At 31.7% G+C, this 70,446-nt stretch overlaps 10 protein-coding genes across 12 annotated transcripts in view; 3 read left to right on the forward strand and 7 right to left on the reverse strand.

Moving 5' to 3' along the window:
- Positions 1-2,215: 2,215 nt before the first annotated feature.
- LOC106766673 (protein DETOXIFICATION 51-like) lies at positions 2,216-4,133 on the reverse strand. The gene has a single exon (XM_014651388.2). The coding sequence runs from the start codon at positions 3,931-3,933 to the stop codon at positions 2,461-2,463; it is 1,473 nt and encodes a 490-aa protein (XP_014506874.1). The 5' UTR covers positions 3,934-4,133; the 3' UTR covers positions 2,216-2,460.
- A 13,314-nt stretch (positions 4,134-17,447) lies between these two features.
- LOC106775279 (hexokinase-1) lies at positions 17,448-22,475 on the forward strand. Of its 2 annotated transcripts, XM_022782751.1 has the most exons (10): positions 17,448-17,516; positions 17,940-18,340; positions 19,072-19,222; positions 19,302-19,484; positions 19,824-19,898; positions 20,092-20,247; positions 20,369-20,467; positions 20,542-20,672; positions 21,478-21,559; positions 21,776-22,475. In XM_022782751.1, the coding sequence occupies exons 2-10, from the start codon at positions 18,069-18,071 to the stop codon at positions 22,121-22,123; spliced, it is 1,497 nt and encodes a 498-aa protein (XP_022638472.1). In that variant the 5' UTR covers positions 17,448-17,516; positions 17,940-18,068; the 3' UTR covers positions 22,124-22,475. The 2 variants fall into 2 exon arrangements, with proteins under 2 accessions (XP_022638472.1, XP_014517873.1); XM_014662387.2 differs by lacking the exon at positions 17,448-17,516 and having other exon boundaries at positions 17,834-18,340.
- A 1,553-nt stretch (positions 22,476-24,028) lies between these two features.
- LOC106767448 (cytochrome c oxidase copper chaperone 1) lies at positions 24,029-25,476 on the reverse strand. Its single transcript, XM_014652353.2, has 2 exons — positions 25,303-25,476; positions 24,029-24,599 (listed from the first exon to the last, which is right to left on the reverse strand). The coding sequence occupies exon 2, from the start codon at positions 24,584-24,586 to the stop codon at positions 24,344-24,346; it is 243 nt and encodes an 80-aa protein (XP_014507839.1). The 5' UTR covers positions 24,587-24,599; positions 25,303-25,476; the 3' UTR covers positions 24,029-24,343.
- Positions 25,477-26,069: 593 nt separating this feature from the next.
- Positions 26,070-32,289, reverse strand: LOC106756036 (proteasome subunit alpha type-2-A-like). Its single transcript, XM_014638314.2, has 12 exons — positions 32,079-32,289; positions 31,811-31,886; positions 31,634-31,710; positions 31,154-31,218; positions 30,336-30,382; positions 29,329-29,404; positions 29,064-29,131; positions 28,296-28,365; positions 27,845-27,930; positions 27,560-27,622; positions 26,586-26,651; positions 26,070-26,359 (listed from the first exon to the last, which is right to left on the reverse strand). The coding sequence occupies exons 2-12, from the start codon at positions 31,849-31,851 to the stop codon at positions 26,311-26,313; spliced, it is 708 nt and encodes a 235-aa protein (XP_014493800.1). The 5' UTR covers positions 31,852-31,886; positions 32,079-32,289; the 3' UTR covers positions 26,070-26,310.
- Positions 32,290-32,997: 708 nt separating this feature from the next.
- On the reverse strand, positions 32,998-36,656 carry LOC106772556 (receptor-like protein kinase 5). The gene is made up of 2 exons (XM_014659029.2): positions 33,873-36,656; positions 32,998-33,664 (listed from the first exon to the last, which is right to left on the reverse strand). Exons 1-2 carry the CDS (start codon positions 36,490-36,492, stop codon positions 33,252-33,254), a joined length of 3,033 nt encoding a protein of 1,010 aa, XP_014514515.1. The 5' UTR covers positions 36,493-36,656; the 3' UTR covers positions 32,998-33,251.
- A 1,488-nt stretch (positions 36,657-38,144) lies between these two features.
- On the reverse strand, positions 38,145-42,314 carry LOC106766147 (receptor-like protein kinase HSL1). Its single transcript, XM_014650919.2, has 2 exons — positions 39,252-42,314; positions 38,145-38,886 (listed from the first exon to the last, which is right to left on the reverse strand). Exons 1-2 carry the CDS (start codon positions 41,902-41,904, stop codon positions 38,474-38,476), a joined length of 3,066 nt encoding a protein of 1,021 aa, XP_014506405.1. The 5' UTR covers positions 41,905-42,314; the 3' UTR covers positions 38,145-38,473.
- A 4,571-nt stretch (positions 42,315-46,885) lies between these two features.
- Positions 46,886-50,524, reverse strand: LOC106757098 (receptor-like protein kinase HSL1). Of its 2 annotated transcripts, none has more exons than XM_022782757.1 (2): positions 47,493-50,524; positions 46,886-47,256 (listed from the first exon to the last, which is right to left on the reverse strand). In XM_022782757.1, the coding sequence occupies exons 1-2, from the start codon at positions 50,191-50,193 to the stop codon at positions 46,958-46,960; spliced, it is 3,000 nt and encodes a 999-aa protein (XP_022638478.1). In that variant the 5' UTR covers positions 50,194-50,524; the 3' UTR covers positions 46,886-46,957. The 2 variants fall into 2 exon arrangements, with proteins under 2 accessions (XP_022638478.1, XP_014495209.2); XM_014639723.2 differs by having other exon boundaries at positions 46,886-47,376.
- A 2,399-nt stretch (positions 50,525-52,923) lies between these two features.
- LOC106765020 (mitochondrial import inner membrane translocase subunit TIM17-2) lies at positions 52,924-53,972 on the reverse strand. The gene has a single exon (XM_014649506.2). It carries the CDS (start codon positions 53,823-53,825, stop codon positions 53,211-53,213), a length of 615 nt encoding a protein of 204 aa, XP_014504992.1. The 5' UTR covers positions 53,826-53,972; the 3' UTR covers positions 52,924-53,210.
- A 6,433-nt stretch (positions 53,973-60,405) lies between these two features.
- On the forward strand, positions 60,406-68,612 carry LOC106774829 (DNA (cytosine-5)-methyltransferase CMT3). The gene is made up of 21 exons (XM_014661862.2): positions 60,406-60,943; positions 63,421-63,455; positions 63,649-63,754; positions 63,911-64,018; positions 64,116-64,235; positions 64,344-64,443; positions 64,532-64,749; positions 64,838-64,903; positions 65,037-65,297; positions 65,393-65,451; positions 65,637-65,703; positions 65,800-66,129; positions 66,202-66,270; positions 66,380-66,466; positions 66,551-66,638; positions 67,347-67,462; positions 67,555-67,659; positions 67,772-67,815; positions 67,939-68,008; positions 68,086-68,189; positions 68,262-68,612. The coding sequence occupies exons 1-21, from the start codon at positions 60,560-60,562 to the stop codon at positions 68,446-68,448; spliced, it is 2,724 nt and encodes a 907-aa protein (XP_014517348.1). The 5' UTR covers positions 60,406-60,559; the 3' UTR covers positions 68,449-68,612.
- Positions 68,613-69,130: 518 nt separating this feature from the next.
- The window catches only part of LOC106768694, a 5,340-nt gene continuing 4,024 nt past the window's right edge, over positions 69,131-70,446 (forward strand). The window contains exons 1-4 of the mRNA XM_014653970.2: positions 69,131-69,677; positions 69,907-69,962; positions 70,047-70,221; positions 70,349-70,446. The exon at positions 70,349-70,446 is cut by the window's right edge and continues 4 nt beyond it. Coding sequence (XP_014509456.1) covers positions 69,591-69,677; positions 69,907-69,962; positions 70,047-70,221; positions 70,349-70,446 — 416 coding nt within the window. The 5' untranslated portion in view covers positions 69,131-69,590. The remainder of the gene's footprint in view (positions 69,678-69,906; positions 69,963-70,046; positions 70,222-70,348) is intronic.

The following is a 70,446-nucleotide window of genomic DNA, read 5'->3' on the forward strand; positions in this document are numbered from 1 at the left end:
AAAATATACATATTTAACCTAATAAAAGTTTAAATCAAATTGTTTCAATTTGGATGGAATCTCTTCAAATCATGGGTAAAAATCAATCTTTTATTTTCCACACTCCAACTCAAGTGAAAAGACAAGTTTTTCTGATCCAAATAGGTTTTTATAACTAAGCATATAAACAAACTCCCATTTGCTAAAAACTTAACATACATTTACCTATAATGAAATCATATGACCAAAGACAACCTTAAAAGCATCAAAGTTTCTTAATTTTGTTGGGAACTCTTAGGAAGTTGGTGTTGCAGAGTAAGATTGTGAAGTTATCTGGCAATAAAAGAAGTGAAAAATGGTACATAGAATTTGAATGAAAGGCATAGCAAAGGTTGTACTGGTGAGATTTGATAGCAATGGAGTGAGTAATTAAAATCAGAAAAAAAAATGAAGAAAGGAAGCATAGGGTAAGTACGGGTTAGTACTAAGTGGTCCACCTTGCTTTTCACATGTGGTGCACAAATTCAGGGGGATTTTAGCCTTAGAAAGTGATAGCATTAGATAATTCTACAACAAATATATCTTAAAAAAATAAATTAACTAGAATATCAATATTTATAATTTTATTAAGACTCATTCATTCGAGTTAAACCTAATTATCTTTACTAGTTAACCTTATTTGTGATTTACGAGCAATCAATATCATTTCAACCATTAGATATATGAATGATCGATCATCCAATAAAATTACTTTTGATGAAAAGAAAGAATAATTACAGAAAAATCCAAAATAATTGAAAATAATAGAAAAAAAAGGTTGGTAGTGGTGAATAATGAGACAAAAGAGTATTTTGTTTGGTTTTGCAGAGTCTCTTCTCTCTCTTTCTGATATATTGGTCTGATCAGAGCAGTGGCAGCCCTTCTCATTATAGCCTCTGTTCCCTTCCTGCCCTTCATTATCTTTATCATGGCCACCAAAATCAACCACTTCTTCCCTTTTCGGATTGGAACACAAATTCTATGGCCAAAATTCAATTTTTCTTCCCAACCCTTCTTGTGTGTCCAAATTTGTTCAACCCTTTTCCTTTCCCTTTTCAGCATCCTCTTCCAACCATGCATAGATCACTCATTTTCCACATACACCAAAATTTTTCCCACTTGCACCTTTTTCTCAGTCTTTGAGATAGGAAAAAGAAGGTTCAATATGAAACAGTTGGGGTGAAAATTAGGTAAGAAAGAATGAGTCTTTTTTATTGTTGTTTAAAACAGTGGTAATTAAGAAAGAACAAAGTAAGGGTCGAACGATAAGGATGTTATGCTGGTTCGATGAGATTAACGTGTGAATGAATGAATGAATGATCTTCCGTAGAGTACTTGTAATAGAGTGGAGGTGATAGAGCAGCTGTATCCATGCGTTTTTCTCTCTGCGAAAAGATAAGAAAGAAAGAGTGGTTATGCATGAGAGAGTGAATCCTGCAACTGCAACACTGCAACTGCAGAAGCAACAGACTCTGTCACTAACAGCAGTACAGTACCATCACCGTCTCTTCCTTTTTCTCTCTCTCAATCCACTCCATTGACCAATCACACTTCACATCTGCCACGTGTCATAAATCTATTTGCCCTCTGCTGGACCACGTCACATACATCACATCTCACCTTCAACTCACCAACTTCTTCCATGTAAATTTTCTTTTACACTGTAATTTATATCAAGCTATTCGTAGAAACAATAATGTTGCTTATGCAGATATTCAATAGGTATGTTAGTAGTAATTTTTAGTATGTGTACAAAATGTTCACGTATGTCAAATGTATCTGTAAGATCTTTCTGTTTTCATGGTGTTCCAGATACAAGAAAACTAGAAAGTTTTTAAATATTATTAAAAATCTTAAATTTATTTCTCTCTAAGGTTAATAATTTCTGAACTACAATCTCCAACTTGCTTTATTTGATCAAACTTTGAATGAGAAAGAAAACCCAATCATTAAAATGTGTGCCACTGTTGGCATTTCTGTTCTGTATATATTGATATTTTCTAACTTTTTTTTGTTCTATATTGATGCGTGCTAATTTTTTTTTTGTTTAAGACATATTTTTGGTATTACGTAAAATCTGCAAGAACATTATATATAAGAAAATTTTACATTTCTAATATAAAGATGGAATATATAAAAAAGTAGAGGATGTGTTTATTTGAGAATGTAAAGTGCGTTTGAAATGGTTGTAGCAGAAAGATAGAAATATAGTGTTTATTTGCATTTAGGGGATAAGAAACAAAATATGAGAAGATGTTCATATTGAAAAAGACAGAATAATCATCATCTCATTTATCCTTAATTAAATAATACCCAGTTCCCACTGGAATAAAAAATCAGCGGTGTAAAAAATAACAATTCTATCTCACAAATTCGTCTAATAATATAAAAATTAGAAAAAGAAAAGAATATTACACCGTCAATCAACATTAATCATCATTATCAAGTGTCCACCACGCCAATCAACGGTTCTTTCTGCCCGTCCGATCCGTTCGCGGAGTCATCAACGGCAGTCAACAGCTGGGCCCGGCAGGCCTGGTACTCCCAATCGGTGGTCCCAATCGTATACAACATCAGGCCCGCACAACAAACCTGGGCCGACAGCAGGCCCAGCCAGAGCCCACAGAACCCAACCTCTAGCCAGAACGCAAGCCCAACGGCCACGGGCATCCCGACCAGATAAAAGGCGCCGAGGTTCACGTTCGCCGCCACGTTCGGCCGCGCCGTCCCCCGAACCACCCCGCACCCCACCGTCTGCGGACAGTTTCCAAGCTCGCACAGTCCCAAGATCGGCAGCGCCGCAGCCGTCAGCTGCAGAATCCCCTCGTCTAAAGTGAACATCCTCCCCCACTGCCGCCTCATCGACGAGGCGAAGATCACCGCCGAAAAACCCATCACAGCGGCGAAAAACACCGCCACCACAGCCGACATCCTGGCGCGTGGAGCCCGGTTCGCGCCAAGCTCGTTCCCCACGCGCGTTGACACTGCCAACCCCAGGGACGAAGGAAAGACGTAAATCAACGACGTCGTTTGGATTAGAATCCCCATAGCGGCCACGCTGGCAGTGGGCTCCACAAGGAGTCCGCATAACAAGATCATGATCTCATACCACCACCACTCCAAACAAACGGACACGCAGCTCGGTGCAGCCAGCCGAAGCAGCGGCTCCCAGCCTGTGAAACACTCACGGCTCGGCGCACTCCACGTGTCTAGGTGGACCCCACTTATCCACACATAGAGGAGCAACAGTCCCAGAATCGAAAAGCTGGAGGCGGCGGAAGCGGCGGCGACTCCGGCCATACCGTGTCTGACGAGAAGGAAGTTGAAGGCGACGTGCAGGAGCGTGCCGCAGAGGGAAGCTAACGTGACCGGTTGGGTGACGTTCTGCGCTCGAAGGTAGACTCTGATTGGGTGGAGGAAGGAGTTGGTGACGAGGTCGGGGAGGAGGAATACAAGGTAGTTTTGCGCCATTTTTGTGATTTTGATGTCTTGGCGTAGTAAGAGGAAGATTTTGGACATGTTGAGCCACAAGAGCGAAATGGGGATTGAGCAACATATCAAGAAGAGAACGCAGCGTTGGAGCGTGAGAGAGAGAAGCTTGGGACGCTTTGCTCCGAAGGCTTGGGAGCATAGGGGTTCCATCCCTAGGGAGAGTCCCGAGAGAACCGAGTAACCGGTGATGTTGGCGAAGGCTATGGCCAAAGAACCTGCCGCCAGTTCGGTGTCTCCTAGGTGTCCGAGGAACAACATGGAGACCATGGAACGCGCGTAGAAAATGAGAGCAGTGAGAGCTGTCGGAAATGCGACCTCCCACAGAGATTTGGCTTCTCGAATGAAGTCCCACATTGTGGAACGTGTGCTAAACCCTTCTGTCTGCTTTTCCGTATCATTGTACTCTGTGTTGGATTCCAACATGTTGGAAACGAAGTCGGGAAGATTGATCGTAACAAAGGGTATGATGATTGTGAATACGATGACGATGATGTTTTGTGCAGAGGGAGACTCTGTTCTTGTGATGGAGGAAGGGATCGATAGATAGAGAAAGAAAAAAGTATCGAGTATATGGGAGTGAGACTGTGTGAGAAGGATGGGAGACTGAGTTTAAATAGACAATTTCATTTCCTTTTGCTTTTTCACTCCTCTTTCTCTCTACCAAAATTTTATTTTCCACTTTTCAAAATATTAATAATATATATTACAACTTTAAAATAAATAAATATTCTTATTTTGACTATTGCTACCTATCAAATCAACATTCTTCTTTTCTATGCCCTCCTCTTTTCTTACCAAGTTTAATTTAACCTCAAAGTCGATATTTTTATTTATCAGATATTTTAATATTTTCTTTTCTTTATAAATATATAAGTAATGGAGATTCGATGTTTAAATTAAAGGAAAAAATAATAAGGTACTGAGAACGAAAATGTGAATAGCATAAAATAGTAAAAATGTGGGAGGATGTCAGTGTGGTACTGAAAGGAACAATTCCCAATAACAGAAATGTTCTGTGTCTGATTTTTGCTCGCTGTTATGAGTTTTGATTCCGCCCATGAGGCAGCACATTGCAACACTTTTGGTCCTTTTTTTTTCTTCAGAAATCACAACCCCTTCATTTCTCACTGTTTTTTTTTTTGCCTCTTTTATTTAATCTTTTTAAAAACAATTTTAGCAACCAATCTTAAATAATCTTTTTAAGAATAAGTTGAAAAAAGAAAAAAAAAACTTATTTGGTAAATGTATCAGAGATGAGACAGTGAGAAGAAAAGCCTGTCTCGCTTTTGATTTTAGTATTAGAATGTAATAATATAATTAAACTATTATAAGTATTATATATAATTATTCATTTAATTTTATATATATTATGTATCATAAAAAAAATTGAAATATATTTCATCAGTCTTTTTACCTTTTAAAAATCTAAAATCAAAATTTAACGAAACCCTTTAAAACTGCTTTTAAAAAAAGGAAACGAAAACCCAGAATCACCATCGTTCATGTTTGATTAAATGACAATTTTTACTCCAAAAATCATATTAAAATTGAAGAAATAGAAAATTCATTAATTTCTTTAGCTTTCAAGTGTAATATTTGAATCAATAGTTAAACTTACAACTTCAACTATACCACTAAATCATCTGTTAATTTTAGATTAAACAACATTAACCATTCTTTCGTTATTTATTTTACAATAAAATGTAAAATAAAAGATTTTATCAGTTTCTTCTTGCATTCATGGTAACTTGGATTTAAAAATAACAAAAACTTCCAACAAACTACTTAATTTTTTTTTTCAATTTTAAAGTTACTTGAATTAAAAAAATGTAATTACATTGATACGAAAATGAAGTAAGAGCAATTGACTTCAACGCACTAATCATATCATAATGAAGCCATGAAAGCAGAGAATGTTTTGATTCCACTAATTAGGTTCCTAATAAATTCATTATCCCAGAAACGCCTTGCGTATTGCACTATGGTTATCGTTAATTAAACGCAAAAATAAAGGAAAACCCATCACTAATCGCATTAAAACGTTACGGGTCAAACACTAATTAATGTTTTTGTTTCAAAATGGCATGTGATCAAACGCTTTTATTAATTTAGTCGAAGAAGCAAAACACATAAAAGACAACATTTTTTTTCGAGGGACAACACCACACATTAACACAACACACGTATTCCTATGATCTTTGTCACCTTTTATTGCTTTCTTCATCACACATCAAAATCAAATTAGGTTTTACTGCCAAAAAATTAGAGTTCGTATAATCAAAGTAATGCAAGCAAGTTTGGAATTAATCACGTGTTTAATTTGGTTTTCTTCTACCGTTTAGTTTTTTTTTTTAAAATTTTAATTTTAATTAAAGTTAAATAATTCGATACTTTGGTTATACCTTTTCTACTTACTTTTTTCATAATTAAAGAGGTGAACATGAATTAGGCACTGATTAGTGGGTTGATATTTTAGGTGATTTGATTTTATAGAGAATCTTTCTACTTTGCACTACAAAACAATAAACAAATAACGAGAATGACAGACACGTGAGGGTCACACGTGGGGGCGTGAGACAGTAGATTCTATTCCTCACTGCAACTGCAGTGAGTTGTTGGGTTTCGGCCCAGGCTTGTCTGCTGAATTGGGCTTTCATATCAGACAAGTAAAAGAGGTAATTTCTTTTGTTTTTTATTTGAAAAAAGGAAAAAATAAATAAATAAAAAACTGAGATAAATGCATGAATGTTATAATTGCTCTAAATGAATTCAGAACTAAAGATGAATGAAAGATATTTTATATTTTACCTTTTTTTTACAATTATTTTGCGACTTGTGTAAGGTAATTTTTTCTTTCAAATCAACAAAAATAAAGTAATTGTTAGATTTCCGTTTTTACCGACAAAAATATTATTCATTCTTATAATTACCATCTCCAATTTAAATTGAATATTACGTTATGTGTTAAAATCATTTAATTATTAAAAACTATAAATAATTCTTCGGAAAATGATTTTTCGGAAATATTATTACTCTATTTATTAATTTGTATGGTTATTCTAAAATATATTTATTATAAAATAGAACTAAATATAAGTGTTGATGTTTGATTGAAGATTGCTAAAGTTAAACAATATGACAAACAACGCTAAATCATATTATTTCGCACGAACCAACTCCAATTTTTTTAATATATTTTTATCATCCATTAATTGTCATAACATATTATTTACTATAATAAGACAATAGTATTTATTAAAAAGTACATTAAAAATAAGTTTTAAAATCTTGATACCCAAAATTTGGGTAACTAATATCAACCTCAGTTTAAACTCTAGTTTAGAAACTAATTATAATTTTTTTTACTTATAATAATGATTTTTAGTTTAAAAATTAACATATAAATTGATTTTCTAAATTTTTGTATTTAAAATTTGGTGCTATTTAATATATTAGGTAAAACACAAAATCTATTTTATTGTTTCAAGCATGTTTCATTATAGTGTTTGAATTGTTTACACTGTTTGACACATTTTTGCTTCAGTGTTAACTGAGAAACGCGCTTAAAACAATAAATAAAGTTAAAAAAATTTGGTAAAATAACTAAAACTAGAATTTTCTAAAGTTGAAAGACTAAATTGTACCTTAGTTTGAAAGAGAGACTAAAACCAAAATGGCCATATTTAACCCTAACTTAATTGATTTACAAGCTTGAAATATTTTAAATGTAATAAAAAATATTATTATTATTTAGTTAAAATTCACTAAACATTTATATATATATATATATATATATATATATATATATATATATATATCCTTCAATTTTAGAGTGTACGATGATTCTTATGAAAATCCAATTGTATTACCATAATTCGCGTGGACCCATGAGCAAGACAAGAAAGTGAAAACGTCAGCAGAGGTTCCACCAAACTAAATTTCAGGAACTTCCTTTTCTTTTTTATTTTTCAAACTTCCATTATTAGGTTTCAACTGACTTAAAAATCATAATAAATTATCTTTTTTAACTCCGATTAAATTTAATATTTTTTAACCGAAGTCCAAACACTCATTAAACTCATTTCACCCCTATTAATGAATCATTGTATAGTTATTCTTATCACATTAGGTCAGTAACAGTAACATTAACAACATCAACATCAACAATACAGTAACATTAACAACATTAACAGTAACATAATAATATCATGCATGATTAAGAAACATGAATCTCTGATGAAGAAACGCTTAGAGAGTGATGAGATACAAGGGAGGATTAGGTTAAAAGTATGAGTAAGTGAATGATGTTTAAGCATGTTGGAGTTTGAAAGTTGAAAGGGTGGTGAGGGATGGAGTGACCCAGTTGGCTCACAGTGCACATGGGTGCGTGCGCAATTAACGGACCGGACCCTGCACAGGACGCTCCCGTTTTCACAAACAGATGGTTGGAAGGAAACATGAAACATCCTCTCATCAATTGGCCGCATTAGTACTATTTAGTATTTTACTTACCTTGTTTCTCTTTCTATCTGTCTTTGTCGTGTTGAGTTGGTGTGGTTTACTGTTATTGTCGCTTCCACGCCTCACCCACTCTCCATCTTTCTGCTATGCTATGCTATGCATTTATTTGTATCTGCATGACATGAGAGAGAGAGAGAGAGAGAAAGAGGACACATGAAATGATCACAATAAGGGTAATGCATGGTTGGTACTCTTTAGACTTGAGACTCTGAAGAAGATAGAAACTGCTATTATTATTACTTTTTCTATGTAGGGAAGGGACTGTGACACATCAACAATGATGTATATGGACACCCTTTAATTACGTACACCATTTTTTTCATTTCTTTATCTCATTATATATCATTTATACTTTCATATATATATATATATATGCATGGTTATGCAGATGAGTCCCCACCATCCTTCATCTGACAGCACTAAGAGTCTCACACTTGGGAGGCACCACTTCTTCTTTTTGTTTTCTACCATAAGGGGAAGCTCACCCCTATGCACATAATGCAGTGTTGTTGTGTTGTGCCTCATTACTTCATATATCTTCTTAACGCCAACAAAACGCCACGTAAACTATTTGACCACTTGTGCCTCCCAAATTTTCCCAATTTCAACATTTCTGTTATCCTCTTACAAGCCCTTCTTTCTTTTATGTTGCTTTCTTTTTATTTTTTTGCATGCCTAGCTAAGTTTGGTAACTGAGTTGCATACATTATAAGTGGAATCTTTAAAACAAAGTTTCCAATTCTGTTTAGGCTAAGGACGGTGCCAAATTGAAATACCAGAAGTGACTAAAGCTGCTTTATCCTAAGATTCTCAACCAATCAGATTAAGTGTATATATAGCTGTAATGTGAACATTCAGTGTAATTTGACAGTATCAGTGGCTGAAAGGTAGAAGCTTGAGGGTTTGGGTTTGGGGAACAGGCTCATTCTTATTGGGTGGTGGGTGGGGTGGGACCCTCTTTCAGAAGTCATATAGTGGGGCATTTTTTTCTTGGGTGATGAGCAAGCCATGATGCATCAATCCATAGCCACTTGATCTTGAATGAGAGATGCCTTGTTGGATAACAACAACTGCCTTTGAACTTGTAGCATTTGTTTATTTATTGCTCATGCATGCCTGCTGTTGGAAAGTTACATGCTGCTATGTTCAGATTCTTCAAGCTTTATGTTTATGTTTCTTAGCTTAAACATTAAATTCAAACATCAGCTGTTGAATGTCTTGCTTGCTTACAAAGGATTCCAAGAGGTGGGAGGGAAACGTACCTTGTATATATGATTTAAGGCTACTGTTGAAGAAAAACACATCATTTCAATTCAAATCAAATATAACAGAATAAAACCAAATTATTACTGTATACATGTGGATTAATTACAAGTGTGAAAGCAACAAGAAATTGATGAAACTGGTGACTTTATTAACTGATATATCAAAACACAGAAAGAAAATTTTTGTATTTAAGATCCCTATATGATGGCAAGGTTATGAATTTGCAGCAACATATTTTAAACGTTTTGGTTAAATAAATGTTTTCTCTGTCGGAAGATGGGTAGAGACTTGAAATTGTAGTCCATCACTGATTTAAATGTGAGATCAACTCGCTTTAAAAAGGTCATAAATGCTGCATTTTATAGTTTATCTTATCGGCACACTTGCATTTCTTCTGCTCCTCTAAGCGAATACGTTTTGTGCTTATCTTGTATATTTATACGCATATATATACACATACTTAATAAAGTAGCAGTAGCACTACCAAGTATTTTCTTTCTCAACGGCTGGTATGGGGTCCAAGATGCATTATTTGGAAGCAGATAACATTGATAATTCTTCACATACCTTTGAATTGACTTGCACCTTTTTTTAGTTGGGTTGGCCATAAAGAGACTATAAATTTGACATGTTGTAACTTAACATGGCCTAAGAAACTTTTCTTTCCTATTTGCCATTTCTGGTGGGTCTGTGGAATTCAATGTTTAGATCACATATATTCAAACGAAACAGAATTTCAATACCTATGATGGTACACTTGGCATCACCCCCAGACATAGTAAATAGCTAAAAGCAGATTTTGATCACCACAATGTCCCCTTTTTCCTTTCATCACATTGCCAAAAGGCTAAGCACAAAGAAAAGGTTACTTAAAGGTATATGAACACACCACAGTGCTCCCCAACAAACTATACTGCATAGGGAGAAATAAGGAGAAAAATTAAGTAGCATGAGAATAAAAAAGGCTCTTTTTTGAACAGCTGCACAAGGATCTGTAATTTTGCAATCATCTTCTGAGAAGCACCAAAAGAGAAGGAAAAGTTGAATAATTCAAGAGTGACAGACAAGACTTAAAGGAATATTGGCACATAGAAAGTAGGAAAGGAGTGATTGAAAATCAAATATATCTAGAATCTAGTCTGTTTCTCAGCTTACAACAGGTCAACACAGCAATAGACAGATATATGTTTCAAGTTCATCTCAAAAATAAAAAAGGCATAAATTTCAAATGAAATTCAGAAAAAGAAAGCTATCTAGAAAAGAAAAAGGGCACGTGACATATGAGAGGATGTCTCAGCAAGGTCATTACAAAGCCAGCTACTTGCCTAACAAAACACAGCTCACTCCCAGACCCCATTACATTAGAGGATCTCATAATTCTGAAGGACGTGTACATGTCAAAGATATATATACCTCAAAAAGAGGTACAGTACTACTTCCTTAGCTCAGCTTGCAATTAATATAAATGCATTATGCATGTACTTTTAATTTAACATTATTTGGCTCTTCTTTTTCTTTCTCCAAGGCTGATTTTCCTTTTCCTTTTCCTTTTCCTTTTCTTTCTCATCACAGCTCCCTTCCTTACTTGGAAGCTATATATGTTAGTATATGGATGTGCTGTATTGTATCTTGCCAAAACTATCAAAGAAAAAGAAGAAAACAAAAGCACTTCCGAGTTAGAGAGACCCACACGCATGTCATATCCCACGTGGGGCGCATTGCTGCACATGGCCGTGAGACATTCTTGTCTAAATCACAAGATTGATGAACTTTCTTTAGGTTTCTCAACCAAGTCAGAAAAAAGCTCACCCTCAATGAGCCGTTTCTCCCAAGCTTCAAGCTTCTTGCTTGGCTTGTCACCCCATATATGTACACTGACGTGCTTTTCTGTGGTACCACAAACCAACTACACTTGTCATCCATCATCCATCTCTCATCATCACCTTTTTCTCTTAAGCCTATACCATCACTTTGACCACTCAATTTCCAGTTACATAGTCAACTATGACTCCATTATTGAGAGGTAATAGTAGCTTTCTTTATAGCTTAACCAAGGCTATTCTTCATCCGGAGTCAAAACTAATTTATACTGCAGCGGAAGCTCATAAAATCAATTCACAGTATATATAATACAAGCCTCACTTTATTAATTAATCTTATAAGATTGAGTTAGAGTTAAATTTCACGTTTTAACTTGTTTCAAAAGTTGACCACTTTGAATATCATACACATGAACATGAGAATCGAACATGTTGTGACATACTAACTAAAAAATAAGGTTATGTGTGAATTATGTTACAGCATTTTGATAAGATAATAGAAATTAGTTCAGCTTCTTACCCGACCGTATAGGGTATATACCCTACCCCAGAAGAAAAGACAGAAAATTTAGCAGTGCATTCCCTGTGGCAATTGCTGATTGCTACCATGGTGGGGTAGATTTTGCTTAAATGGGATTTTAGTGTTGCGTTAGATCCAAATATCCTGCTTCTTTTGCAGAGGTAAACATAAAGCGCGGATTCCATAAACGTAGTAGATAGAGATTGCTATCTACCCCACATACTAATTAGTGGTCCTGAAAACTGAAAACGAATGCTTTTCTAGGATAAAGTAAAGTAGTCCATGGTATGAAGCATGAAATAAATTTCTGACCCTTCAAAGCTCACAAGACCCTCTTTCTAGATTAAAGTTTTACAGGTCTAACACTCTTTGTATTGGTCGAATATTAAAGAGCATGAAGTCAGCATCAACCATTATAACAATATGGAGCATTACAGAGATGATCATGTGTTGACAAACCAACCAGATCTACTCGTGTTCGAATCAAGCAACATTTTCACTATAGGCAGGCAGAAATTCAACCAAAACACGACCTCGAATGATTATATTTGGATATGGTTGGATTTTGGGGGGTCATTTTTTTTCCTTTTTTTCTTCTCATTTTTATAGACACATGGCCTGCAATATGAAAAGGTCCATAATTAACTCATATGGAATAATGAATCATTACAAGATCATTCTGGTTGAATTCCATGAGACCATCGAAAAGGTCAGAATCAAATCCACCATAATAAGGAACACACACATTAGTCAACAAGGCCTTCATTTTGTGAGTGATTCTCGCGTGCTTGTGATCTTGCTTGTGATTCAAACCCTCTTTAGGGGCAAAGATAAAAAAGTTATCTTGTTCAACAAAATTCCTTTGATGCCGGGCAACTGTGCCTGTGTTGTCTATTCTTCACATCCTATTCGATTGCACGACACTGTCAAGCTAAGGAAATTGAATCTATATTTATATACATATATTTTCATGCATATCCTTGAATCTTGCTGCTACCAAAAGTCGTGAAACTGGTAACATCAGAGCAAGCTGTCATAGAATAATTGAGGTCAAAGTTTATATGTTGCTTAAGAATCTACTTTCACAAACACTGCTTGGAGATATGCTTTTATATAATTATTAGACTTGTAAGTAAATATGGATTGAAAGAGAAGTGACAGTTTGCACTCTGAGTTATTCTCTTATACAGTCGATTAGAGATAAAACCAATTTAAAATATTCTAAGATTAGAGATAAAACTAATTTAAAATATATAAATAAATATAAATCTTATTTATAAATCGATTTTGTAAGATTGAATTAGACTTAAAATACACTTCAAAACACAGTTGAAGATTGGATAATGTGTGGTTGATGCAACATTTAGTTGTTGCTCTCACCAAGTTGTTTTATATATCTGCAGTCCCCAACTATATAATTAAGGAGAACTATGGCCCGCATTCTGCAACCAACAATGCTACCATCTTCTCCATGGAATCCAAGTTACTCATTCATTACTATTTGGTTTCTGTCTTATCAGTTTCAATGCAGCAAGAAAAAGGTTATATCAATGGTGGGGTGAGAGAGAATGATTGCCATATCCCTATCATCATGATAGGGATATTTAAATAAAATATCTTCAACATATATTGCCTTATTATTACTTTTTCATCTTACCCTTAAATTTTAGGTCAAAGTACATACCCTTTATTAGTAGCTTTTATTAGTCTTTTTACACTTTCATATAAAATTAGAATTTTACCAATAAATTTTAGGTCAAAGTACATACCCTATTATCAAATATGTTTTTCTTTTTTACACTTTCATATAAAATTAGAATTTCTTTCTATTATAAACTTGATATAATATTGTTTCCAAACTTTAAAATTAAATAAACATAACTTTTTTAATCCAAATTCATTAAACATTTTTTTATTAATCCAAATTCATTAAACATTCTTTTATATATATTAGTGTATATTTTAAAATAACTATATTTATTCGTTTTTAAAATTTAAAAATTAATATACATTAAAATTTAAAATAAATAAAACGAATTCTAATTTTACATCAAAGCATTAAAAATATATTTAACTAATATAATAAATTCTAACACAGCAAAAACACAGATTAATTTTACATTTCTTACATTAAAGCTCAATAAATAATATCACTTATGAGAGATGGCATCACACACCATAAAAAAAATACACGTAGGCCAAATTCTTAATTATAATACTTGTGCTGAATCTTGATATCTAACTTTCACTAAAAAAGAGTGAATAAAAGAATGTAATTACTTTCCAAGAAAAAAAAAATAATGTAAGTTAGTGTACGAGTAATTATTGATATCTAAGTGTTAATTATTAGGTAATGCATCATTTTGTTTTTCTCTTTTTTTTTTTCTAATTAAACTATTTAAAGGTGATTGTTGGGTGGAAATGAACCATAGTGATGCATTGATTTATTTTTGTTTTTGTGACCCCATCTTTAAATAGCATGCAGCCACATTTTTGTAATGGAACAAAATTTATTATTATTATTATTATTATTATTATTATTATTATTATTATTATTATTAACATTTTAGAAAAACTGAACAAATATCATTTCAAGCATAGTGGCCCAAATAGATACCAACGCTTAAGTATTCTACAAGCCTTTCTTCGTATACCTTCGTAAGTTTCTTCCTGCACCCCCATATAATAAAACTTCCATTACTTTGGAAGTTATATTTTTTCTCAAAAAAAATTAATTATAAATCGCTCAATCTAAAAATAAAAAATGTAATGTGTTCTCGTATTGCGCAATTCAAAAAGAGCAAAATGCAAAGCTTTTTATTTGGTGTTGCAAAAAGAAACTTATGGAGGTCTAGGAAGAAACTGCCACTCTACAATATGCAGTTCATGTATCCTATAATCTATGGATTCATGTGGGCTTTGGGCTTTTTACTAACTGAACACAATGTACCATAAGTACACCTTATCAACTCATATTTCTCTTGTCATTTACAATTGTATACAATTATTATAGTTTATATATATATATAAAGAATTATCTGTTCGGGTTCACATTTTTTTAATTTTGCTCCTTAAATCGTCATTTTTTAGTTTAATATTTTTAATTAAATAAATAAAATACTCTATAAAATAAATAAACATTTATATTTATTTTTATAATTATAATTTTATTATTTAATAAAAGAATAATAACAGTATATATAAAAATGCTTTATTGTGAGTATTTTCAAAAGATGTAATTAAAAGGACTAAATGTATAAAAAGTTGAAATTTATTTATTTATAATGTAAAGAAAAATTAGATAAAATGTTTTGATAAACTATTTTAATTTATATAAAAAAAACTTTTCTTTTTTATTTATCCGTGCTATAATTTATATAAGTATGAAAAAAAAAAAGAGATATATAATTAAGGTTAGTTGTTGTCATTGTACAATCTTATAGTGTTGGCGAATACGACAAATGCAAATTCAAATTTGAAGACTAAAAGGTGTCTTGTTTTGGATCATCCCATTTTTGGCGATAAAATAATAACAAAGATCAATCCATTTTTGACAAAACTCCAAGGTTGTCCTGGCAGACATTTTTGAGTATGACTTCTCATTTCAAAGAAATTAACTTTAACAAATAATTCAGTGGAAAAAAATAATTTAATAAATTAATAAAAAAGGGTAAAAAAGTATTTAAAATTATTGCCAAATTAGAAAAAGGGTACCACACAGTATTTGGTGTTCATTTTACCACTCATGTCAATCTCAAATCTTTTGTCCTTTTACTTTTAATTTGCTCATCAAATCTATGGAAGATTCCTTAGATTCATTTAGGTGAAAGTTAATTAAAATATTATACATAAAATAAATTTAATATATATTTTTTATTATATTTAATTCTCAACTAATTTAAATAATGAGAATGTTTTCATATACATAGACACAAAAAGGTGAGGAGAAGATATCACTTTCATCCATATAAGACCACAATTAAATTAATTTAGTTTGATTTTTTAATTAACTAAAATATTTTTTGATTTATTAGAATCCTTCACCAATGTACCAAACATCATGCTCATTTAAAAATGTAGTAGTTGAAATTAAATTAAATTAAATTATTCACAAAACGAGACCCACCTGGTTTAGTTTATGTATTCTAATTTTTGCATGAAAAAAAATCAAGACATAAATTTTCTAGTATGTTTTCAAACCAATTAAATCACAATACTTGTGTAAAATTAACTTAAATTATCATATTGAATATGACAAATATCTATATTAATTTACTAGTGATTATTTTTCACTAAAATTTAATTAATAAATTTTATTTGTATTATTCGTTCTAACATTATTTTTTTCATATAAAAATTACAAAATTTAATATTTTGCCTAAAATTTTTTAATTCCAAAACTCTTTAACATAATGTTATTTTTAAATAATGTTTTTGGAACATAAATTATTGCTTGATTTAAAGTCAAAGACCAATCTCTTTTAAATGTTGGGATGTATTCTATGAACATATACTTCTTTTAACTGTATCACCTTAGCTAGCTAGTATTTACTTCTTCTTTTTTATGATTTATTAAAAAATTAATATATGTGGTTTTATATTCTAATTAATAATGCAAGGAGAGATATTACTAATATACCTAAGGACATACCAAACAAAGTAAGCAAACAAATTTTTATTTATCTCTAAAATAAATTTAGTTTAAAGTAAATTAAGTTTTTTTTAAACTCTGTATAAATTCTGTTTAGTAGAACTAAATCAATAAAAAGCACTTTTAATGTTTGTAAAATTTAAATAATTTAAAATTCAAAGAAACCGTAGAAAAATAAGTAAATTTAAATTTAAATTAAGATAAAATAATTACATTACATGCTTATAAAATTTATTTATCAATATTTATTTTTATAGAAAATAAAGCATAATAATTTAAAGAACAAACATATCCGTTTGCGTGTAACATCTATTTCAATTTGAGTTCTTTAAAGTTTGAAGCAAATTCTAGTACATTTTGATATTTGTTTATGGAAGTTTGTTTGCAGACATTTTTATGATAAAATAAAGATTTTATAAATAAATTTAGTTTTTATATAAGTTAACAATTATGTTTTAGAAAAATAATAATAATAATTCGTTCTTTCGAATAAAACAAATTTTAATTTTTAAAAACAAAGTGATTACAGAAGTAATTTTTTTTAAAATCACGCTAAATATATAATTACAATCTAAAACCGTTAATTTAAAATGTTTCTTTGATTTTTTTTTTATCATTTTTCTCTTTTCATACTCTCATTTATTCTAATAAACCTTTTAGTTTCATTGATTTACAATAAACTACTCAATAATCGTGATAAAATTATATAAACGGTTTTATTGTATAATTATATAAATGAATAAAAACATATAACTTTTATAATTTTTTTTATATATTTCATTATAATTCTACTCTTCATATCTTATAGTTATTTTTTATTGTGATACTATTTATATCAAAACTTTTAGTTATATTTATTATTTTTTTATTATGAAAAAGATATAAATATATATGCATGAGAGAGAAATAAATAAAAGTAAAATACTAGTACATATTAGATATATGGACTCATCCGTGAGAATTTCAATAAAAATAATATATTAAAGTATTAGATAAGATAAAGAGATTAGAATATAAAATAAATTAAGCTGGAATCTATTAAAAAATTAGAATGAAAGATAAATTAAATATAACAAAATAAATAACTGTTTTTTATATACGTAACATGAATTTTATATATATATATATATAAATTAATAGAACATTCAACATGCTGGGTCTATGTTTCTCCATTATTCTGGGTTTGGTAGATAGATGTTATGCCTATAATTAGCATTCGATATTAATGGTAATAATATGAACACCATACTTTCCCTTTTTTCATGGGCTAATTTGAATTTTACTACTGTTTAATAGGGTTATTTCATATTTAATTTTCTTTTCTTAGAAAACATCTATACTTTTTTTTTTACAAAATTAACTTAACAAAAAATCATAATTAACTATTGTTATTTTAAAGTATCTATTGCCTTTATTAATGACTTTCCTTATAAAAAGATGTGATTTTTTAATGAAAGTTCGAATGATTGATTATATGCATAGAATGGTATATGCAACTTGGTATCTAATTAATTATTTTTTGGTGTTGTTATTACTGTATGAATTATTAAATTGGGTGGGTGATTCTTAATTTTCTGGGACCATTGATATATTGATGGAAAAAAGTAATAAGGAGAAAGAAATAATAAGGCGCATGTATGAATGAATGTAGGAGTTTATTTCTGACATCGAACGTAGCGCACGAGTGAGAAAGAATCTGGGGAGTTTGCAAAAAGCAAAAAGAGGTTGTCTTGTCTCCGATTAGATTCGGTTCCGTCCACGTGACAACTGATTTTGTATCATGGGGAAAGTTGCGGTAGGAGTGGCAGTCGTTTGCGCAGCGGCGGCGTGTGCGGCGGCGGCGTTGGTGGTGCGCCGCCGAATGAGGAGCTCCGGAAAGTGGGGTCGCGCGGTGGCCATGGTGAGGGAGTTTGAGAAGCAGTGTGGGACCCCAATTGCGAAGCTGAGACAGGTTGCTGATGCCATGGACGTTGAGATGCACGCGGGTCTTGCTTCTGAAGGTGGCAGCAAGCTCAAGATGTTGATTACCTTTGTCGATAATCTCCCTTCTGGGTTTGTTTTCTTCAATCCCACAACCCCTTTTTCTCAGGGTTTGACTTTTTCTGCTTTGATTACACTATGCTTTCATGACAGGTTTTTTCCTTGTCATGGTAGTGATGGCTTAGTGAGTTTTTGTTTGGTTTTTCATATTGTTTGGATAAACTTCTTCTCATTAAGAATTTGTATGTAGGAGAAGAAAATAACGAGGTAACATAGATTAAGGTTCTCTTTTAAGTTAAAATCGTCTTTCAGACAATAAACATAAACATTTATAGGAGACGAAGATAAGGTAGTTTTCTCACATTATAGGAGAAATTTATATGAAAAGGATGTACATATTACCTTGTACATAAGCTGATTTAATATATGTTGAGAGTTCAACTCATTTTGGTTTTAAAAGTTTATCTAAACATGGCATAATGATTTAGATGTTGGTCATTATTTCTGACTGGATGGCTATTGTGCTTTTCGAAATTCTTTGTTGATCAGGAGTGGTGATAAGGGCATCCAGTTGTGAATGGTTCAGTTGGATGATCTAGATGATGACAGTTTAGTCTTAAGGCTTTGGATTGTTTGTAGTGTGTTGTAGGCATTCTAAAGGAAAGATGGTGAAAGAGGGGGTTTGAATGACTGAGTTTTTCTATGTGTTTTTGATGGCTGAATACTTTTGTCATATGAATTTGTAAAATTTGAAGGTTTCTTCCTTTTCTGATTCATTTTTTACTCTGTTGCATTGTTTACAGGGATGAGAAAGGACTCTTTTATGCGTTAGACCTTGGTGGCACAAACTTCAGAACCCTTCGGGTGCATTTAGGTGGGAAAGAGAATGGTGTTGTCAACCTAGAGTCTGAAGAAGTTTCCATTCCTCCTCATTTGATGACTGGTTGCTCACATGTAAGTCTCTTTGTTAGAAATTTTATCTCAGTAATGAGCCTTAACTACTCTCTCTAATATATTAATTATGGAATTGCAGGAATTGTTTGATTTTATAGCAGAAAAACTTGCAAAGTTTGTTAGTTCTGAGCCTGAAGAGTTTCACCCTGCCCCTGGTAGACAAAGGGAACTGGGTTTTACCTTCTCGTTTCCAGTGAGGCAAACATCAATTTCATCTGGAACTCTAATAAAGTGGACCAAGGGTTTCAATATTGAGGATGCGGTAATTCTTGTCACCTTGATTTTGTTATATTCAGTTCTATCTTCCTTTCCTTGCCATTCTTTCTTGTTGTCATCTCATTTATTTTGAGCATGACTGTGGTGCATAATCCAGATACATGCATGAGTATTATTCTCTGTCAGCGTATACAGTACTGCTGTTGCATTATAGTTTTTTGAGTCTGGATTACTATGCTGATCTTTTATGGTTCCCAAATTTATCATACAAACTCTTTTCAAATGGAGAATCCCTACCAGTTTTCTCTTCATCTCTCTGATACTCTTTACTTGAGCAGGCTTCTGACAGTTACTCTTGTATTGATTCTGTTTGAGTTGTTTGTAGGTTGGAGAAGATGTGGTGGGTGAATTAACCAAATCCTTCGAAAAAATTGGTCTGGATATGCGTGTTGCAGCTCTAGTGAGTCTCATTTCGCTTTCTTTATAATTGTTTCTTTTCTCCTCTTAACTCTGGTTATGAAGAACAATTTTCATTTTCCATATGGCAGAAAATTTAGATTAAGTTTTTGTAGTTTCACACACACACACATTTTAAATTCTGTGTTTACTTAATGTCTTAAACTGGATACAAAACCTAACTTGGAGATGTGAAGGTTAATGACACAGTTGGAACAGTAGCTAGAGCAAGATTCAACAATCCGAATGTTGTTGCTGGAGTAATTCTTGGTACTGGGACAAATGCAGCTTATGTAGAGTCTGCACATGCAATTCCAAAATGGCAAGGTCTTCTACCAAAGTCAGGAGAGATGGTAAATAGATCATATGACACTTACTTTCTTGTGTGATACAAACTGTGTTTACTGTGATTCCATGAGGCAGGTAATGATTATCTGTGTATCAAAGCTTGCTGATTATTTATTGATTATATAGGTTATAAACATGGAGTGGGGTAATTTCCGTTCCTCTCATCTTCCTCTAACTCCATATGATCAAGATCTAGATTTGGAGAGCTTAAACCCTGGAGAACAGGTAATGATTATCTATTTATCATTAGGTTAAATGACCAATGTGCATTTATAATACTCTTCCAATCTTGTTTGCAGATTTTTGAAAAGATAATTTCTGGTATGTATTTGGGTGACATTGTAAGGAGAGTTTTGTTGAGGATGGCTGAAGAAGCTGACTTCTTTGGAGATACTGTTCCTCCAAAATTGAAAATTCCTTTCATAATTAGGTATGATAATTTGTCCATTCAAAAGTTCACTAATTTTCTTGAATTATACTTGCTAATTTTCCATTTGGTCTTAACTTACAAATTTATTATGTTTCTACCTTGCCAACAATGATTCAGAAACTTTGTCTTCATATTTATTGGTTAAATTATTAATTTGGGCAAGCTAAAATGATGTTCTGTTCAGATTTCTTCTCATGTTCCATCATAGTAGCACATATCATATATTTAATTTAAAAGTCTGATGAATCCACCTTTTCCCATTTCTATCTCATTTCTCATCATCGGCATTTGCTCATCATTATTTTTTTTTTCCATTTTTAAACTTATAATCAATACATGAATGCTGCAATGTTGAATTAGGTTTCAATAGTCTGTTATGGGACATGTTTAGCTAGCTGGTAGGGAAAGTGGAAACTGGAGAAAAGGTGAAAATGCAGGGGAAAATTTGAGTAAAATGGCAGGATCAATTTTTCACCTCTATAACTTATTGTAGCTGAAGTCTAAAGAATGCTACATATATATCTATATTCTTTATGACTACAATCTTTAAAGAAATATGGGTGAATCGTACGAAAGCATTTTTATGTTTGAATTGTTTATTTACTTGCATTGTTGTCCAAAAGTCCAGTGAAAAAAATTGTCAAGAGTGGAAGACATATAGTGACATGTTTACATCGTACAACTTGTGTTTCCCTAATTTGAGTTGTAAACATCCCCATTTGCATGGCACTATTTTCATTCTTACTCTTTTGACTTGTATTAGAGCTTTCTGAATTTGTTCATCTTTTATTATGGGATGTAACAGGACACCTGACATGTCTGCAATGCATCATGATGCATCTTCAGATCTGAATGTGGTTGGAACCAAATTGAAGGATCTATTAAAGGTAAGGATGTTTCACAGACAATGTGGAATATAAAAATGCTTCTTTGTTCACCCGTTTATACCATGTTAACTGTTTTCCATCAGTTAGATATAAAAGATAGGAAACTTTTGGTGAATCTGTTACTTGTTCAGGATACTCAACAATTACAAGTTTGTTGGCATTGCTCCTTTCTGAAAGAAAGTGATTAGAATTTCTCACTGTTTTCCTTTCTGTCAGATCAATAACACATCCCTTCAAATGAGGAAGCTTGTTGTTGAACTCTGTGATATCGTTGCTACTCGGGGAGCGCGCCTTTCTGCAGCTGGTATCTTTGGCATTCTGAAGAAAATAGGAAGAGACACAGCAAAGGGTGGGGAGAAACAGAAATCAGTAATAGCACTGGATGGAGGATTGTTTGAACACTATACTGAATTCAGAAGTTCCTTGGAGAGTACACTAAAGGAGTTGTTGGGAGATGAGGCAGCTGATACAGTTGGTGTTGAGCATTCTAATGATGGCTCTGGAATTGGAGCAGCCCTCTTGGCAGCTTCTAATTCTCAGTATTTGGGAGTGCAAGACTTTTGAACATGTGGTTTAAGCCAAGGTAAACCACTGTAACACTAGTTTCATTTTTTTGGTACACCTAATAGATCGACGGATTGAAGCTAAAAGGCCTTAGTTACTAGTCCTAGGGAGCTTTCAGCAGAAGGGGGCAGGTATTTGTAGGGTTCTGTGTTCTTGCTGCTTCTTGGATAGTTACTGCCATTATTTTGGTTAGTCTTTGTCTCTCCAACATCAAGGAATAATAGGAGAGATATAAACTTTGAGTTTTCATGTTTTCCCAATGTAACGTTTTCAAACAAAGTAAACCAGGATTAATTTATTGAATTCAAAGCTTTTCTGAGTTATCAATGAAGAGTTGAGTTGGCTTCGTTTATTATGTTTTGTCTTTCATATCTGAACTCATCAAAGCTGATTATTTGAAGAGTGAACTCCCTGTATGTTTGTTTTAACAAAAATAACTCTGAAAAAGATGACCAAAGTTAGCATATTATACAATGAAGCTTCCACAAATTTATACTTAAGTCTTTCCTTGTGAAGTTTTTAGCTTGTGTTATGTAAGTTATGTTTATTTTCATAAAATTTAAATTTTGAATATACATGAAAGAGATTACGTACATCAGAAATAAGAAGTATTTATTCAGATTTAAATTTTAAAATTAAAAATGAATTGATTTATTCAGACAATCAAAATTTAAATAAAATGAATAAGTTTTTTAAATTTCTTTAAATTGATCCAACCGCAACATGCAAACAATTGAAGAATATGATATGAAATTATATAGCAAGGACAAAAAGAATGTTGTGGAGTGAGTGTAAATTATACTGTAAACGTACTAATCATAACATTAAATGTTTAAATTAACTTATGTTTTGTGAAAGGGTGTATAAAGTGAGAAAATAATATTGTATTTATCACTAAAACGAATTTAATTAAAAGTAAAAGTAGGCATTTTTCTTTTACTTTGTATAATGTTTAGTGGAATCAAAGCAATAAAACACTTTTAATTGTTTTAAAAAGTTAAATCATTTTAAATTTAAAGAAACCATATAGAAAACTAAAATCAAACTTAAGATAAACGAATTACATTACAAGCTTACAAACTAAAACTAAAACACTTTTATATGCTTTATTTGCAAAAAAAAAAAATATATAAAAAAATCCCCGAACATGATTTTGTATGAAAAAGTTAAAAGAATAAACAAGTATGCTTCTCTGTAGCATTAATCTCAATTCCCTTCCTTGAATTATGAAGCAAGATCTTGTGGATTTTGGGTTTGTTTGTAAATAATTTTAAGAAAAAAATATATAATTAATTTCTGAGATAAAATTAGTTTATATATAAATTAAAAGATTAATTCAGAAACTAATTTTAATTTAGAAAAAGATTAACCTTATAAGTAAACATTAAATGATTAAACATTATAAGTTCCAAAAAACATATGATTAAACATTAAATGTAGCCCAAACCCCATCCAACACCTCTATTTTGTTCTTTTTACAATTCTTCCACATACACACGTGATGAGCAAAGAAAACCTCAAACTGCTATGAGGGTGTTGTTTCTTTATACCTTATAGAACAGATTTAAAATTATTCAACCTATATGGCTCATCCAATAGATTTGTAATAAGCTATGTGCAAAGATATACACACACACAGATATATATATATATATATATATATATATATATATATATATATATATATATATATATATATATATATGCATCGAGATGAAATGCTACACTGATCCAGCAAAATATCTGGTTCAAGGTTCAGAAAAAAAGCATTTTAAACCTTGTTCTTATAGCCACACTGGTACCAAATGAGGGAGAGATCTACCAGAAACAATTACAATTCCCACACCTTTAGATTTATAAATAAGTTATACTTGCTAGTTGCTATAGGAGAGAAACAACGAAAAGTGGAAGAGAAACACAGGGCAGAGGATTTATTGATCAGTCTCAAAAACTAAACCACAGTATGGAAGTGACAATATAACAATTTGTACTTTTATTTAAGTATTTCAGTTCAAAAAAACAAACATGGTAGAACCTGCAGATTCAAAAAGCTAGAAGGTAATAAATTATGAATTGCATGTAGAAATCAGTTTTTCTGTTTTATTCAAAGTTTAAACAGTCAATCTGAAAATTGAAACCCAAAATCTGTGCCAATTTTCATAAAATCAAATGAGTTCATCATCTACTGGTATCTTTCTCTCCTATTACTCACTGTCGACCTCAAACATTGAAGCCCTCAGCACGCAGGCACAGTCGATGAGCCTCAATCCATTTTGCACAAGCCGCTTCACCGTGCTCTACTATGCATTCATCTCGCAACCTTTTGGTGTCCGGGCAAGCACAGCAAATTCTCTTCTTTGGCTTGGTCTCTGCACCAGTTGCCGCGGTCACCGAGCAATCATTTTTCTGTGACCCTATGGCCAAGGCAGAGGAGGCACTTTGCAGTTGTTGTACACCACTCATTGTCTTGTACCCTCTATAGAACAAAACAATGATGATGAATAACGTGTAACTCAGATCAAGGTCGAGCAAGAGTGAAAAGGTTGAGAATACAAACAAATGAATGACACTGGACACATTTGTAACAGCCCTATTGCTTATCCTTCTAGTTAAGAATTCACTAGGTTCATGAACGATACAAATTAACCATGAGCTGATAAATCAACCTTAAATAGCCTTGCAACTATAAACAATGCTGAAAACTTTGAACGAACAATGTTACCACCGTCGTCAAAACATATATTCAACAGGTTTAGTAAAGATACAGAATAACTAAAAAGTAAGTTGAATCAGAACTGAGTATATCGTTGTAAGTAAACTAATTTTGCAAACTTCAATCAAATTGTGACACCACGCACCAAGCACCAGAGACACAACACGTATTTGAACAAAAATACCAAAGAAAGGGTTAAGTCATCGGTCTTTTCAACATAGACATTTATACAAGTTTCCTAAAAAGCATGTTATCAAACTCGCGAGTTAACTCATTAACTCGGACAAGTTTATGTTTCTACACATAGCTTCCGACTCGGAAGCAAACTCGATTTTGATGTGAACTCGGTAGAATCGGTGAATTCGGAAAAACTAGCGATTTTGCAATCGAATTGGCGAGTTCGAAGAGAAGATTTTCTAAAACCAAAACGACAGTGATTTGGTGTGCGAGAGGGAAGAAAACTCACTAATTATAGGATTAGGATTTCACTTTTATTCTTCTGCTGCCCCGCACTGGTTCGTTCCTTCTTCTGAACTTCTCGCCGTCGAATCACAGGCCGTCGCCGTCGTCGGCAGGTTGGGAGAAGCTGCGCGAGGTTTCTATATTGCACGAGGATTCTGAAGAAAGAGAAGGAGTAGGGAGCAAGTATCAAAATTGGGCTTTCTGACTCAATCTTTATTTGGGCGTATTTTTACTGGCAATTGCTTCCTGCACCCATCACTTTCTGTCTACACCTCATTTTTGGAATTAAAAAAAATATGTAAATTCGTAAATTTGGGTTTGAATAAAAAATTTCATTACTGTTTTATTTTCATGAATATGAAGTTTAAATTAAGTTACACATATAAATAAATATCCCTAGTTTATATAAAATTTAATATATATTATATAATTGAAAAGATATTTCAATTTAGTTCCTTAATATTACAAAAAGTTATTAGATAGTGTAAGTTTGAAAGTTTGACATTTGTCAATTGATCCTATCCCATTATAAGACTAGTAATTGTCAATTTAATATAAAGTTTGTTATTGTTAGATAAAATGCATTTTTTATTTTATAGTTTAACTTTTTAAAAATTAATAATCATCACATCTTAGTATTATAAAATTATAACTATTACAAAAACAGCATTTAAGATTTGAATAAAATTTAATTTAATTATTATTTCAATGTTTGTTCGAGGAAAAGTGAAGCAGAAAAGGAATTTGAGAAGCCAGTGCAATTGTATCACATTGAACTTAACCGGTGATATGTATAAAATGGTAGAAATATGGATCAATAAGATTCTCAACTATGTTTGATAACGTCGATGACTCTAATGAAAAAGGTTTATGTCAAGGCTTGTTCCTGGTCACAACTACAAGTATCTCGCAAATTTACTATTGTCATCACGAAGTCAGTTTTAAGTTACAAATTTAACTCAACTTTGAAGCAAACAACAACTTCAAGAACACGGCATTTCTTCATTGCATACTATTCTACTTCAGCCAAATAGTCATCAATTTCAGCTGGTGTCAATACCCTGCACCATAAACACATTATTATTAAGTTAACCAGTTAAATAATAGAAGTATACAAGGATGATTTTGAAGTCTGAGGTCCAGATAGGTTGAAATGCAGATAACTTGGATTGGAAGCATCGTTTTTGTAATGCAATTTCCATGTACTTTGAAGTACTCGTAATTTATTAATTGAGACGGAACAAACCAAAATACCAAAAATCAACTCAATTGTATTGATTACAGTACCTGAACTTTTTATCAGCACCAATTATGCCAATTTCAATGTTTGTCCCTGAGATCTGTCCCTCAAACCTGGAAAACACCCACAAAAGAAAGCATAAGAGAAAAATTGAGAACGTGTTAGGTTCTTCGTTAAGAAATAAAGAACACAAACCAAACAACTTCCGTATATATAAGAAGGTACTTCCTTTCACACAGGGTATTCCCTGGTTACACAGCCAAAGACTCCATTTTCAAAAACTACCCTAACTCCTCCCTAAAGGCAACACTATAAGACTTTCTCAGAGAGTCTCTCCCCCCCAAAACAACTAACTACAAAACTACCTTTTATTTTTTTAATATCCTTCCATAATAAACATTCACTTTCTCTCATTATTTCCTTGCCTAACCGAACGTTTCAAAAGACTAAACAAAGATCAAATGTTTCAAATATAGAAGCATGTGGCAATAAAAAACAATAAAATAAAAACTATGAGTTTTTAATGCAACAAACATGGTTGATAACTTGCAAGAATAAAAATAGACGATATGATGATGGTTTGGAGGGATGTGCTGTAGGTAATTGTCAAGTCAAGACCAATAAGCCAATCTTAGATTGATTTTCCTCCTTCAAATTATAATTATGAGACACAAGCTATCATGCACTGCTACTTGTTGTAGGAGAAAAGAATAACACTTGACCAAAAAGAGATAAAAATGACTCAAAAAGGTAAAATAAATTTATGGTATTTCATAATGAAGAAAAGTTTGGTGCTGCAAAGCAGCCTTTCAACAAAGCAAGAGCGACGTGAGGAAGAGAGAGAAAAGCACGTAAAAAGGTGCATGAAACAATGTTTTAGAGAGAAGAAAAAAGTGTATATATACACCATGCAAGAGCTAAACTACCCTTAAAACGGAAAAACAGAAACCCATGCAACGTAATATTCACTATGGTTTTCTAATTATTTAGAGCATAAACTTGAAATATTATGTTCTCCTACCCTTCCTTCAGAGTCAATATTGCTGTGTGGACTGCATCATCAAGCTCCATATCATCTGTGTACCTATAAGTGGACAATCAAGTCAGGCATAGAAATTATATATAAATAATTTCTCAAGCGTGCATTCCCAAAAAGACTTAACCTACTATGGTTTAGAAGTCCTTTTATGGTACGTGACTTGAGTATCTTTACAGATATTAATCATTATGCAATCCAAAAACAAACATAGATGCATTCCACACATTTTTTGCTTTCAGTATTGCTATTGATGAAAAGCTTACCTACCTCTTCTCAAGAAACGTCTTTGCATTAGATACATTTTTCCCCATTGCAGAAGCTTTCCATGAAAAATATGAACCTGACGGATCCACCTAGAGAAAAGAAATACATCAAATCACAACCTTAAATTACTATTTCCTTAAAATTCACAGTAATTTTGAAAGAGTCCAGATGTGTAGCAATAGACAACCAGTGCTCTGAAATATTTGAAATGGAACACACATAATCAGCGAGCAATTTTCAAATATTTGAAGAAAAACTAATTCAGGTGTAGTATGCAATTGAATACAAAGTTTTCATAGATCAAATATCTTCAGAGAACCTAAGGAGCATTTGTTCATTTCACCAACGAGTGCGATTATGAAGTCTAGACTTGCTACATGCAAGAGATGGTCATTTACCATGGTGTAAATGTAAATACGTAAAGAGTTAAATCAGAAAAAGAATATCAACAGACCTGGTATAATTGTGGCCCATTATCATCAAACCCAGCAACTAGCAGCGACACTCCAAAAGGCCTAACACCACTATCAGAATCAAAACAGAAATGTCAGAATTAAAAGCATGATAAAGGGTAAAGATGTAAGTAAATGTAGTTGGGTGCATACAGAGAGACAATCAGAGGATCAAACTAAGTTTTGTGCATTTAGTCAGCTGCTTATCAAGGATTCCTCCACTACAAAAATATGCCTAATTTTTACATGAAATTTCTATATGGATCACAATGTTACCAATTTATCTAACATATGCCTCCAGAGGAAAAGAAAACAAAGCTCTGTAAATATTGATATTGATCCATGCTGGTTGTTTTAGTAAAGATAAAGCTGTTTTAGGCATTTACACTTGGACTTATTCCAAGCTTCCAATTTCCAAAGACTTCTAATTTATAATTATGTTCCTTGCTTCCAAAAGCTAATGACAATTGAGATTTTGGCATATCAATTTCTTCCATATTTAATTACAACAAGTAATGCCCCCACAACACTGGAATTGACAATTCTGAAAATTTGAGTTTACTGAAAAAATACTGGTCATAAAGTTAATGAGAGAATCCATAGCTAAGAAATGCGGCAAGGGGTGAAGGAGGAAAAAAACAAATAGAAATCACTAATATTTAAGATATCGAATTGTAAATGATTTATGTATATACATAAAATAAACTTATATACTGAGTTGACAAGGTAAATTTCAGTGGTAAGAGTACAGTTTACAAGGAAATAATTACCCAGACTGAGTAAACTCCTGCATTACCGCAGCAACTTCCCTGACAAGTTGAGTCACAGGAATTGGCTCCTGCAAATTTTGATCATATTATCAAATACCAAATATAGCGCACAATTCACAGATGATCCAGCATAGAATACCAAAAGCAAACAGAAAGAGACAGAAAAGCATATGTATAATATTCATCCTGATCATAAGTATATGCAGAACATGAACTTGATACTAAGAAAGAAAAATGTGTTGGAATAGAATTTTGTATACCATACTTTATATAATCGGTGATACTGCTCAGCCTGTTTCCTGCTTTTTCGAACCAAAACACGAAAATCGGGACCCATGCCACTGAACAAAGACCAAATTTAGGTCAAGTAAATAAAATATTTGTAATAAAAGTGAAATAATCATTTCCATTTTCAAAAGCTTAACAGAAATGGAAAAAGGTACGATAAGCCTGTTTATGAAGTTTCAAACACAAATTAAACATCATAAAATTAATTATTTCAACAGTATTCTCTTATAGAAGATGCAAAAAGTGCACAGAAAGTCAATTTTTATGTTTTCTATATTTCATTTTAAAATGTCCCCAGATATATTTAAAAAGTCAACATTCAACAAACACCTCATATCCTCCCTGAATAAAAGGTTAACAGTCAAAAGTCTTGCAGATTGAATCCAATAAAATTCTTTTAATTAGAGAATCAATTGAAAACCTACAGTAGTCCACCATAATTTATTTACATATAAAACAACGTGGATTAACAATCTGCTACATTGAACTATGCTTCACGTATACTTCAGACTGTTTAAATCGGTATTACAATTAACAGTTAACTGCTTACCACCAACAATTTTTTCTTGATTACGCATCTAGTAAGTCCTTGATCAGCTTAAATGTGTCTTTTCAATTTCTACTTCATACATACTTAAGAAAGACATGTTCCCATTGCCTTCCATATTATGTGTAAGTAAATTAAGTAGCACCTCATGTGTAACAACACATTCAAAGTTAATGTGTTACATGATTATGTTTGTCAGAATAGGTATTAAATATAGGTTTGGAAAACTGATATATGTTGTACAAATGAGATGTTTACTTATTAGCATTAATTACCTAAGATATAGCCTTTTCTTGTACCTTTTAGTGTCTATTAAGCTCTTTTTATCATATTTTTAGTATATTTAAACATGTAACCACCACTAATATACGATAAATTATTGATGTTACAAAACATATTTAACTTCAAACTATTTAAATATGTCCAAAGAAGCAAACCTATATACGACACCAATATTTGGTGTTAATAACTGAATTTTCTGGACCTGCAATTAAGTAAAACAGAGTGTAAATACACATAATACATCATGAATTAAGTAACTTCACTTTTTTTTAATTTATATTGACACATTGCATGTAAAAACTACATAACAGATTAATTTATCACTAGCCAGACTTTGAAACGTCCTTAACTATGATATAACAAGAACACCATTCCACTTAGCAAATATTTTTCAAAGTAAAACAAAACCGTGCTATATATTATACTTAGAGTACTGAGGGGAAAAGGAAATGACACTGTTAAGAGAATATGGGTGTGTTAACACACCCAAAGCATAAAAAGAGGAAGCAACAATTCATCTTTTTTCTGTTGAACAGACGGTTGCAGGTTAGCAACTGCAAACCAAACACACTAAATTGCTCTGCAGGAAGCAGTCATGTGATTGTTGAAATGTACTAAGTTCAATGTCCAGTAAAAGCATATTATTAGTCACCATAAATATGAAAGAAATATTGCAAACAGAGAGCACAAACGAGTATTAGAGATGTGTGCGTGTGGGAGTGGAGGGCGTCAGTATTTGAGTTAATGGGACAAAACGGTGTTGATCTTGAATTTATTTTTTCAAGGGTGAACAATCAAACAATGTAGCTTATATTTGGATATGAATCACTGAAGGTGTTAAACCCGTAGTAAAACACACAACAGAGACAACCAGAAGGATTTTAAATCGTTGAATATTTGCATAGGACAATTTTATAAAAAAATTCCATGAATAATGAAAAAAAAAAGGATCCAGTAATGGAAATAAACTCACTGATGCTTCATCAACCAAAATAGATGGCAATTTCTTCTCGGTAGCGATGACAACTCCATTTGCAGCTGCAAGAATCAAATATCAGATTCCCATCTACAGCTAGCAAAATATACCGCTTATATTACAGGATCAAAGCCCTCTACAAGCAACAGAAGAACCCACGGAACACGAGAGTAAATAGCACAAACAATAGCAGACATAGATTTTAGCAACCAAAATGGACTCGCAAAAGGTAAAATAATTTTACTCCAAATTAAAAGAAATAAAAAAATGAAATATCTAACTCTAGGTTCCTCTAAAGCCTACTCAGCCCGAAAAATTAGACATCTCAGAGAGCAGTGTTCTCACAGAACTGAACTTAAATTCCCCCATATGTCAAAGCCCTTATACACATGCGCCAAAAAATAATCAATTTCAAATTGAAATGCTAAAGCGAGGGCCATAAACAGATCCAGTCCAGAGGCAGAGATAACAAATCACCTTTAATTCCCAAAGACGTTTGCCCAGACCCAACAGCCGTCAAAGCATGCTCAATCTGAACAAGTTTTCCAGAAGGGCTGTTCCAAAACACAACAAAATCATTAGAAACACGCATCACAGAATTCTCTTTATAAACAAAAAATGATTTAAATTAGAAGTTATCAACGATCAACATACCTAAATGTGGTGAGTGAAAACGAATATTGACTATCCCCCATGATAAACCGCGCGGGAATCTGCACTAACAACCTCACTGGCAATTTACAATCACAAAGCAAATCAATCATTTTATTAACTCATAGTTGAAAAATGAAAATTAAAAACAGTTGAATAGTGGATTTTCATACCATCCCTCGTAGAAAAGATAAAATAATAAGTGTCACTGTGAAGAGCAAAGAAAGGAATAAATGTGAAAGTAACGATCAAAAAAATAAAATCTACAAACCTGTACGCGACAATAGAACGGGAGGGCTTCGTTGATCAAAGCGGCAAAGCTAAGTCTTCTTCGCGACGGCGACGGTGGCGTGGCGGAGACTAGGCTCAGAATAGAGAAAAGAGAAAGGAAGAGAAATGAGCAAGAAAACAGTGGAAATTTTGTAAGGTGAACAAACACGAGGGAGGGAGAATGAGAAACAGGTCTCAAAGTTGAGACAGAAAGAGAGAGAAGGAGTAGGGAGCAAGTCTAAAAATTGGGCCTTCTAATTCAATCTTTATTTGGGCTTGTTTCAGTCTACCAGTTCTACTGGAAATTGCTTCCTGCACCCATCGATTTCATCCTACACCTTCTCATTTTTGGAATTCAAAAGCCTTAGATAACTCTAATGATATATCTTTTAAGAAGAATTCAAATACTAATGAAATTTGAGTAAATTTAGGTAAAAACTTTAAAATAATAGATTTTGAAATTCTTGTTTCTTATACATTACACTTTTTTTGTTCATTTTCACTTAATCTAAGCCATAAACTCACTAATAAATTTATTTATCTAAATTATCAAATATCATGTTAGTTGAATAGTTTATATTTAACTTAATCTTACAAATCTAACTTTAAAAATAAGATTTATATTATATATTCTAATTAAATACACTCCACCACAAAAAACAACTTTAGATTTGTGTTGTATAACCCAGAATCTTTAAATGTTTTGCACAAAAAGAATAGATATTTGTTTTAACATTGTATTTCTCTGATTGACCAGGCAACTACTGATTTTTGGAAAAGAAAAATTCAAAACTATAACACAAAATACTTATAATTCAAAACCTGAGTCTCTTTCTTGTATAATATTTAATTTTGTATTTTTCTATTCGATATAAAACTAAGATTACTATTCCAAATAGAACATTGATTTTGTGACAGTATGAAGAAAACCTTATGATTATTTTTCTTCAGAAAAATGGAAAATGAAGATCCTAGAAAAGTACTTCAATTACAGTAATCCATAACCTGAGCTGAAACTGAACCTGTATACATGTTCTACTCTATCTAATTACTTTAGTCTGTCTACTACTTTCATTGTCTTATTTTCAGACTTCAAAACTAGCCATTTGGTTAAAGTTTATCAGACAGATAACATTCTTGAACAAGGATGCAAACCACCTAGCGTCATCAACATTCAATCATCATCGGTATAATATTCCATATTATTTTCCCATTTTGAATTCTTAAGAAGTGGAGCAGAATCATAGAAGCCAACATTCTTGTCTCCAATGCTGAGTGGACTGCTGCAGCTGAGCAAAATTTTCAGGACTTCCTTCATGGAAGGTCTACTAGCTGGAAGTGTTGCAGTGCACATCACCCCAAGTTTGAAGATGTTGCAGATTTCATCCATGTAACAAGCTTCCTTAATTTCTTTGTCCAAAATATCTTCTACATCTGTTCCTACCTGAATGTGGCGCCACGCCCATTCTGCCAGAGATGAGTACTCATCTCCATGATTAGCTTCTTTTCCTGTTGTCAGTTCCAATAGGACTACTCCAAAGCTATAGACATCTATCTTCTCATTGACCCTTGTTGTTTGAGCATATTCTGCAATTCATGCATGAAAAAAATTTAGACTAGGCTTATGACAGAAGAATTTAGACTGAAGCAATAGCAATAGCAATACATGATTCAAAACAATGGATTTATGGATCTTTCTTCTTGTATGATGTTTAATCTTGTCATTTTTATGTAATCTGGAGTTTAGATTTACACTTGGATCATTCCCAATGATACATTTATAACTTGTTTTTACCTGGAGCAATATAGCCAAATGTGCCAGCCACAGCTGACATGGTTGCAAGTTCTTCTGGCTTCATCAACATCATGGCCAGACCAAAATCAGCAACTTTGGCATTGAATTTAGAATCCAGCAGAATGTTACTTGTTTTCACATCACGATGAACAACGGGTGGTAAGCAGTCATGATGCATATAGCACAAACCTTGAGCGGCTCCAATGGCTATATGTAATCTCTTTGGCCAGTCAAGGACTGAACCTGAAGCTGTCTGCTTACTTTTGTTGTGCAGCCATCTATCAAGGCTATGGTTTTCAAGATACTCGTAGACAAGGAGAAGAGAATCCTCTTTGGAGACGCAGCATAGCAACTTCACAATGTTGTTATGACGAATATTGCTCAGTATCTCAACTTCTGCAAGAAATGAACTTACAAGCTTCTCCTCTAACTTTCTGTTACTGAGTATCTTCTTCACTGCGACATAGTTTGTATCACCAACAGCGACACGATATACTGCACCATACCCACCACTGCCAATAATATTGTGTTCTGACATTGAGGACACAATATTTCCTTTTGTGAAACTGAGCCTTTGAAAGGAAGTGAGCTTCCATGACCTTTTCAGTTCCTGCTTTCTTTTTCTGTAAACTCTGATCATCAAAAATAACGACAACAAAGCCAGCAAGGAGGCTGCTACCACCAGGCTTATGATTATAACATGAGATGCATATCTTCTATCAATTTTTGCCCTTTGAGGCCTGGAATTGCATAAGATAAGGTTTAGTACTGGAGTGTCAGCACAGAGACCAGGATTGTTCAAAAAGCTGCTAGCATAAACAAGATTTTCAAATTCACTTGGAATCCTTCCTACCAAACTATTGGAGGACAGATTGATATTTGTGGGTCTCTTAAGAGCTAGTTGATGTGGAATTTGGCCAGATATTCTGTTCTCTGATAAATCCAAAATATTAAGGGCAGGCAACTGGGCAATTGAAAGAGGGATTTCTCCAGAGAGTTGATTGTGGCTCAAATCTAGATTTATCAGGGACTTCCATGATATTATATCTGAAGGAAGTGGTCCTGTGAACTGGTTATGATCAAGCAGAAGAATTGTTAGGTCAGGAAGAGATGTTAGCTCCAGTGGAATACTACCATTGAAGAGGTTGTTACTGGCATTAAATTTCACAAGATTCTTCCAGGAAGACACTCCATGTGGAATTCTACCAGAAAACTGATTGTAACCTATGCCTATGTCTGAAAGATTCTCGGACAATCTTTCAGGAAGCTGACCAGTGAACTTGTTTTCGTTTATCTTAATGGTTTGTATATTAGAAGATGTCCATAGACCACTAGGAATGTCGCCAAAAAGTTCATTGTTTTCAACGCTCAGAATTTGCAGGCTACTGCAACTTCCTAAAGATTCTGGCAACTCCCCTCTCAGGTTATTGTCGAAAGCAGTTAAACCAACTAACCTTCCATGGTAGCACAAGTTCTCTGGCAAATTTCCTGTGAAACTATTAGATGCAACCTGAAAAGTTTCAAGCTTTGAGATCCGACCGAAATCTGGTGGAAGAGTGCCTGATAAATTGTTGTGAAAAACAACAAAATCAGTCAGAGCTGGCAGACTACCAATGCTTTCTGGTACCTTCCCTGATAATTGGTTAGTAGACAGAGACAAAAATATTAACTTGCTGAGCTTTCCCAAATCATCTGGTATTTTCCCACTAAGATTATTGTATGAAAGATCAAGTTCTGTCAAGTTGAATGCTTCAACCACTTCAGGTATCTCCCCAGAGAGGCTGTTCTTGTAAATATATAGTTTGCTCAGGTTTTTCAGCATGAACAAACTTTTGGGAATTTCTCCACTCAAATCGTTTACGGACAAATCCAATTCCTCCAATGCCACCATGTTTCCAATGGTTTCGGGGATTTCCCCTACCAAGTTGGATTCCTGCATATAAAAGATCTTCAATTTGCTCAACTGGGTCAAGCTTGATGGAAACTTTGTAGGAGGGAACATGTGGTTTGAGAACACATACAACTCCTCAAGGTTGGACAAATTCCCAATTTCAGCAGGGAAAGTACCATTGAAAAGACACTGATGAAGTTGAAGGCTTCGTAGCTCCTTCAACCTCCCCATGCTGGCTGGAATATCACCAGAGAAGTTGTTGCCACCAAGGCTAAGAAAACGCAAGCCATCCAAGTGGTCAATGTCATCAGGAATCTTACCAACGAAGAGGTTCTGTGAGAGGTCAAGGTACTCAAGCTTGGAGCAGTTGTAGAGAGATTTCGGGAACTCCCCAGGAAGGAAATTCAACTGAAAATCTACATGTGTGAGGTTTTTGAGGTCACATAAGAAATGTGGCAGTGTTTGAGTGATGTTAGTGTTGTACATAGTCAGTGAAGTGACTGAGCCATTGATGCATGTGATCTCCGGCCAAGTGCAATGTGAGGAGTTTGATGGGATCCAGTGATTGAGAAACGGTGGATTTTGCAGGTATTGTTTTATCCTCAATAGGACTGCATGCTCTTCATCATACATCAAAGAGTGAGACTGAGAGTTTGCAAAGATCAGAAAGAGGAAGGAGAGAAGAGAGAGGATTGGCATTTTGACACATGATGAGGTGAATTTTTTCATCTTGTTGTATCAATTGTTTCTAGATATCTCATGGTGCCATTCAATAATGAAGAGATAATGTATGAGAATCAATTACTTTTCTTGTTGGCAACAACCACACACACACAGAGTATGACTGACAAGTTGAATGATGATTGACTTCATGGCTTGCTTTCAAAATTGGCATGCCAATAATTTACCTATTCTGCATAATGCCAATTTCATGTGGGTCAGCTGAGAGACCACGGATTGAACACTTTTGTTAAGATATTACAGTAATAGCATTGCTTTGTGTCAAATAAATTAGTAAAGGTAGCTTTTATTTTTAGTATTCTTCCATAGTTATGAGGGTTCTTTTACCAGTATAGTCTGACATGTTTAACAAATAACATTTCTCTTAAATATGCAGTCAAATATTCCATTTAATGAATTTCAATACATTGAAGAATTGGTATGCAGAAATATTTAAGATTCACTCAGAAGATAAGTCGATTTTGTGAGGTTCAACAAAGCTTAAAATTCACTTCTTATATAATATCATAATTATAAGTTGAAGTCTATTCTAACGAAATTTGTTGTTTGATAGATCCCATGTACTATTATCTGTCAACAGATTTGTTATTTGTTAGATCTCATGTACTATTCTCTATAAGAAGATTTGTTATTTATTGGAATATCATATCACCTGTTATCAAGTTACTATTAAACCACCTATTAATGTCTAGTTTCTTCGAGTTACGAATATGTGTTGAGTTAGATTTAAAATCCAAATCAAATGTTTAAGATTCAGCAAGAGAATAATAGAATAATGGGGCCACTAAAACATATTAAAGTAGGTATTATGTGATCAATATTATATCTTCTAGACTTCACGTTATGGTTTCCAACCTGGAGATGTTTTCTTTACTCTGACTCTAGGTGTTTCAAGGCTTTTAGTAGGTTTGATCCTCTGTTTTACTATAACTAAGAGCCAACTATTTCAATTATTTAGAATAGTTTGCGTCAATCACCACAAAACTTTGACCTCGATTCACGTGTGAATGTGAACACAGACCAAGAGACAGCCACAGTTTTAAAATCCATGTACAAAACCACTATGCATTGCCGAAATTTATGATAGTATTTTAGAACCTTATCACATCAACTTCGTATTCTTTTTTTCTTTCTTTCCCTTTTCATCAGCACCACAAATACTTTACACTTTTGAATAGTCAATGAAAAGATTTGTGAACATAGAAGTATGCAAAAGCCTTCTAGTAAGCATACTGATATTGACTATTCCTGTGATGTTCTTTTCTTTAGCATATTACTTTCCCAATTCTGTCCATTTGATATTATAAATTATGTATTTTAGTTTTCTTATCTTGGTTTCCAAATAGAATATAATTAGAATGTCAGTATAAATACTTTTATTACTAACATCAAATCATGTATTGAGGAATATAATATAACAAATTTGTCTATTTTATTCTAAAAATCATATCTTAAATGCTTGTTAATTAGTTAAGTGCATAAAAATCTTCAATTGTTGAACTGGGCATAAAATTTTATTTTTGGTGATATCAATCAGCTCACAACCCTAGAACTTTGTGCTTCAATCAATAAAGAATATATAAAGCCTTTTTAATCCAAATATATCAAAATTTTAAACACTGACAAATTTTAATTTCGTGTTAAAATTGATTTACTAAAAATATATTTAACCTAAAATATTAAGTACTAGAGATAAGTTACAAAATACTTGAAAGATTCTCTTAGGGATTAATTGGAATCCAGGTACCTAGTCACCGTCCTTGAAGATTTATCTCATGTACCAAAACGAAGTACTTGAATTTTGTGACTTTTCAAGCATTCTGCAGTATTGATGTTCTAAATCTTCAATCCTGTGGCTGTGTGTCACTGAAGTCAATTCTAGAATTGGTAATAATCTCCATGGATGTTCAGTTGGTGATTTACACTCACATTACTACTAAGCTTCAACTTCAACATGACACCTATCTAGCTAGCTATCAATATCAATATCCAACTTGTGCTCTCTTCTTGAATTTTTAAGAAAGGGAACAACATCATCACAGTGGCCAATATTACTCTCTCCCTTAGAAAATGATTCTTCACAAGAAAGCAAAACTTGTAGAACCTCTTTCATGGATGGTCTAGTAGAAGGAAGTGTTGCAGTGCACATGAGACCTAGTTTGAAAACCTTACACATTTCACCTGAGTAACTGGATTCCATGACTTCTTTATCTAGCAGCTCTTCTATGTTGCTTCCTAATTGATGGTGACGCCACGCCCACTCTGCAAGAGATGAGTGCTCATCACCATAATTAGCTTCTTTGCCAGTTGTAAGTTCCAATAGGATTACCCCAAAGCTGAACACATCAATCTTTTCACTTACTCGAGTTGTTTGAATATATTCTGCAATTCAAGTGTGTCAAAAATCATTCATGTTAAACTTATGAGTTCTACCAAGGGATAACTTAACCAAGCAATATATTTATGGACAAAACTTAGATATAGTATTGAAGATGTAATTGTTGTTGTTCCCAATAAAAAATTAGTATATAATCTTCACAACTAAAGTTGGTAATGATTTGTTAAAAGATGGACTTTATGTTTAACTCAATCTCATAAAAATTGATTGTAAAGTGAGGTTTGCACTGTGATTACTGATAAATTGTCAGTTTTGATTAGAAAATGGTCTAAATAGTACTCATGTTAGTGTATCAAAGTTTTGTGCTATGTTTACTTTGAAGGAAACTAAATTTTGGTACTTCATTCACCTGGAGCCATATAGCCAAATGATCCAATCACAGCTGACATGGTGGCAAGTTCCCCTGGTTTCATCAAGATCCTGGCCAAACCAAAATCAGCAACTTTTGCATTGAATTGATCATCCAAAAGAATGTTGCTTGTTTTCACATCTCGATGAACAATAGGTGGCGAACAATCATGATGCATGTAGCTCAAACCTTGTGCAGTTCCAATTGCTATATGCAATCTCTTTGGCCAATCAAGGGCAACATGATGGAGTGAACCTGAAACAGCTGATGATGACTTATTCTTCCTGTGCAACCACCTGTCAAGGCTGTGGTTTTCCACATACTCATACACAAGGAGCATAGAGTCCTCTTTAGAGATACAACACATCAACTTCACAATGTTTTTGTGACGAATGCTGCTCAATATTTTAACTTCAGTGTGAAATGAGCTCTCAAGCTTCTTGTCTATCTTTTTACTGTCCCATATCTTCTTGACAGCAACATAGCCTAAACCATCAACTGCAGCGCGGTATACTGCACCATAGCCACCACTGCCAATAATATTATTTTCTGTCAATGATGACACTATGTTTGATTCAGTGAAACTCAGCCTTTGGAAAGAAATGAGCTTCCATGACCTATCCAATCCACTCTTTCTTTTTCTGTAAAATCTGATGCTCAAGAACAATGCCAACAAAGCCAGGAAACAGGCCACTACCACCAAACTTATGATCAAAGCAACAGACCAAGATGAGTCATTGCTTTCACTTTGAGGGCTATGATTACACGACGTGAGATTCAGTGCTGGGGTATCAGAACAGAGGTCAGAATTGTTCAAAAAGCTAGTTTCAAAAGCAGAATTTTCAAAAGTACTTGGAACCCTCCCTGTCAAATAATTGGAGGAAAGATTGAGATTGGTGAGTCTGGAAGGAAGAGAAGGAATTTGACCCGAGAACTGATTTTCTGACAGATCAAGTTGGTTGAGATTAGGTAAATGACCAATTGAATCAGGAATATGTCCAGAGAGTTGGTTTTGTCGCAAATTTAGATTCCTAAGGGATTTCCATGATATTATATCAGACGGAAGTGACCCTGTGAGCTGGTTTTGATCAAGCAATAGTGTTGTTAGCATGGGAAGAGCTGTTAACTCTCTTGGAATACTCTCATTAAGGTTGTTCTTACTGGCTTGAAACACAACCACATTAGTCCATGAAGACACCCCAGTTGGAATCCTACCATAAAACTGATTGTAATCTATCTCCAACCGCGAAATAGTTGAGGACAATCTCTCAGGAAGCTCACCAGTGAAATTGTTATGGCTCACCATGAAAGTTGACAAATTGAAAGTCCAAAGACCACTTGGAATGCTACCAGAAAACTGGTTACTATAAATTTTCAGATCTGTCAAGCTGCTACAATTACCAAGTGATTGTGGCAACTCCCCACTGAGATGATTTTCATAGGTAGTTAAGTTTTCCAAGTGACCATTATAGCACAAGTTCTCGGGTAGCTTTCCAGTAAAACTATTATTTGAAATCAAAAAGGTTTTAAGCATTGAGTGGCGGCCAAAGTCAGGAGGAAGAGTACCTGATAAATTGTTGGAAAACACTTTAAAATCTATCAGAGATGGAAGAAGGCCTATGCTCTGTGGTATCTCCCCATGTAAGTTATTTAAAGACAAAGCCAAACCAGTTAAATTTTGAAGCTTTCCAAAACCATCTGGTATTTTTCCTGAGAGAGAATTTTGCGGTAGATCAATGATGGTCAAATTCAGTGCTTCAACCACATCAGGTATTTCCCCAGAAAGCTTGTTTCTAGATAGAAATATTATGTTCAGATTCTTCAGCATGAACAAACCCCCGGGAATTTCACCACTTAAATCGTTCTGCGATAGATCCAATCTCTCCAAAGCCACCATGTTTCCAATGGTTTCAGGGATCTCCCCAACCAAGTTGCAGTCAAACATGAAAAAGAACTTCAACTTGCTCAACCGCATCCAGTTATCATGCAACCTCGAAGGAGGGAACAAGGAGTTAGATGACAAATCCAAGAATTCAAGATTGGACAAGTTGCCAATCTCAGAGGGGATACTTCCATTGAATAGGCAATTCTGAAGTTGAAGATTTGTGAGCTGCTTTAGACTTCCAATGCTAGAAGGAATGTCACCAGAGAAATTGGTGTAACCAAGGTTAAGAAACTGCAGATTAGATAAGTTGCCAATGTCACGAGGGATGCTGCCAACAAAGTTGTTCATAGACAGGTCTAGGTACTCCAACTTGGAGCAATTGAGGAGATGTGTTGGGAACTCCCCAGGAATCAGATTGTTGTAGAAATCAACGTGTGTGAGGTTTTTGAGGTCACATATGAAAGAGGGTATGGTCTGAAAGATGCTATTGTTGGACAATGTCAACCCAGTGACAGAATCATCGTTGCTGCACGTTATCTCTGGCCAAGAGCAGTGAGAGATGTTTGATGATGTCCAGTGACTGAGATATGAAGAGTTTTCAAGGTACTGCTTTATCCTCAGTAAGATTGCATGTTCTTGATCATGCAACTGAGATTGAGACTCAGAGTTTGCACGAGTAAAAACCAGGAGTAAGATCACAATAGACTGAAGTAGCAGTTTAATATATGATGATGATGATGATGATGATGATGGGGTGAAGAGTTTCATCTTGGTGATTGAGTTTTTCAAGTTTGAAAAGAAAAGAAGCTAACTTGTTTACAGATTTCATGGTATGATGTTTGGTTTTTACATGATGAAAAGTTGAGAATTGTTGGTTTCCTTGAAACATACCATTCAAATTTGGCGGGTCAGAAAGTCAAAGGCAATGTATGGATAGAAAATACATAGAAGTGGAACTGCGAAAAGTACAACTACCACAGAGAAATCAAAACAAAAACATCTATGTTTGAACACTTCGGTCAAGTCACGCAGCAATAGCAGTTGAAGACCACCTTGTAACCATCGAGCCAATGGGTGTTTCCATCTGGAATTTTGCTCATGATGTCTATTTTTTTATGTAGAAGTCCAGTTCCTGAAGCTAGATATTAAGTTTATGAGCATTTAAAAATTAGATAGATATAAACTTTCCACATAATATAATTATATAAAAATTCCATTATAGAATTCTGCATTATTGTAATCTGTTGCTTCTGCATCATAACTTATCCTCGTAGTATTCTTCTGCGAAAAGTGAAAAACCTTCTTCAAATAACATCTTTGAAGAATATCTATCAGAAGATGTTAGCAGACTTTTGCATCAGATTCTGATTCTCAGTTAGAAGATAGAGTTAAAAAATAATAATACTTTAAAAATATTTTTTATAATATTTTAATATTATTTACGTCTTATTCTAGTATTATTTCTACTAATTTTTATGATTATTATTATTAAAAAAATGTTGATGAATATTCAGCACCCATTATAAATTACCAAAGTGATTGACTTTTCACCCATTTCAAATATTCTATGCAATGATTTAGAGTAATGGATGATCAATGGGTTGATGAGAAAATAAAAGAATCACTGGTCAAACATAAAACTAAATAAACTAACAAGACCTGTGAACTTAGAATTTTCTCCCACTCGTGTCCCAGAGACTTTATGAAGGTGGAAATAAAATATTAATTAGGATTATTTTAAGTGTAATGGAAAAGAGATATTCATTTTATATATATATAATATATATATATATATATATATATATATATTATAAAAAGGTAAATTTGTTATAAAAGTTGAATTTTTTTTATTTTTTAAAAATAAGAGAATAAAAAAGTTTAAAAAAAAATAGTATAAATGAATATAAAAAATTTGTGTGTGTGAAAAGTACTATTTTTCTTATTTTAAATTCATTTTCATTCTAAATGGTTAATAAATCTGGTCAATTTCACATTACTTTTAATCTAAAATTTTAACTTTAAAAATAAATTTATAATTTTTCTTTTTTATATTCAAAATTTTAAAATAATAGATATATGGATTTTTTTTATATTCAAAATTTTATTTTTCATTTTATACAAAATATATATATATATATATATATATATATATTGACACACGTGAATTTTCTATATTCATTTAATACTATTCTATTTTAATTTTTATTTTTAAAAAAATACAAAAATTCACTTATTTATTATCTTTTTAACTATGAATTGAGTGTCAAATAAATATAAAAGTCGTTATTTTTTTATCTAATAACATACTTGTATTTCTAACACAATTCAATCCTACAAACACTTGGATGAAATTGGATTGTCTTTGTATAATTTCTACTTTGTATATACTTTTCTTTTCCAACAAAACTTTTTGTTTTCTAGTTTTATCCTTTGATTTAGGAGGAAATTTCAATCAAAGTTCATCAGAAAATGGTTGATTGAAGTCTCAATCTAGATGCTGGCAACACCATTCAGAAAATGATTGTTGCCTTCTTTCTAAGGGAACTGTAGAAGGAGCCAAAATGCCAAAAAATTCACTTCAATTTCTTAAAATAGTACACTGAATAATGAAATGCATGTCTACCATATAATTTAACAATCCAAATTATCCACTCATTAAAATTATCAAAGTTTTTATTAATTTAATTTCATAATTTTGTATATATTAAATAGAAAAGTTGGATACACGTTAATATTAAAATTTTGATTAAATATGAAGATGTCTAGTATTTAATTTTTTAAAATTAATACCATGAATCAATATGTTTACATTTGTTTCATCTTTGTCGTGTTGAAAATTAATAAAGCACCATTAATTTGTTTGGTATTTTAATTCTTATCAATAATCAGAAATCTATTGGCCCAATGATCCATGTATTTCTTTTGTATTTTGCAAGCCATTGAGAATAGATAATAATATCTAAATTTATTAAACCTTCCTCGTTTAGTATTTTATATTTTTTTTATACTTCTTTATAATATTATATCATTTGTCTTATTTTAAGATCAACCGAATCAATTTTTTCTACATGTAAAAAAATAAATAAAAAATAAATAAAAAAACTCACCAAATTCTTTTATAGACTCAACTATATGTTTCACCGTTTTTATTTTTTAATTATTCATCTTGATTTCAATTTAATATAGTTACATACATGTGTTCAAGGATAAAATATATTTACATGCTAATTTGCAAATGATAAATACATGTATTACATTTTAATTAAAAAAAAAATACTTTAGAACATAAAAGTAGCACAAGTTAATTAAAGGGTTAAATATGTTTTTAATCCTTATACTTTGGGGCAATTTTGGTTTTAGTCCCTCTTTCAAACTATGTTACAATTTAGTCCTTCAACTTTATCAAACTCTGGTTTTGGTCCTTTTTACCAAATTTTCTTAACTTTGTTTTTTTGTTTCAAGCATGTTTAATTGTAACATTTGGATTGTTTACACTGTTTGACACATTTTTGTTTCAATGTTAACTGAGAAACACGTTTGAAACAACAAATAAAGTTAAAAAAAATTGGTAAAAAAGACTAAAACCAGAGTTTTCTAAAGTTGAAGGACTAAATTGTAACATAGTTCGAAAGAAGGACTAAAACCAAAATCGCTCCAAAGTATAGGGACTAAAAACATATTTAACCTTTAATTAAAATTAGTTTTATTGAAATAAATGTTAATTGCAGTTATTTTCACAGTTTATAACCTTTGGATTTTTAATCATAGCTTCTGCAGCCAAATGTTCAACAAAATAATTGTTTTAAAAGGTAAACTGTTTTGAATATTTTAAATAAAAATAAAAGTATAATTACAAACATGAAGAATTGCTATAGTGTTTACGACTTTTTTTTTATCTAAATATATAGAAATTAATTAAAACGATAGAGAAATATTTAATTATATTTAAGCAAAAGAAAAAAAAATTGTATTCTACAAAAAATATAAATTTAAAGTTTGATGAGAAAAATAGAATAAATCCAAATTCAAAGCAATAAAATGTTTTTAAATATTATTTTTTTATTTGGTACTATAAAAAATAAGATTAAATATTTTTTTAATTTTAAATTTATATGTGAAATTATAATTTGTATTTATATAACATCTGAATTAACTTTTTAATGTTTAAATGATATTCTTTATTAACATATGAGTTAGAATAAATTAAATAATATAAATAACTTAAATATTAATTTAAAACTTCACTTAATACGTGGAATAAATTTAATGTAATTAGATTATAATAATTACATTTATTTTCTAAAATTTAAAGACTAAATTATATCAAGTTTAAAAAATAATTTCATATTAAATTTTAAAATTAAAAACATATCTAACAATAAAATATCTTTATAAAAAATATTAACTTTGTTTTGTGATGTAGGTCGTATTAAATAACTCTAATGAAATTTTACTTAAATAATAAAAATCCATCACTTTTTGGTAACTTGCTTTTGTAAGTTCTATACTATATTTTAGATCTTTATACTTTACTAAAATTTTCATTCCTGACGATTTATTTATATTAATATTATTAAAATTTTAAAATAATCAACACGCAAAAATTGAAAGAAAAAATATATCTAAATAATGGAACGTTATATTATGCATGACAATAAAATGAAACTATAAATTAGTTTTTTTTTTTAACTTTTTTTACGGGAATTTTACTTAATTTTTCTTCCTAAAATCAAGTTGAAATTGGATAAGAAAATAACGTAGGGGGTAAAGGAGAAAAGAAAAAGTAAGAAAAAAAAAAGTAAACATGTGAATCATTTAGCTCGAAAGAAATAAATAAACAAAAAATTATTTTATTTATTTTTATAAAGTTATTTATTATTAATAATTTATTTGTTTACTATTATGAGTTTAATTACTCAAGTTTACGTTATTAATAATAATAATAATAAATAATAATAATAAAATAAACCTACAAACAATTTAAAAAAATATGAATAATTGATTATAGAGAGATAAAACAACTACAAAAATTATTTTTCACACAACAACATATGACATGTTCGGGGTACACATAATAATAAAAAAAAAAAGTTTCCGACATATTGCTAACTAAAAAATTATGATTCAATTCAAATTAATTTTAATTGAAGAAACATGATTTTTTGAATTGAACAAAAACATTATAAACAATCACTTTTACGTCAATGAAACTACTTTCTCCATTTTTGTTCACAACGTGCTTCCACACAGAATCTAAAAGGAAAAGGGTTGACTTAAAGAAGACCACTAAAGTTAATTATACTTTCATAATACTTTAGTGGTCAAGTCTTCCATTATCTTCATTTTAATGCTTTTCTTTTAGCAATAATTACAAGTTTTAAATCATTTAAGGCTTTTTCCATTATGTTTACAGACAGTGCTTTACTGAGTAAAGGAGTAAAATGGGTTAAGTCGTGTTTGGCTAATGGAAAATGTAAACATGAACCAATTAAAAGTGGTTGGTGAGATTATATTTGGTTGATGTTTAAGTCATTTCAATGGCTTCCATGAACTCATTAAACACTTAAAAAGAGCGAAAAAGATAACTTTTTGAAAAGTGATAATTTTTCTATTTTAAATATTTTTTTAGAATAAATTCAAACAGATCAATAAAATGATGACACGTGTTCTGTTGTAAAAAAATTGTTAAAAAAATGTTGTTAAAATATCATTCTTCTAAAAAGGAAATATACATTGTTAATTATTCATTGTTCATTTTTCATTACTCACTAATCACTATCATTATCTTTAAACAAACACATTGTTCATTGTTCATTACTCACTAATCACTATCATTATCAATAACATCATCAAACCTACACTCCCATCTTGAATTCTTAAGAAGAGGAACACCATCAAAGTGCCTAACATTCCCCTCTCCAAAAGCAAATCCTTCTCCTATGGTGACCAACATGTGTAGCACCTCTTTCATGGAAGGCCTATTAGCAGGAAGTGTGGAAGTGCACAAGACACCAACTTTGAAAACACTGCACATTTCATTTCTGTAACTTGGATCCATGAAATCATTGTCTAGCAGCTCTTCTATCTTGCTTCCCACAATAATCTGACGCCATGCCCACTCTGCAAGAGAAGAGTGTTCATCACCATAATTAGCTTCTTTACCAGTTGTCAGCTCCAGTAGCACAACCCCATAGCTGAATACATCAATCTTCTCACTAGCTCGCCTTGTTTGAACATATTCTGCAAGAATATTAGTACCATGATACACTTTTACATTCCTTTAACGAGATAAAATGATTATAAAAGTATATCTCGATTAAGAAAAGCAAAGAATTGATTAAGAGGTGATCATTCACCTGGAGCCATGTAGCCAAATGAGCCAACCACTGAAGACATGGTAGCAAGATCCCCTAGCTTCATTAACATCCTAGCCAGACCAAAATCAGCTACTTTTGCATTGAATTGAGCATCCAAAAGGATGTTGCTTGTTTTTACATCTCTGTGAACAATCGGTGGAAAGCAATCATGGTGCATGTAGCACAGACCATGAGCAACCCCAATGGAAATTTTCAATCTCTTTGGCCAGTCAAGCACAAAATGATCGACTGAAACCGACACAGTTGATGATTTGTCCTTATTGTGCAGCCACCTGTCTAAGCTACGGTTTTCCAAATACTCATACACAAGGAGCATAGAGTCCTCATTAGAGATGCAACACAACAACTTCACAATGTTTTTATGACGAATGTTGCTCAGTATTTTCACTTCTGCACGAAATGAGCTCTCTAGCTTTCGGTCTAACTTTCTGTTGCTTGAGATCTTTTTCACAGCAATATAGTCTAAACCATCAACAGGGACACGGTACACTGTGCCAAATCCACCACTTCCAATAACATTTTGTTCTGTCATTGATGACAGTATGTCTGATTCGTTAAAATTCAACCTTTGAAAGGAAACGAGTTTCCATGAGTTATCCAACACATGTTTCCCTCTTCTGAAAAGTTTGATAATCAAGATTGATATCAGCAAAGCCAACAAGAAGGCTACTGCCACCAGACACAGAATCAAAGCAACAGACCAAGAAGAGCCTTTGGTTCTCTTTTCAAAGCCAGCACCAACACTGCACAGCCTTAGATTCAGTACTGGGGTATCAGCACAGAGGCCAGGATTGTTCAAGAAGCTGGTGGAATACACAGAGTTTTCAAACTCATATGGAACCTTCCCTATAAGATGATTAGAGGATAGGTTGAGATTAGTGAGTCTAGGAAGTAGTGAAGGAACTTGACCTGTGAACTGGTTTTCTGACAGGTCAAGCTGATTGAGGACAGGCAACTGACAAATTACATCTGGGATTTTTCCGTAGAGTTGGTTATGGCTCAAATTTAGATTCTCTAGGGACTTCCATGATATTATATCTGATGGAAGTGGCCCTGTGAGATGGTTATGATCAAGCAATAGAGTTGTTAGCATGGAAAGATTTGTTAACTCCTTTGGAACACTCCCATTGAGGTAGTTCTCACTGGCTTTAAACACAACCATGTTAGTCCATGAAGATACCCCAGTTGGAATCCTACCAGAAAACTGGTTGTGACTTATCTCCAAGCGTGAAATAGTTGGGGAAAATCTCTCAGGAAGATCACCAGTGAACTTGTTATTGCTCACCATGAAATCTGACAAGTTGAGAGTCCAAAGACCACTAGGAATGTTGCCAGAAAACTCATTGCTATAAATTTTTACATCAGTCAAACTACTACAGTGGCCAAGTGACTCTGGTAAGTTCCCACTCAGATAATTACAATAAGCAGATAAATTCTGTAACTGACCATGATAGCATAAGTTCTCCGGGAGCTTTCCACTGAAACTATTGTTTGCAACCAGAAATGTTTTGAGCTCCGAGTAGCGACCTAAATCAGGAGGAAGAATACCTGAAAAATTGTTGAACATGATATGAATATGTTTGAGAGATGGAAGACGGCCTAAGCCTTGTGGAATCTCCCCTGACAAGTTATTGAGAGACAAACTTAACCATCTTAACTTTTGAAGCTTCCCAAAATCTTGAGGTATTCTCCCTGCGAGATTGTTCTGTGCAAGATCGAGTTCGATCAAATTCAATGCTTCAATCTCACCAGGAATCTCCCCAGAGAGACTGTTATTGAAGAGGTAGAGTATGGTCAAATTCCTGAGCATGAACAAGCCTTTGGGAATGCGTCCACTGAAATTGCTTCGTGACAAATCCAAATTCTCTAAAGCCACCAGTTCTCCGATGGTATCAGGAATTTCCCCGAAGAAGTTTGAACTGTACATGTGCAAGAACTTCAGTTTTTTCAGCTGGGTCAGGCCTGATGGGAACATGGAAGGAGGGAGCGCTAAGTTAGACGATATGTCCAAGAATTCAAGATTGAACAAGTTGGCAATACTCTCAGAAGGAAAAGTGCCATTAAACAGACAATAGTGAAGTTGAAGAAATCTCAGTTGCTTCAACCCTCCAATGCTTGCAGGAATATCACCACTAAAGCAGGTGGAACCGAGATTAAGATGCTGCAAGTTAACCAACTTGTCTATGTCATTAGGAATGCTACCAGAAAATTCATTCCCTTCAAGGTCCAATGACACCAGCTTGGAACATTTATAGAGAAAAGTTGGAAACTCCCCCGGAATGGAATTAAAGCTGAAATTAACATGTGAGAGATTTTTGAGGTCACACATGAAATCGGGAAGTGTTTGATTGATACTTCTGTTGAACAGAGTTAATCCAGTGACAGAGTCACCAGTGCATGTTATCTCTGACCAGGAGCAGTGACGGGTGTTTGAAGGGGTCCAGTGACTGAGGAACGAAGGGTTTTGTAGGTGCTGTTTTATCTGCAGTAACACTGCATGTTCTTGATCTTGCAGCTGAGTCTGAGAGTTTACACAGCTCAGGAATAGGAAAATGGTTAGATAGTAGTAAAATGGTATTGTCATGTGTTTGTGCAGTGGTTCTGAAATGCAGTTGATTTGCAAAGGAAGAGAAAGAAGACATTTTTCACTATAAACTTGGACTGAACAGTTATGAAACATCTATGATGTGGTCTATTCGTGTTGAGTGTCTTGTTTGTATTTCCAACTCAAGAAACACGCATCTCTGGAAAGTGTTAGTCCTTGAAGTCACAATCCACCATAAAGGACAGTGAGAAAATTTCCATTTATTGGAAGACCTTGACTTCGTGAATGCATACATGTATCTAAGGCCAATGCTTCTTTGCTATTCACCAATCAGATTTGATGACAAATTTCGAATGATTTGTTGGTCAAGCAATGTAACATGGTTTGCCATGAAAATGTGCTTGTGCGTGTATCATGATGTAGGGGTAATGTTCTGATTGTGGAAAGTTTCATACATATAGAAGATCAATTTATAACATAACTGAAATCTTAATTTACAAAACCTTTTTTAGAATTGAATTAAGTTTAAAATTCATTTTTTAGTATGATATTAGAGTTATAGTTATAGTTTATGCTAACGAAATATATCTAAATATTCTATTCCATCAGTTACTGAGAATTCATATTGTGTTATTACTTGCACAATAATAACTCAAAATGAAAAAAGTCATTGTTCGAATGATTGAGCAAGAGATCCAAACTGTGTACACACTAAGCACCGGCTTATGATTTGTTATGTAATTATTGTCGAGAGAAATTTGTGATTAAGCATTAGCAGAAACATTCTTCCACTTGCTCTTCTATTGTATGAATAAGAATAAGATAGTGGCACTCAACCTAACTGAATATACATGTAACTTATGATTAGTGAAGTGAGTAATATTTCTACTTTTGATCATGTCCAATGTGCACATTATAACCATCGACGCCAATAAAGATTATATTATGAAACACATTTTGACCACTATACTAATGTCTGTGAGAAAACCATGTGTTTATCTATTTTAATTTCTGGCCTTCTTGTAAACAATTCACTTTTAATTTAGATAAATACAAAACCATAAAAGAATTAGCCTTTGAATTATAATTTGTCTCCATTTGTTTTTAAGATTATCAATCACGATCTTGGTGTGAAAACATGGAGCTCTAAGAGAAAAAATAAAGAGTAGATAGTGTAGTTATTTGAACGAAGGGGAAAAAAGTAGAAAGTAAAACCAAATAATAAATGAAAAGAGTATAGTCATCTTGATTGATGTACCAAAATATTTTTTCATATATTAATACAGTATAAAATATTTTTTTTAAAACAATTTATTTCACAAACCTAGGATATATATGTCATTTTCAGGTTCCTTGTTTCATCGACCAAACGTAGGATATATGCAATTCATACATTAATATTTTCAAGAAGGGTGTTAAAATGTAATTCAATATAAGATAGTTTAATTATTTATTTCACAAAGGAGCGTTTAAAATTCAGTTACGCGTGTTTTTTTCCCAACGAAGCAAAACCTGTCCTGTGTTGTACTCAAGAGTTCACTTAGTATCCCACTCATATTTTGCATTCCACGTTTACTCATGGTTAATCACACATGAATATAATTAATTTTATCTTAGAATGATTAAATTTAAAAAAAATACTTTATATACAATAATTATACGTTGCTAATCATTTCATGAAGTTAGCAAAACATCAAACATTAACTATGACTAACTATATCTTATAAGTGATTAAAAGCAAACATATATGTAGATTAGTAATAGTTTCTTCAAGAACTAAATCCGTTTATTATTAATTTGATAAAGACTACTAAAACAACAAGAAAAATAATTGAAAGACTAAATCTGTGATTTTATTTCAAAACCAAATTGAATTGCGACTCTTTTCAGGATTCAAAGTTAGTGTTACTCTAAAAAGCAATAAAACCAGCTGAATTTCATAACACAATCCAACAAGTGCACCTTGTACCAAATCAATATCACATAAACAACATTGTGCCAAACAAACACTACGGAATTCACCATGGATACTGTAACCAGTGACCAATGTAAACCAGGAAAATACGCAAGCAATGCAGAATAAAGAACACTTGTAACACCCCCAGAAAAGGTAGAATAAAGAACACAGTTTTAAATATTAACAGCTCACAAACATTAGAGCTCATTTGACTCTTGGGTTCACACTGAACTTTAAGAGTCTCCACTGAGAGTGTGTTAGAGCATGACCAAATAGCAATATCCCCTAACTGGAAAAAGAAATCCAACAATAATAACAGACAAATCACGACAAAACTCACATCAAAAAACAGGAAAATATGGTGGATACAGTAATAAAACAAACAATTAGAAATAATATGGACCTAAAAGTTGAAGATTCACCCCATTCACAGTATTTCATAACCTGTGTGGAGATATAGAGAGGATAACATCCTACGCCAACCAAACAAAAGTTACAAAACAGCACCCTCAATTGCGTAGTACTACTGTTTTCAGCTAGCTAAAGGAGACCTTTAAAAATTCAAAATAAACAACCATTCTTACAATTTCATTGAACTCTCAAGTTCACACCAAACTTTCAAGAGTCTCCAGTGATTGTGTTCTCGGGCGTGAACAAATACCAATACATGCATAACAAAAAATCTAGCACGAATCATGCCATGATAAAAAAACTAAAATCCAGGAACATACGATGGACACAGTAATGAAAGAAACCATAGAAAATCTACATACAAGTGAATATTGAATATTGAAGAATTAAGTGTCGTCCCATTCTGAGTATTTGTCACTTGTGGGAAGGTATTCGAATGTCTTCCCCCAACCAAACAAAAAATCATAAAACATGACTTTCACTCAATCTGTGCATCATTTTCAGTTAAAGGATGCATTCAAAGTTAATCAGTATCCATAAACCAGTAGCTCTATCAGGTAAATTTTCAAATATTCAAACCAAGATTAAAAAAATACATAGATAAATATGATGAAACCCTACCACTACACTTACATGACATGTTATTCTGACAACAAAAAAAGAGAGGGGAAAACAAGTGATAAAATCACTGTATGATAGACAATCATCAAGTGAGGTTCAATAACAAGATCAATAGTAAGTTCTCAACTCAAATCATATGTCCCTAAAGACCAAACCTAGATAATTACTTGTACTCAAAATTGGGCACAGGGGGTGCATCAAAACTCTCAAGAATCTTCGTTTCACTTCCAGAACCGGTGGAAGTCTCGTCTTTCTTCCCTCCACCGAACCACCCACCGATCCACCCTGGCGCCGCCGCTGCCTCCTGCGTCGATGGTGGCGGTGGCGGTGGCTCGTCTATCATGATGGGTAAAGGCTGCTGCGCGCTGAGGAACTTGTTGAGCATGATACCGGCGCCCTCTATGAGAGCGAGGAGGACGCCACCGAAGGCGGCGGAACGAGCGGAAGCGGCGAAGCCCTGGCGCATGGAGAGGAAACCTCCGGTAGCGGCCCCGGCAACGATGGAGTTCCAGGGGTCCTCCTTCTGGCGCGCATAGACCATGGTGCAGTCGAAGGCGGAGAAGAGGCCTCCCCAGACGGCAAAGCTTCCACCGACGCGGGGGGCGTTGAGGCGAACGGCTTGAGTGGCGCCGACGAAGCGATCGCCCTTGGGAGAGTTGTAGAGACCCTTGAGAAAATGGAAGGCAGAGCCACCCACCGCCCCCATGCCAAACGCGCCGCCGATGTCGTCGAGGATGCGATCGGGGCACGGTTCCCGGGACGTCTCTGGTGTTCCCATGGGGTTTCGCTGTCAATCTAGGGTTTGCTTTGGTGTTTGAGGTGAACGCGCGTGCGTGTGTTGCAGAGATTTCTCTCTGCCTAGGGTTTGCTCTGTCGATGAAGAAGAAATAGAAAAGCAATTTGTTTACTACCTTCCTTCTTCCTTACTCTATTGCTTTCAAAGATTTTTTGTTTTAATTATTAATTTTATCTCTTTCAATTCTGACATCTAAAGTTATACTTTTTATTTTTAATTTTAGTCTTGTATTAGTAATATTATTAATTTTGATAGAAAAATAATTATTGTCATATATTTCATTAATGCACTGAATATAAATTGTTTTCAGTATTTATATTTGGCATATAAAAATAAATTTGTAAAATATAATTTTAGTAACTTATAAATTATAAGTTATCTAAAAAATTATAATAATAAAATATATTTAAAAAATTATTAAATCATAAAAAATAATATTTCGTAGCATTGATGTATTGTTTTTTATAAAAAAATGTTTAACACTTATTCTTATCTATGATTCACATTAATAAAATATTATTATAAAACCAGACGAAAAGTAGAGAAAGTAGAGATGCAATGCAAGTTTTAATCTATTCTAACATCCTTGTATTCGATTCCAATTTGCATGTATTCAGTTCCACGTTGAAACGTATTTGAATCAAATCCACTTAGCTGCCATCTCATCGAGCAACCCAACATGTCCACATAAGATTTTTACGATGTTTCTTTTCTAACTCAAAATGTTGATAATCAAAAAATAAAATACAATGTAATTATCGAATATTGTATTATATTTATAAATTTTGAGTGTTGAATTGTCAGAGTGATTTTGTACCTAACTTCTTATTAAATTTGATTTTATATAAAAAAAATTGTTTTATTTTAAAATGATTTAATCATAAAATTCGGTATTGTTTTTCATTATGCTTTACAAAAGTTGTTTCCGTTTTTCAACTCAAATAAATTTGAACATATTATTTTTCTTAACCTAAGACCAAACACATCAAAACATATACCAAACCAAAAATATCATTAGTTGTGGATTTTTTCATCATTATAATACTTTTTACCAATAATAAATTTGAAAAAGTAGTTATTAAAATAATAAAAGAATAAATAATCATTTTATAATGAGAAAATATTTGAATAAACAAAATTTGTCACTAAAATGATAAAAATATGTTTTTTTTACTATAAAAAATATTTAAATTTTAAAAATAGTAATGAAGGTAAAATTAGAAAAACAAAGTGATGTGTATCCTTATTATATGTAGAATAATATAGATATATAAGCTAGCGAAAACTAAGTCTTGTTGCATGTGTGTATCTCCATTTTTTAAATATTTATATTATAAGGTTTAATGTCTCAATAAGTTCCTATTTTGGTCCAGAATCTTAAATAGGTCTCTTTCTTTTTCGGCGTCTCAATTAAGTCCTTATTTTCTTAAAGTTAAATCAAACAGGACCTTTCTGTCAAATTAAGAAGACGTCCTTATGAAGGATATGTTAACCGTGTAGTTTTTTTATTAAGTGACATTGAAAAGGTGACTGAATTGTATTTTTTTAATTTTTGAATTAAAAAATGAAGTATACTCTGTATATTTCATTTTTTAATTCAAAAATTCAAAAATTACATTTCAGTCACATTTTTAATTGCATATAATAAAAAATTATATTGTCAGCATACCCTTCCTTACGACGTCATCTCAATTTAACGGAAAGGTCTTATTTAATTGAATTTTAATAAAATAAGGACTTAATTGAGACCAAAAAAAAAAAAAGACCTGAGATTCTGGGCGAAAATAGAGATTTATTGAAATATTAAACCATATTATAACAAAAAACAAATGATATTTGGTTATAATTAAGAACTCAATATTTTGATAAATAAAGTATAAAATATTGTTTATTTTTTCCTATTAGGAGTTTCAATTATTTTATCACTATCACGCTATTTTGCCATCACAAAATTTATTTTTATGTCTTATTTGTTAATTTATACAGTACAATCTTTAATATACTTATTACTATTGAACTGGATATTGGATTGACAAATCTCTTTAAAAAAAAATTAATTTTATCGTGAATTCGTACTTATAGTATTTACACAATTGAAATAACAATTAGATAATGTCTATATATTACCTGACTTGTATGAAAAAGTTGTAATCATATTACTCGTATAAAAAAATCATAAATTTTTTCAACTTTCAAATATTTACGAATATTTTATAAGTTTTTAAATGAATAAATTAAATTACAAAACAAAAAAAAAAATAAACAAAATTATAATTAAGTTTTAAATAATTATTAGAGTGAGAATAATGTCACATAAAAGCATAAACAAGTTTCAAACACCAAATGGTAGAATTTTGAAAAAAATAAATTTGAAAACAAAGTCCAAATGTCGGATAGGTAGAGATACTTGAACATGTGACTTTCCAATTTCTATACGATATTATGAATGAGTTTGATAGGGAAGTCCATGGGTCTGCATCTTTTTCAATTTTTATATCATCTAATGAATGAATTTGATAGAAAACCAAAGATATGTACGAATATCCTAATAAATTCAAACATTTATATATTTAAATATTAAAATAATATCATTTTTTTTTCTGAAATATCTTTAATTGATTGAGAGTGTTTTCTTATATACTACTAATAAAAGATATATCTTTCGATAAAACTTCAACCACTTAAACCTAATAAAAATAAAAATATAATTTAATTTCCTTGACATAAAAGATATTCACAAATACACATGGGATGACACCTGAACTGACCCATTACAAATAAACATCTACAACAATACATGTCTTAGTGTGAATGTGTTATAGTATATTTAATTGAGCATAATATATAATTGAAAAATAACGCTAATCTGTTGTGATATATTTAATTAAGATTAATATAATTGAACTATAATTATATTGAATATTATTGAAATCATAAAATATGTATAATAAATTAATTAAAGTTAAACAAAAAGAAAACAAATAGCATTAATTATATTTTTAAGGAACAATAAAGTCCATTAATATTTAAAGAAGATAATATAATAATCTGTTCGTTTACATATGTTTTCAATAAACAATAAATATCTGACGAAAAAATCACACAATAAATTAATGTGTTTAAATATTACCATAATTGATAATATAAATATCATATAATAAGAGGAAAAATATGAATTTCATATCCAATTAACAAATATATAAAAATGCAATCAACAAAATAAAATTGAAACAGTGACGATATTCAATGGATAATAAAAGCATTTAATAACAAATTCAATGGATATCCAATTTTTATTTGTGATTAAGTATAAATAATATAATGTTTAAATAATATGATTTAATAAAACTTTTTAAATATAAATTTTGAATATTATCGAGAAAATAAAGAGATTTACTAACAAGATTAATTATTTGACAAGTATATTGAATCGTTTATATATATATATATATATATATATATATATATATATATATATATATATATAAAAGTTAAAGTGTAGTTTCTTTAGAGGTTTGCGTCTCATATAAAGTTTTTTAATATAAAAATTATAAAATGATCCAAATAAAGTTTCATTAGAATTGAATTTTATGATCCAAACTTCATGAATTATTGCATACGATATATCTCTAACATATTCAAGTATTCACATCATAGATATAAATCTTAGTTTTTTGGAGACAAATTTTAAATTCTTAAGTAAAAATACTAATCCTTTAAATATTCAAACACAAATTTGCATTAAGAAAATTTGTTTAAAATTACTAAGAGCTTTGGTATATGTTTAAAACCAAACCTTTTTAATCGTTGTATTTATGTATAAGTTCCAAAACATTTTCTAATGATTAGATATCATCAAAATAGTATAAAAATTTCAATATGCATGCGAATATAAAAGGATAAGACAAAAGAACGACGAAAGATGTTATATTGCATAGAAAGAACTACAGAGTTTAATAGTGCATTACATCCAATCCCAATGAAATTAAGTTTAACTACTCCTATACATTTGGAACACAGAAAGAGATTTAAATGATAAAAAGGTGGAGGAAGATGAAACTCTTGAACCCTGTAAACACCTTAACTCGTTTCTTGACCTTGTTCGTTTCCACGTTTAAAATTACTCATTTCTTTCACTTTGAACATTTTAAATCATTCACTAAAAAGTGTTTTTTCATTGGGCCATAATATCCTCGTGTTGGCTTGTTAAACTCGTTGGGCTTCATAGTTAGGCTATTGTTGCTAAAGTTTCGTTGGGTGAGTGATGATAACTCATCGGTCGGTGATGATGACTCGTTGAAGATGATTTTAGCTAACATCTCTTTAATCCTCTCCTATATTTCAACACACAAAAAAACAATTAAGGGGTTATAATAACCCTTATTTTATAAACTATTAATAACCCTCATAATTAATCATCACCCTTATCCTGTTTTCTCAATATTTGATGATGTAATTCATTTTATAAACTATTATAGATTATTTTAACTTACATATTTTTTATTTGTTTGTATTTTGGATTACAACACTAAAAAATATATAAATTATGTTAATTTCTTTAATTTTTATAAACATAATATACTAAATTATTAAAAATAAAATCAACCGATATTTAAATTAAAAAATAATTTAAAAATTATATTATAGTTTACTATTTTTTTTGAAGGTTTAAACTTTTCGGACGATCCTTATATCTATTGAGAAATCTTTCGCTAAATAGAAAGAAACGACGAATAATATTGATGACATGGTGCATGTTGGGGTGAATGATTTTATTATATGGAAATAAGATTTAAATTATAATCTTAAATTAGGAAGTAGTTTATAGTGAAAAAAAGTTAAAAATTTCTTACTATACATTTTTTAGATATTGAAACTGCAAATTTGAAATTTCGAAACAAAATATCAAAAGGAATCAAGGTAACACCCTTTGAGGGTGGTTCCCAAGTAATGAAAGAGGATAAGGTAGCATCACACGAAAGATCATTTTCATCACCAGTAACACCTGGAAGTCTTCGAAAATCCAAGGGTTGCACAACAACACTGAACATCGTTGCACGGAGAATCATCACTAAACCAGAAATCATAAACGCGAGAGAACCCTAAACCACGTCAGCCTTCGAAATGATGAAATCTGCCACCGTCATCGTCGTTTAAGCTCCTTGTCCCCCGCCATCTTCATCTTCATCCAACCCTACGCCACCACAAAGCCTCCTCGCGTGTTCATCTTCCACCTCCCGTGGATTGAACTCATCTTCATCGTGCCATCAACCACGACAAAAACCATAAAGCCAATCTCGAGAACAACACAAAATCCCAACGCATTGCGAGCGACTCCCTCGTCCTCTACCATTTTCGCTCCCCAAACAGACCTGCAACAAAATTTAGGAGCCAAAAACTATAATCTCCATCGTGTCTGAAAACCCTAACTTGCGTAATCTTTCATGGGAACTTAAGACAATCCAAAGAAGGCAAATTGCAAGTCTCCATCCTCACGCAACCATGATGAATCCATCAACCTGCAAACAGATCATCGAACCCAATTACAACCATGTAAAAAAAAAAGCAATTGAAACATGCGAAATCGCATCTTCCTTAATTGTCTCCCAATAGAGGGAGATTTTGGAAATTTCAGGAACTACCCAACAACATTGAACAGATTACAAAAAACCGAGGAAAATATTTTTGTTTTAAGATATGGATTTATCAAAGTCCTTTGTTTCTTCTTCCTTTTGTTTTTTTTTCTTTTACTTTACTAAATTTCAAGTTTTACTTTAAATTCTATTTTCATATTATTATATAATCCATTAAATTCTATTTTCACTTAATAAAATATTTATTTTAATACGTTTAAAGTGCACATCATCAATACTTTACCCTTAATCATTTAAGGAATTATAATTAATTTATAAAATTTAAGATCCAATTGAGACTTTTTTAAACCAAAAAACTAACTTAAAGTTTTTCGACCATAAAAGAGTTTAAACATTTTTCAATTATTAATTGTAATTGATTTTATTTAAAAAAATTATGGTTATTTTATCAAGTCAATTAACAATAATTATACAATAAAGAATAAAATAAAAATATAAATGATATATGGCAAGTTATATATATATATAAAAGAATAAGTATTTTTTAATAATAAATAGTTATTTTAATTTAAAATGTTGTTACTAACAATAAAACTAACTGAAAAATAGTTTTGTTTTTATTGTAAATAATTATTTAAATTTAAAATATAATTAAAAGGGTAAAATTAAAAATTAAAAATTGAGTTGCATTTTTGTTATATATAATTATAAATTACATATATATATATATAATATTTAAAATATAATTTAAGAGAAAAATTTCATAATTTTAGATTTTATTAATTAAAATTAAAAAACGTTAGGATAAAAAATATAAAATCGTTATTGGATTGCGTTTAAGTCCAATTCCATCAATAAACAATCACAAAAAAGTCCAATAGAAAAATAAAACCTTCCAAAGTTCTCATTCTCAGCCCCACCAAGCTACTATCAAAAACTGAACCGATATATCATTCCATCAGACTCATTTTCACCTTCCCGCTCACTTTTTCCGCGTTCGAAATTTCACCGCCCAATTATTCAGTGTTATTAATACTTCACCACGCTTCTCAACAAATCCCAATTTAACAAAAATCAATCCCTATTCTTGTTTTCCTGCCGCAATCCACCGTCGCTTCAACCATGTCCACCAAGCGCAAAACAAGGTCTTCCTCTTCTCCTTCCCCTGCTTCCTCCATGAAGCGTGTTACTCGTTCATCGGTCACTCCTATCGTTCCTTCCAGTTCTCCTTCTCCAGCCTCCTCCCTCAAGCGTGTTACTCGGAATGTCGCTTCAAATTCCGGTAAGTCTAAGGACAAGGTTGTTGATGTCACTTCAAATTCCCGTAAGTCTAAAGGCGCCGTCAAAGAAGAGATATCTTCCTCTGCCGTCAAAGAAGAGATATCAACCTTCATGGATGTGACACCATCAACACCTGACGGGGAAGGGTCCAATGTGAAATTCATAGGAGAGCCTGTTCCTATTGAGGAAGCCAGAAGGCGCTGGCCCAAACGGTACCAGGAGAAGGTAAGAGAAAAAAAAACATAGTAATTGAGAATCAAGCTTTTGGTTGTTTCAATACTTGATTCTGTTGAATTGTGATTTAACAGTAGGCATATTTATTTCTTATGAATTGAATCCTTCCAATGTTTTGGTAGTTACTTTATAATAGTCATAAATGTTACAAATAATTGAAATAAACTATAAATGTTGTTGATATTATTGCTTTTTAATCAGGATTGTTTATGTGATTTTTAAGCAGTGAGATTTTAGGACTGAGAAATGATATCTTTACACATAATTTTTATATTTATTTAACATATTTTTTATTTGAAAAAATGTAAAGTTTATTTTTTTTATGATATTTTATAATGTGTGTTTTATGAATATAAATGTCTATCATCCATCCATTATTTTTTAGATTATTTTGGTCATATTTTAAATATGTTTAGAGTTTTATTTTAACCAGATTCATATAGGTTCATATTATAGGCTATAAAATGAATGAGTTTGAAAAAAAATGGTTCTTTTAATACCTAGTTGGAGAAAATCACAGTCCATCAGTCCATTTTAAGATACATTTGGTGGGAATGAAATTAAGGAGAAATAGAAGGTAAAAGTAAGTTTATTTGTAGTGAGATAAATATATGGAGAAATGAAATAATTTGAGATTGAAGATTATAAAATATACTGAGTGAAGTTAATCAATGATACATAAATTTATGATATAATTGAATGATCATTATTATTTATTTTATTATTATATCGTTCTTATTATCTATTATTTTATTACTATTATTTTAATAGTAATAGTTTATATTTTATTATTTCCATTATAATATATTATTTTATTATAAGTATGTAATGTATGTATTTTATTATGTATAATTTTTTTTCTCCGCAAATCTTTGCATTGAGTAAGAAAGTTTTCAACAAAATGTCTTGTGCAATTTTTTTTAATTTTTTTATTATATTTTATAATCTATAAAAAATACTTTTGCATAATAATAAAACATAAAATTCAAAACACTTTTATAATTAATTTTCATACATATTTTATGATTATTTTGAATATTTTGTTAATTATTGTTCATTATACATACATATTTTATAACATAACATTCTTTTGGTAATTATGGTAAAGTTTAATAAAAATTTTAATTCAATAATAATAATTTAATATTTTATTTTTATTATTAAGTCTTAGTGTATATATTTATTTTTCTATTATCACTTAGACCCACATATCTCTAATATATTTAAACAGCAACCCTACCTATAAGAATTTGTAATTTTTTTGTATAGTTTTATTATTTTATTGTTTACATATTAAAATTTTATAAATCTCAGTTAACTACTAAAATTAAGAGAAAAAAACTACTCATGTTCTTTCATCTTTAGATTTTCTCTCATTATTTTTTACACTCAATAATCTTCTTTCAACAAATAAAACTATTCACCATACAATTATAAGAAATAATAATAATTATTTATTTTATAATTATTTTTTATAAACATGATTTTATAATTTATAATTATATATATATATATATATATATTTATTTAAAATTATCATTGTAACAAAAATGAATATATATGTATAAGCTGTAGCAGCAGCTTATAATGATACTCTAATAAGTATAAATGCTATTTTTAAACTATTCAAAGTAAGTGTCAAACTTACAAAGTCAATATATCTTCAGATTTTATGTAATTTTGTATAAATTGGCATGTAACATATATCTGTTTTTGCAAATTTGTATTGTTATTATATTATTATTAGCTGAATAATAAGTGTGATTGAGTCTTTGTGTGGATTTTTTTATTATATTCTTATTAATATATATTGATATATTATTTTAATGTGATTTTATTCAATATATATAAAAATAAAAATTAAATATACTATATTGAAATTGTGTTACAATAAAAATGTAATTTTATGCAAAAATGTGAACAGTTGTCTCTTTTAATGTCTACATGAGAGACTCTTTTCAGTGTTAGGTAGTTTTTTTTTTTGTTAACTTTTTTTATTATACTGTACTTTATTTACTTATTATTATTATTTTTATATGAATTTTGTATTGTTATTTTTTCAGCTTAATATTATGTTACCATTGTGTTGGAATATAGATATAGATGTGATATTCATTATTGTATGGTAATTAGTTTCAGGATCTTTATAGTGATCTTTTTCTATACAATCTATAGTTCTAATTCCCGTTGATTCAAAGTTTCACCTATTTATACGGTTTTGTGTATAATTTTCTTTTTAATAGGCATGTGTTTTAATATATTTTTTTCATTATAAAGCATTTGGTAATAATTAAGCTAAAAAAATGGCAGTTTTTAGTTTTGTGTACTATTTTAATAACTGTCATGTAGTTTCATGGAATTTGTTCATGCATTCATGTCTATGATAACTTTATAATATCTAGTGAATCGTTTATTACAATACTTAAAACTTTCTAATTGTACTTTTATTTTTTTTTTCATTCTTTTAGGAAAAGAAAGTGTCTACCGGGTCAAGATCAAACAGGTATATTCAATGTTTGAACTTAAAAGACTGTTCAATTCATTATGGCCATTTGCTTCACTCTTTGGTTAAACCATTTTGTGATTTAGTTCCAAAGAAACCTTCTTTTTGCTTTGTTTTGCTTCCCTCTTTAGTTAAACCACTTTGTGATTTTGTTCAAAAGAGGCTTTCTTTTTGCTTTGTTTTCTACCCACAGGAAGCAGGATGAAGATGAGGAGATTCTTCAAGCTCGACGTCACTACACTTGTGCTGAGGTTGATAGGTCTACAATATATAAGCTTTTTGACGACGCCCATGTTAAGGTGAGACAGACCAATTGTGAAATTATATATATATATATATATATATATATATATATATATATATATATATATATATATATATTTTTTTTTTTCCATTAAATACATTCTTTGGACAATTTTGAAGAAGTGTTGCATACTTTTTTATTTTATATTTAGGCAGATGAAGGGGAAGACAATTACATTTGTAAAATTGTGGAGTTATTTGAAGCTATTGATGGATCACTGTACTTCACGGCACAATGGTATTATAGGGCCAAAGACACTGTGAGTTATAGTTTGTTCTATATTTTAAGATCTGATGTAATACTTGTTTGCAATTATTAGCTGATGATTTTTTTTTTAATACCTTTCTACTTTTCAGGTCATTAAAAAACTGGCATATCTTATTGAACCAAAACGAGTTTTCTTTTCTGAAATTCAAGATGACAACCCCTTGGATTGTCTAGTTGAAAAACTTAACATTGGTAGATTACCATTAGATGTAAGTGTGCTGATTGATTTTTTTTTTTCATCACTCTCTTATTTTCTTGTATTAGAATTATTAATAATATTAGTGTTTTGATTTTTTAATAATTTAATTCAATTGCAGATAGATTTAAATGTGAAGAAGGAAACCATCTCTTCTTATGATTATTATTGTGATACACAATATCTTTTGCCATACTCCACTTTTGTTAACTTACCATCAGGTTTCATTTTATTTATTTGTATTTGTATTATTAATGTTAGTAATTTTTTGAGTGACATCTCACTTTTGGTATAATTTTTTTTTTCAAGATAATGATGAAACTAGTAGCGAGACTTGTTCTATAATATCCAGTGATACTACTAACGGGGTTGAAAAGTCTGAGGTAGACTCCCAATCTAAGGATGCCCACCTCCCTCACCGGAGTAAGGATATGGAGATGAAACTACTAGATTTATATTCTGGTTGTGGAGCAATGTCAACTGGGTTGTGTCTGGGTGGACAATTATCTGGAGTGAATTTAGTTACAGTGAGTTTTTTATTTGTTTTTAGCAATGCAATTCTTTGAATTTTTGTTTTAGCTGTCTTTGTTGATATTATGTTTTTTTTTCCCACAGAAATGGGCTGTAGACTTGAATAAACATGCCTGTGAATCTCTTAAATTAAATCACCCTGAGACTGAGGTAATTTTATTTTTCTTGTTTTTACTATTCTAATTGCCACATGATGGAGTTATTTTCAAATTGTATGATTTAATGGGTTCCTCATCATCATTATTATTTTAGACTGATTATCTTGACTGTTTACTAAAATCAGGTCAGAAATGAATCAGCAGAATGTTTTCTTTCATTATTGAAGGAGTGGCAAAAATTATGTAGTTATTTTGATCTAGTNGAAAATAAGGTGTCACATGAGAAATATGTGAATCTTTTTAGTGAGGTGGAAGAAGATGATGCTGAGGAGATTNAGGAAGATGGAACTGATGATGAACATGGTGAAATATTTGAAGTTTCTGAAATCTTTGCTGTCTGTTATGGTGATCCAAATAAGAAAAAAGAGCAAGGGTTATACTTTAAGGTACTGTTTTTGCCGCTAGCTTTTCTTCTCATGTTAGAATTGTAACTTCTTTTATCTGCATGCTAAGCTTGTTTGCATTGATTTTTACTTTGTAGGTTCATTGGAAGGGTTATGGATCTGATGAGGATTCTTGGGAACCAATTGAAGGTTTAAGGTACGTTAAAGTATTTTACAAACTTGGTCGCATTGATAAATGTTATTTATTTAAATTTGTTGTATTACTTTTTCGTCAATGATAGTAATTTATAATTCTTATTAATGTTTTTGCTACTATACCATATTCATTATATTCTTATATGCAATGGTTATTTACTAATTTAAGTATTATATTTTCAACAGGCATTGTAAGGACAAAATTAATGAATTTGTCATTCAAGGCTTTAAGTCAAATATATTGCCTTTGCCGGTAAGTTGCAGTAAAGTTTGTGTATTATTTGTTTATTTCTTTAAGAGCTGTTTTTAAGTTTGGTGTAACTATGGTGTTGGTGCTGTGGTTGAATAGGGAGATGTTGATGTGATTTGTGGTGGACCCCCTTGTCAAGGTATTAGTGGTTTCAACCGGTTCAGAAACAAAGAGAATCCTTTAGATGATGAGAAGAACAAACAAATGGTTGTTTATATGGATATTGTTCAATACCTTAAGCCCAAATTTGCGTTGATGGAAAATGTGGTTGATATTGTTAAATTTGCGGATGGCTTTCTTGGGAGATATGCTTTGGGTCGTCTCCTTCAAATGAATTATCAAGCACGTCTGGGAATTATGGCTGCAGGCTCTTATGGACTTCCTCAGTTTCGTTTGCGGATGTTCTTATGGGGGGCTGCACCTTCTCAGGTCATTAATAGTTAGTTATTTATCATTAAATTTTACTATTGGTGCATGGCCTAATTTATATATGTGATGCAGACATTACCTCAATTTCCACTCCCAACTCATGATGTTATTGTGAGGGGTGTTATTCCCGTAGAGTTTGAGGTATGCACTTGATCAATTACTCAACCTTAAGAATATATTATTGGTTAAAGGCTATTAGCTGAACTTGTCTACTCATTCACTAAAGTTTGTGATATTGTCTTGCTTGCAGACCAATACAGTGGCGTATGATGAAGGGCACACCACTCAACTACAGAGCAAACTATTATTAAAAGATGCCATTTCTGACCTTCCTGCGGTATACTTTAAAGCCATTATTTCAGTTTTTTCCAAGGCCTTATTTATTATGTTGTTTATTGTGGTAAACTTTATAAATGTTCAGGTTGAAAATAGTGAACATCGTGATGAAATGAAATATTGCAAACCTGCTGAAACAGAGTTCCAACGATTCATTAGATCAACCAAAAGTGGTAATACATTATTTTGTTTATGTTTATGTATATGATTTATAAAGTATGTATGATACTTCAATTAAAGTCTGCATGGGTAGTTTTTTTGTTGGAGCTTTAGATTTTTGTTGGAAGTGTCACACTAATTAGATATAAGATTAATTCATAATATATAATCGATTGCAAACTTATCTTATAGATTAGTTTTGTGAGATTGAATTAAACTTAAAATTAATTGTTTAACATGATATTAGAGTCATGTGTTAAAATCTATCTTATTGAAATTTTATATTTGTTAGGTGTATTGTTCCATCCTATTATGTATCTATCTTAGTGAAATTTAATATTGGTTAGGTCAATTGTTTTACTCATTATGGGATAATACATCAATGTTTAGTTTCATGTTTGAGACTTATATATTTTAGCATGAAAGGGTGTGTTGAAGTCCCACCATTTATTAAAGATAAAGCTTCATAATATATATGAGTGCAAATTTTGACTTACAAGTCAATTTTATAAGATTTGAGTTATGTTTAAAATTTATTCCTTAACAATTTCTTTGCAAATTAGCTAATATCTTTTCAATTGTTGTGTATTGTTTGTTTCAAAAGTTACTTTCTATGTAACCAAGTTGTTAACACACTAGTTGGTTATGATATGTCTGATACTATATATTTTGTGATTATATGACAAATTTTCCAATGAATGATTGCGTTACGTGTGATGCAGAAATGTTAGGTATTCAAAGCAAAACAAAATCATCGAAGACTTTGCTTTATGATCATCGTCCTTTAGAATTGAATGCGGATGATTACCAGCGTGTGTGTAGGATTCCTAAAAAGAAGGTGTAGTTCATGGTCATTTGTGATTTATCTATTATTATTTATATTCTTATTTTTAAGTTTAGTTCTATAATAGTACTTTATGTTGTTATCAGGGTGCATGTTTTAGAGATTTACCAGGTGTTCTTGTGGGAACTGATAACAAGGTTGAGTGGGATCCTGATGTGGAACGTGTTTATTTGGATTCCGGAAAACCATTGGTAATGACTTTCGAGAGTCCATTTGAATAATTAAATGCTTTTATTCTATAAATCATTGTACTTAATATTTTTTTTTTTACCTAATTGATTCTTTATGATCATTGCTTTACAGGTTCCCGATTATGCCATGTCTTTTGTGAATGGAACTTCTTCAAAGTAAGTTATTATTATTATTTTTTTAAAATCAATTTGGATTTTAAGCCCTTATGATCTTGGTTTTCTTACTTTTTCAGCATATGACGTTTTGCATCATTTACTAACGCTCTATGATTTTTTCAGACCTTTTGCTCGTTTATGGTGGGACGAAACTGTTCCGACTGTTGTGACACGAGCAGAACCTCACAATCAGGTATGTTATCGTCTATTTGCAATTCAGAATGGTTGTTTATAAAGTCTGTTGTTGAATGTAAAAGTTGTGGTCTTTAGGCAATTTTACACCCAGAACAAGATAGAGTGTTGACTATTCGCGAAAATGCACGACTCCAAGGTTTTCCAGATTTTTACAAGTTGTGTGGACCAGTCAAAGAGAGGTAATAGATTATTTGTTTGATATGTGTGTTTTCTTTAGAGGTTGTTTGAATAATTTGATATTTTTGTTATAGGTACATTCAAGTTGGGAATGCAGTGGCTGTTCCAGTGGCTCGTGCTCTAGGATACACGCTAGGACTTGCATTCCAAGGTTCTACTTCTGCAAGTGATGGACCATTATATACATTACCTGATAAATTTCCTATGCTTAGAGAACAAGTTTCTTCTGTTGCTTCTGAAGATGATGAACAAGTTCTATGACTAGCTTAGGGAACTCCTTTCATTTTGTATCTCCAGAAATCATTGTTGTGTGCTGGGAACATTGTTGTAGTGCTGTTACTGTTGAAAAATTTTCCATTATGTTTTTTTGGGAAACATTTGAGTTATTAAGTAAAATCTTTTAATTTAGTTTCTTTGTTTTGAGATGTGTATATTGTGATATTTGTCTATTTTCATCTTTTCTTAAGTAGATGAATAAAGAATGATACAAGTTGGAGAGAATATAATATCAATACTATAGTTGCATTTATTATGTAGTGTATAATAATGATTAGAAACAATGTTTAGGTATGTAGATGACAAGTTTAGATGATTATTAGAAAGTTAGTTTTGCTTACTCCCACCATATTTCGTGCAGTTTTAATTTGGATTTGTATTCTCTTTACCTGCATTTGACATTTTAAAGTACTTCATAATCATCCTTAAATAAAAAATTATATAATTTATTTACAATAAATAGAATATATTAGCTTAATGCAATAATAGTACTTAAAACAGAAAAGTACAGTTATATAATTTGTTTTATTAATGTGAATAATTTAGCCAGAAAAAGAAAAGAATTTGAAAAAATGTTTTCACTTATATATAGAATAAATATTATTTTATTATATAACATCAGTAAATTTAAATTGTATAATTAAACATAATTTTGAAATTTCTATTTCAAGGGATAAAAACATTTAACAGTTCTCAATTTTAAGACAGTAATGTTCCTGCATGCATGCATGGAGGCATGCAAAACAAATATTAAAAGAAGGCACATAGTATGGCATGTTAATTAGTGAATAGTTTGGTGAGGAAAAGGAAACTAATTTGAAAAAGGTCTGATTCAAAAGAAAAAAAGGATTGAGAAACATCTAATACCAAAGGCTATTAATAATCACCAATCCAATGGCAACTTCTCCCTTTTCCATATGAGATAGGGCCTTAAAATAGATGAAAGAGAGAGAGAAATAAAATAGTGGTGTTGTGTTTAATTTTGTTGTGTGGTGCAGATGATAATGCAGAGATAGAAATAGCTTAGGCTCATTCCATTAAATAAAACATCCGGGTCTGTGTTTTGTGTTGTAGGAATCGGAGAGTCCCAAGGAAAAAAGTTTCAGAAAACAGACAAAAAAATCACAATGGTTTCCTTAGACTCTCTCGATTTCTTCCTCTTCCGTGTCAGCACAGATTTCTCATCTCCTCTGGCCATTTTCGTTCAGGCGCAGGTTCTCATTTGCTTCAATCTTGTTTGTTCTAGGAAGATCATGAAATGGAAATTGCAAATCATTTAGTCCATTAATTCACATAATTTCTACAACCAATACTTGTTTTTGGATTGCATAGTCACAAGATGACTATTTACATATTTTTCCTTCAAATTGGATCGCACTTGTTGTTTCCTAAGAAAAAATAGAGCATTGGCACACTAACTTGGTTTGAGGTTTCATTATGTAGGGATGTTTAATTTGCCTAATCCTTGCTTTAGGGTGGGCCTGTGCTTCATTTGTCAGGTACTCAGATGTAAAACAGAGTTAGGAAACTCAATTATCATTGTGTACAAAAGAAATTTAGAGGAGTTGATTTTTGTCTTGCAGGAACAGAGAAATAAATAGAATAAAGAAGAGTATGCGGAATGGCAATAACTTTGCATTCCTCTGTCATGATATTAATGAACTTGAACATTCCAATCAGATTGATCTTCCTAGAGTAACAGTAATTATGCCCCTAAAAGGATTTGGAGAACACAATCTCCATAACTGGAAGACTCAGGTATAGGACATGTACCACTGCAACTTCTTGACCCAATGAAGTATTTTTCAATGATGACCATTTTTCCCGGCTAAGCTTCTAATTTTAAAAGGAATTGTTTTGTTGTTATGATTATGTTATTTTACAGTTAACATCTCTTTACGGTGGCCCTCTAGAATTTCTTTTGGTGGTTGAAAGTGTAGAGGATCCAGCATACCATGCTGTATCTAAACTAATAGCAGATTT

The sequence above is a fragment of the Vigna radiata genome, chromosome 1 (assembly GCF_000741045.1).
Source record: "Vigna radiata var. radiata cultivar VC1973A chromosome 1, Vradiata_ver6, whole genome shotgun sequence".
Classification (NCBI taxonomy): Eukaryota; Viridiplantae; Streptophyta; class Magnoliopsida; order Fabales; family Fabaceae; genus Vigna; species Vigna radiata.

Bases quoted from the DNA above. Each gene is read 5' to 3' on its own strand.
- LOC106765020 (XM_014649506.2), bottom strand. From the start codon at position 53,825: ATGGGAACACCAGAGACGTCCCGGGAACCGTGCCCCGATCGCATCCTC.
- LOC106766673 (XM_014651388.2), bottom strand. From the start codon at position 3,933: ATGTTGGAATCCAACACAGAGTACAATGATACGGAAAAGCAGACAGAA.
- LOC106757098 (XM_014639723.2), bottom strand. From the start codon at position 50,193: ATGTTTCATAACTGTTCAGTCCAAGTTTATAGTGAAAAATGTCTTCTT. The intron at 47,377-47,492 runs GTGAATGATCAC...ATATTCTTGCAG, and splicing joins ATTTGGCTACATGGCTCCAG to AATATGTTCAAACAAGGCGA.
- LOC106756036 (XM_014638314.2), bottom strand. From the start codon at position 31,851: ATGGGGGATAGTCAATATTCGTTTTCACTCACCACATTTAG. The intron at 30,383-31,153 runs GTGAGTTTATTT...ACTTAATTGCAG, and splicing joins TTTTGGTTGATGAAGCATCA to GTCCAGAAAATTCAGTTATT. The intron at 28,366-29,063 runs GTAATTATTTCC...TGATTCTGATAG, and splicing joins CAGGAGTTTACTCAGTCTGG to TGGTGTTAGGCCTTTTGGAG.
- LOC106767448 (XM_014652353.2), bottom strand. From the start codon at position 24,586: ATGAGTGGTGTACAACAACTGCAAAGTGCCTCCTCTGCCTTGGCCATA.
- LOC106766147 (XM_014650919.2), bottom strand. From the start codon at position 41,904: ATGAAACTCTTCACCCCATCATCATCATCATCATCATCATCATATATT. The intron at 38,887-39,251 runs GTGAATGAAGTA...CTTGAATTGCAG, and splicing joins ATTTGGCTATATGGCTCCAG to AATATATTCAAACAACTCGA.
- LOC106772556 (XM_014659029.2), bottom strand. From the start codon at position 36,492: ATGAAAAAATTCACCTCATCATGTGTCAAAATGCCAATCCTCTCTCTT. The intron at 33,665-33,872 runs GTAAAAACAAGT...CATGAATTGCAG, and splicing joins ATTTGGCTATATTGCTCCAG to AATATGCTCAAACAACAAGG.
- LOC106775279 (XM_022782751.1), top strand. From the start codon at position 18,069: ATGGGGAAAGTTGCGGTAGGAGTGGCAGTCGTTTGCGCAGCGGCGGCG. The intron at 19,223-19,301 runs GTAAGTCTCTTT...ATGGAATTGCAG, and splicing joins TGATGACTGGTTGCTCACAT to GAATTGTTTGATTTTATAGC. The intron at 19,485-19,823 runs GTAATTCTTGTC...AGTTGTTTGTAG, and splicing joins GTTTCAATATTGAGGATGCG to GTTGGAGAAGATGTGGTGGG.